The sequence below is a fragment of the Sciurus carolinensis genome, chromosome 3 (assembly GCF_902686445.1).
Source record: "Sciurus carolinensis chromosome 3, mSciCar1.2, whole genome shotgun sequence".
Lineage (NCBI taxonomy): Eukaryota > Metazoa > Chordata > Mammalia > Rodentia > Sciuridae > Sciurus > Sciurus carolinensis.
In genome coordinates, this window is record NC_062215.1 from 69,377,068 (window position 1) to 69,449,156 (window position 72,089).

Here is a 72,089-nt window from a genome sequence, read left to right on the forward strand (position 1 = left end):
TGTTAGCTCCAAGCCCTAACAACCACTGATCATTCTTTATCACCTCACTGCATCTACCTGGCTCATCTTCTTCCTGGATTATAGCAAGAGTCTCTTCACTGGTTATTTCATGTCCAGATTCCAGAGCCCTGTTTCTGAAATACAAAGGAAATCCTGCCAAAAACCCTCTGGAGGCCTCTCATAACACCTAGGAAAGAGCACAGTGGCTCACTGAGAGCCCAGGCTCCTGTCCACACCCTGGCCTCATGCTCATTTACTCACCTTCTTGTTCTCTCAGATGTGCCAAATTCATTCCTGAGCTGCCTCAGGGTCTTTGCATCTGCCATTTCTGCCCCATGCCATGACTTTCTTCCCATCTGCATGTGACTGCTTTTCTCATTACTCAGGTTTCATCTCAGAGATCACCGTTTCAGCAAGGCTATCCTTGATCACCTCCCTGAGATATACTTTTTGCGTCTTCTTCATGTCTGAAATTGTCCCCTTAATCTACTTAAGTATTTATTGACTGTCTTTGCCTAGTAGATTATAAATTCTTTGAGGACTGTCATTCTGCCTTATTCAGTATTTTCAGTACCCAGCACAAGACTTGATGCTCATAAATAAATAAACTCACTTGCCTGCTGAATTGTGGGGTGATACAAGATGGAGAAATAGGGTCTTTACTAATTTCATGTATTGCATTTTAAAAAATAAAATTCCATGCATAATGGTTTCCATCAATGTTGCTTTGCTTCCTAATGTGAGTTTCTATTTCCCAGCTTGGTGATAGATTTAGCACACTCTTGTTCTCCCTTCTTTGATGTGGTATTCCTGATATAGCTAGAGTGAATGCTGGGGTGAGGGGGGCTACCCAGGTGCTTCCCAGCACCACAGCAGTAACATTAAACTGCCCTCTCTGGAAGGCTCCATCCATCCCAGACATGCCAATTAAGGTGGAGAGGTTCTCACCCTGAGAAAAAATAATCAAACACCACGTCTTGGAAACAAATTGACACCTGGTTGTAGGATCTATAAAACAAAGCAAGGTCTTAATAAAGCAGAAAGGAAATAGATCAAATTCTAAGACAAATGGAGTGTTCCTTGCAGCAAACTCATTCTTCCTTCTTTTATACTCCCTCAGCTCTGGAAAGCTCTGTAATTAAAAAAAGTCAATATATGTGGAAATTTAAATAATTGATTGATATTTAAACCCTGTCAGAAGGCTCTGTAGTAAGGTGCCAAGTAATATTTAGTTTCCCCATCTGAAGTATCACACAAATAGCTCTGCCAACCATTAATATATACTCAATCCCTTGATAAACAGTTGTGGTTCTTTTTAATTAGTAAATAATTACAGGGACTATAAATGGTGAGCTGTTACCTACTTTCACAGTTCCGTTAACCTCCTCCACACTGTGGGGCTGTGAGTAGGGATGGGGTTGCTGAGTCCTGGGAAGAGGAGGGTCCTGGGGCCTGTAGGATGCTCTCCCCACACAGTGAGCACATCGGTCACGGGATGACTTGCCTCATTTTTCTGAGAGGGATCCCAGAGGGATCTCTCTTCTACCCATGCAGAGGAGCTTTGCAATTTGGGGAAAACTGAGTTTGAAGTAGTGGTAGAAACAAGTGGAAGGCAATGCCCAGCCAGAACTGAGATGAGGGACAAGATGGGGAGGAGGCGGGGGTGCCCGACCTGCTTCTGTAGAACATGGTGGTTGGAGGAAAGGACCAATCGAGGGCCATGCTTTAACATAATTGTTCACCTGAGATTTTTCAACCTGGTAAAAGTTCTTTCAATAGGGTGTCCTTTCAAGAGGGTGATATTGTCTCCACAGGAGTGAAAACTGGTTCTTAAGAGGGCAAAACAAAACAAACAAAGAGAAAACCCCAAAGACAAAAACTTAGCTATTACAATGATTAATGGTTCTCCAAAGCTCAACCCTATGTGGCAAACTCTTATTCTCCAGTACTTAATGTCTCCATTATTAAATTAAAGTTCACCTGACATGGTAGTCATTAGACATTCCTTCTCTTCCCTGTTAGCAACGACCCCTTCTCTTCCTAATCTTGTTTATTTCTCTCTTAATGTGAATCTTAAGTTTTCTCCTGCAGTGGTGGTAGTGGCAGTGTGGGTGGTATTGGAAGGCTGAGACACTCTGCTTTTAGGGAAGGTTAACTGAATCTGATCTCTTGCCTGTAACACAATTGTAGAAACCCACAGAAGGACAGGAAGAAGGACAGTCAGCAATAAGACAGGGAGTCTCCGTGGGCAGGGTCTGCCCTAGGGGGTATCAGCAGAGGGTGTGGGCCAGTTGAGTGGTGGCAACCTGCCTTCAGCTGGGCCACTGTGGAGAGAGACTTTGGAGTGTGGCCTTGAGCTGTCCCTGAAGCCCTGCTACAGGGAGGGCGAGAAGACAGAACCACCTTCTCCTGGAGGGGCTGTGCCAGACTGTGGCCCAGATAGCACTGGACTTTCTGAGCTCCTGGGAAGGATTCAGGTTGGAAGGATGGAGCCCAGGAATTGTGTTGGGAGCGGGCAGGTGAACTCAATGGCAGCAGGCAGGGAGGGGACTCTCTGCCAGACTCTGATATGGTGAGGCCCCAAAACTCTGTGTCCTGGGGTCAGAAGTGTGCATAGGTACCTCATTCTCAACCTGCTTTGAAGTGAGCTCTATCCCCCAGGAGGACAGGAGGGCAGGAGGTGAGACCCTCAGGGCCATAGAGTCAGTGATTTTCAAGGAGTTGTCCAGGCAGTGCTAGGGAAAGGAATCTCAGTCCCTCCATTCCAAGTTTACTTGTGACATATTATTATAAGAATAATAAATCAGTCTGGTGAGCTTAGGGTGGACAGGCTTATGGATGCTTACCACCTCTTGAAATCCTGGTGAACTTCTGTTTGTCTCCAACACCCAATGTAAGTCCCTCACCCCAGGAAGAAATCTCCTTGCCTCCAGACCATGGATAACACAGATCTTAACAGATCTGTGGGTGTGGCTAACCTTGGGTGTGGTTTTGCACCTCAGTGACAACAGGCTGCAATTTGTTTGTTTTTATGTGCCTGCTGACTCTGAGCTCCTCCAATATTCTGCACAGATTGCTCCACAAATATTTGAACAGTTGCACTGAATTCAGCGATTTAATATTTTTGAGTCTGTTTCAGCCACTGTATTCTTTTAAGTCTGAAGGAAAAGAGACATATGTGGTCAGTAATTAAGGATGTTTGGGTGAGGACATTGACCTGGTGACTTGGCTTGATGGTGGAGGTGTGACTGGTGAGCATGGATAAGTGGGCTGGGCAGGCAGTTGTGGGTTGGGAGAGTGGAATTCACGGCCTTGGGGCTCAGAGACCTGGCCTAGGTTCAGATTTGCCAGCTCTGCTCATTTATACACTGTAATCCTCCTCATCCTCCTCGTTCTCTTCCTAGTAGTCTCGACCATCTTCAAAATTTTTTTGTGAGTCTCAAGTAAGCCAATATAAACAAATCATATGAGATTCTCATCTTGGTCTTTACCACTAGGGTCAATCCCTTAAGGACATCCCTGATGGCAAAAGAGGTGGTTTATTAGAAAGTACAAAAATATCAAGTCAAAGTTTGGGAGCTACCAAGGACAGTTCCATGGAACTCCATAAAGTCAGGGCAGTGCCTCACACAAGTCTGCCACTCTCTGTGCTCATCCCAGGGCTGTGCAGGATTGTAGTAGGAATTAAGGAAACCTACATTGTCCCTTTACCTAACTAAATTCAATAGGTAAAAGTTGGATCTTTTCTAACAGAAACAGGAAGACTCATTCATGAATATCTGACTCCTTAAATACATTTAAAATAGATTTTAATTTTCAGAAATTGATTTTCAAGGACTATATTGAACTAATTTACATATTATATCAAAATTGAAGTACATTATCCATCTTGGTCATACAAGAGCCCTAAAGAGAATACAATATATATTCAAGGGCTCTTTTCCTTCTTTCACTGTGGAGCAAATCTTTAAGGGTTGGGAGACCAAGGCTAATTGCTGTACATCTTATAGCACTTTCAGAATCATAGCATCATTTCCCGATAGCCTTGGAAAGCTTTATGAACAGACCTGGTTATTGTTTGGCTATGAGATGTACCTCAAAACCTCCTGTTAATGCAGGAATATTCAGAGGTGAAATGACTAGATGGTGAAGAGCTGTGACCTAATCAGTTCCTCCTAGGTTGAAAGGACTGGGTGGTAACCATAGGCAGGTGTGGTGTGCTTGGAGGAGGTGACTGACTGTGGGCATGCCCTAGTCATGCCCTAGAAGAGTTGTCCTTCCTGAAGCCCCTTCCTCTCTCCTGATTCCTGACCCTGCCATGAGCTGAGCAGTTGTCCTCCATTGAGCTCTTCCCTGATGAGGTTCTGCTGCACCTTGGGTACACAGCAATGGAGTCAGTCATCCACCGACTGAGACCTCTGAAACTATGAGCTCCTAATAAACGTATACTCTTCTAAGTTGTTCTCAGTTATTTGGGTCATTGTGATGCAAAAGCTGACTAAAACAAAAATTGGTACTAAGAAGTGGGATAGTTGCTGTGACTAGCCTGACCACGTGGTTCAGAAGACTTTGGAGCTTATTTGCCAGAGAATTTTGGAAAGCTTAGAGTTGCAAGCCAGAAAAACTTTAGAATATTGTAAACAGAGCTTAATGGCAATTCTGTTGGGAGCTCAGAAGACTGGAATGCTGATAGGAATGTGGACTGAACTCATGAGGTTTCAGAGAGGGAGGATTTTATTGTGAATTGGACTAGAGGCCATTTACATTATGGTCTGGCAAAGAAGTTGTGTGTATTTTTCCCATGTCCTGAGACTTTCTGTGAGGCTGAATTTAAAGAGGGCTGGATCAATTAATCTGGTGGAGGAAATTTCAAGGCAACATAGCATTCAGTCAGTGGCATGGCTATTGCTGATAGCTTTTAGCCAGATTTACTGTGAGAAGAAAGATTTGGTCAGAAAAGTGCATATAAAACTGGGGCTGAGGAAGACATACTTGTTAAAGAGATTAGAGCCCCCAAAGAGATCTAAGTACTTTTCACAGGAACAAAAGATAGCTTGAGGGCATCTCAGGAATTTGCAAGACCACACCTGTTAGAGGCTCCAGGGTACAGAAGAGAAAATTTCTTTGAGGCACCTTGCTTGCATACTGGTCCTAGGAAGTCGTTTTTTACCTCACTGAGTCAAATGGGCCCTCAAAAGCTGCTTCAATCATGATTCTATGGGGCCCAGGTTTTGCAAGAGCTGGTGGGAGATCTGGTGTCATCTATGTGGTACTGGTTCTGCAGGAATGCAGTATGTTTGAGTTAAAGGGTCATGGAAGCTCCCATCAAAATTTCAAAGGAAAGCTTGGGAGGACAGATAAAGAGTGGCAGGTCAGTATCCCTGTGGGCTGCCCCTGAGAGGGTGATGTGTGAAACAGTGATGGTGACATCAAAGCTGGGGTGCTAATTGGCAGTGATATATAATTCATTTGTATATTTTATACATTCTTGGGCCCACTTGCTAATATTTTATTGAATATTTTTGCATTGATAGAATGTCAATCAGACATACTAATCTGTAGCTCTTCTTTCTTGTAATATCTTTAACATGGGTTTAAATTAATATAATGCTGGCCTTATGAAATGTGTTAGGAAGTGTTTCCTGTCCTTCATTTTCTGAGAAATATTGTGGATAATTGGTTTCAGTTTTTCCTTAAATGTTTGGTAGACTTCTCCATGAAACCACTGGGTTTGGTGTCTTCTTATCTCCAAGGTTATTAATAATTGATATTGGTTTATCAAGTAAACAAACTGAATCAATACCAAGGTTTTTCTGTTTCTCCTGTGTCTGTTAAGTCTGTTTAGTGTGGGTTAACTGATTTGTGGACATAAGGTTGTTCATAACATTCCTTGATTATTCTTGGCTGTTTGTGGGTTAGTGCTATCCCTTTTACATGATATTAGCAACTCATGGCTTCTTCATATCGTTTTTGATAAGACTGGCTAGTGGCTTATCAATTCTATTGATCTTTTCAAAGAATTGGTGATAAATCTGGGGCCCAATCATAAAACTTCTACCTGTAAATGACCTATGTTTTATCTTACAACATATTAACCAAAAACCAACCAACATATTAACTCAAAACACCAGAAAAGAGAAGTAAGCATAATTCTTCTATTCCATCAACAGCTTGTGAAGAGTACCCATGTCTACCACACTCATTATAACATTTTATTTTTTTCCATTTTTTTAAAAAAGTTATTTGTTCTTTTTAGTTGTACATGACAGTAGAATGTATTTTGACATATCATACATATATGGAGTACAACTTTCCATTTTTGTGGTTGTACATGATATGGAGTTACACTGGTCATGTATTCATATATGAACATAGGAAACTTGTGTCTGAGTCATTCCACTATAGTATTTTAGATTAACTATATACTAATCTAAGAATTGTGAAGTTGATATTCCACCACCATCTGGCTTTTACTAATTCCTTGATAATACTGCTATCAATGTAATTATCATTTCTTTGTAGGCTATTTCTATTTTCTCTTGCTTCTTTTATAATCTTCCTTTCTTTAGTATTCTGAGGTTTCTCATTCATGTTTCTTTCTGGTATTATTTTTCTTTTTTCTTTTTAAGATTTGTTACATTCTTGAGTTTGGGGATTCATGTCTTTAATCAATTCCAAAAAAAATTCCATTCCTTATCCTTGAATATTGCTTATTTTCAATTACCTCTTAACTATTTCTGAAATTTGAATTAGCTATTTATTAAAGCTACTCATGGGGCTGGGGATATAACTCAGTTGGTGGAGTGCTTGCTTTGCATGCACAAGGCCCTGGGTTCCAGCCCCAGCTCCACACACATACACAAAACTACTCATAGTCCCGTACAATACCATATAAATTTTAGGATGAGCTATGCCATTCATGCAAAAAAGAGCAATGGGATTTTGACAGAGATTTCATTGAATCTTTATATCACTTTGGAATTTATTGCTATCTTTTTTCTATACATTTTTTTAGTTCTAGATGGACACAATACCTTTATTTTATTTATTTTACATTGTGCTGAGGATTGAACCCAGAGCCTCACACTTGTGAGGCAAGCACTCCACCACTGAACCATAATCCCAGCCACAACCTATCACTATCTTAACAATATTAAATCTTGCATTCCATGAACAGATGTTCTCCCACTTAGTTAAATCTTCTTTAAGCAATTTTTTGTGGTTTTAACTATAAATAACTTTAATCTCCTTGGTTAAATTTATTCCCAGGTATTTTATATTTTGGAGGCCATTATAAGTTAGATCGTCTTCTCAATTTTCTTTTTCTTTTTTTTTTTTCTATTGGTGATACATAGAAACAATTGATATTTGTGCATTGATCTTTTACCCTACAACACTGCTGAATTTGTGGACTAATCTTGTAGTAGTAGTTGTTATGGATTCTTTGAACTTCCTTTAAATATAGGATCATGTCATTTGTGAATAGAGATAGTTATACTTCTTCCTTTCCAAACTGGGTGCTTTTTAGTTCCTTTTATTTTTCTTTCTTTTTTTGCCTTATTGCTGTGGCTAGTACAATGCACTAGATGAAAGTGGACTTTTTTGTCTTGTTCCCAATCTTAGGGCAAAAGCTTTCAGTCTTTCAGCATTGAATCTGATGTCAGCTATGGTATCATCATAAATGTCCAGTCCATGTTGAGGAAGTTCTCTTCTAATCCTAGTTTCCAGTGTTTTTATCATGAAAAGCCAAATTTTATTAAATCATTCTTTATGCTATGGGCATGATCATGTGTTTTTATTCCTAATTCTATTAATACAGCATATTACATTGATAAAATGTAGTTAACCAGTGCATTGGAGAAATGAAATGAGATAATGTCAACAATATTTCTAACATAGGGCTTGGGCAATATGGGCTATTACCCTTTCTTTTACTCCCTCCTGTTTTGAAGTCCTTGGATCATTTTTTCCCATGAAAGCTTTACTTACCATAGAACTTTTTGGGAATGTTTATTAATTAAAAAAATTATTTCTGTGTTATGCAAAGTAATTACCTAATGCATGATTACCATTAAAAGCTCATGGTGCACATTCATCAATATTAGTGGAGGAAAATTAGAATCTAACACTAATTTTTAATCATTAAGTAATGTTAAACTTGTGTGAAAACAATATATATGCAGTCAGATGTCTTTGACTGCATGATGAGGATGCAGTTTGAGAAATGCACCATTAGGAATTCCGTCATTGCCTGAACATTATATAGTGTACTTGCACAAATCTAAATGTAGTCACTTCCTGTGGCCTCTTGGTACAATCAAGAGACATGGTAAACATGAGATGGAAAAGCCTGCTGCCAGCATAACTTGACACACTGTTTGCAATAAACATTTTTCTTATGAGGAGGAGTGGACAATAATGACTAAATGTATGCCATAGTAACACATAAACCATTAACAGTAATTATCATTGCCAACTATTATGTGCTGTACATAATTATATGTGCTATACTTTTATGACTGGCATCTCAGTAGGTGTGTTTATGCCAGAATCACCACAAATGTGAGTAATGCCTTGTGCTGCAATGTTCTCACTAGTTGATAGGAATTGATCAGTTCCCTTGTAATCTCATGGAACCACCTATCCTATTTGCAGCCCATCACTGACTAAAACGTCATTACGCCGACTTGACCGCATTTTCATAGGAACTGCAATCCTATTATGGTGGAAGAGCAAGCACTCCTGCAGTTTCTTTAGCTCTTCCGTATCTGTACGAGTCACGGAGCTGTTGCGGGCAGCAGGCCTTGGCGTTCCACACCTTGCTCTTCTTCTTCCTTCTTTCTGCCCTAGGTTGCACAAGAATTTAAAAACGACAATAGCAACCACAAAACCAGAGCAAAGTAGTCTCATGTAAGCCTCACCCATCTAATGTTTATCATGTCTCTTGATAGCATTAACAATCAAAAAAGGCCTCCAGCAATTTTTAAAAGCCACCTGCTATGAGGTAACACCAACACCACGTTGGCATCTGTCTCCTGAAGAACACTGTGAGTGTTTGCCACAGGTTTTGCATGCAAGAAAATAATTTTAAAGTGCAGATTTATTCATATGAGTTTTAGAATGGCGGTGCCGACTGCAGCAGTAAGAGGTCTGATGGTGAGAGGTCCCCGGCAGCATGGAGGATGAGAACTCCTAAGGAAGGTGGAGGTGTGCAGGCAGGGAGATTGCAGAGGTCATCGTCCCCAGTGCTTTTCTCCTTCTGTCCAGAGCGCCCCACTCCCTGGCCCAGACTCTCCCACAGTGGTACAGGAAGCCTGGCTGCTCCACACTGTCCTGATACCACCTTCATTGATCTTAGGAAAATCTCTGAGCTGAATCCTTTGTAATCAAGCACTGTGTTTTGTGAATCTTTGTTGAATGATTTCAGTTTAACTCAGCAAAGCTTTATCTTAACTTTGATGTCAGAGCCAAGCAAGTTGTCCTGTTTTTAAGATCATTTCAATTGTCCAACCAAGATGGACAACAGTCTTGACCAATGGTCAAGCAGGAGTCAGTTGCTCTGTTGTTGTGGGCTTCCCTGCTGGCCTGGACAGAGGTGGCTGGTTCTGTGCTGACCTCACCCACCTCACCTGCCCACCTGCCTTTGGGATGCCCATTACTTCCCTGATGCGTCTCACTGTGCCAACTATCTAGTTGAACTCGTGTGTGTGCTCTGATTACTGTTGCCCCTGCCCTTCTCCTCTAATACTTTCTGTCTTGTTGAGTAATCATTACTTGACTCAATTATCTTAAGAGTGACTTATCATCTGCAGTTTCTGACCTTGCTGAGTAAACAGAATGTAGGATAATAATCTTGTAATGGCTGACCAAAAATTGCAATGCCTCATCGGGGTTCCCACAGAGCTGTGAGGATCTTGGTTCCATCCCCAGCCCTCTCTCTTCGAGGCTAATTGTAGTTGCCTGTCACACACTGTTCTTTTCCCACGCCACCCCAATATCTCTAGAACAGTCCCTGGTTCCTTTTGCTTCTTTTCACTCTATTTCTAATCTGCTGCCCCATCCATGTACACATGCTTATCTCTTGGCTATCTAACCCCATCACTTTGGCTCAATGTTTCTCTTTAGTTATTGCCCCATCCCTCTTCAGCAACCAGGATTCTTGAAAACTTCCTATTCTCACCTCTTCATTTCTTTGCTTCTCTATTTTGCTCAACCCACTGAGTTTGGCTCCTACTGCATCACCAGTACACTGGGACATCATGGGCTAGACTTACAATTTAGTTAACAAATGTAATGGACATATGCAGAACACCTTTCCCCTTCTGCAGCATTGGACATTACCTCTTCTGTGAGAGAGGCTTTCTGGATATCCTCTTGTCTCTTTGCTGAGCTCTTCTGGTAACCCCCTTCAGCAGCTCTTAAAATCCTAGCACTGTCTTGAGGCCCGGCTTGCCTTTCGCTTTGGGCACCTGAAAGGCTGATCTTTCCCAGCTTCCTGTTCTTGGTGTGGCCCTGTATTTAGATGTGGGCAATGAGTTGTATCATGTTGGGGCTGGAACATTTAACTGCTGCCCTGCAGTCTTCCAGAGATTTTTTTTTTTCTCTTCTCTGACCTTGTAGCTGCCCTGCCCATTTAGCTCCCCACTTGACTGTGGCGATGGAATTTCCCTGCTAATCCATAGTGGACTTAAAATTTAAACAACAACAATAAAAAAACTTCATTGTTTTTAGCCCAGAGATTTTAGTTGCTGGATACCATAGCTCAATCCAGCTTACACCGACTCTTCCTTGTACTTAGTAAATAAATAAATGTACAAATGAAAATTAAAACCATAGTGAGATATCACCTCATTCCACGTTAGAATGTCTATTACCAAAAAGTAAAAAAGTCAAAATATAGCAAGCGTCAGCAAAGATGTAGAGCAAAGGAAACCATCATGCATGGTTAGTAGGAACCTAAGTAAGTACAGCCATTAAACAATATGAAGTTTCCTCAGAAAATTAAAAGCAAAGCTACAACATGATCCAGCAATCACACCACTGGGTATAAAAAGGAAATGAAGTCAGCATGTTGAAGAGACATCTGTAGTCCCGTGTTTATTGCAGCATTATTCACAATTGCCCAGATATGGAATCGACTTAGATGTCCTAAGAGTCCATCAATAGATAAATGGATAAAGAAAATGTGGTGTATATAAACACAGTGGAACATGATTCAGTCATAAGAATGGATGAAATCTCGTCCCTTGAGGCTGCATGAGTGAACCTGGAGGATTAAATGCAATAAACAGGCACTGAAAGATCAATACCCCATGATCTTGCTCATGGGGAACCTGAAAAAGTCGTTCTCATAGAAACGAAGATTAAAATAGTGACTACCAGAAGCTGGGGAGGGTAGGGGCATTTGGGGGTGGAGTGAGGTGGGCCAGGGGCACAGTGCTGTGGTTAGACAGTAGGGATAAGCGTGGGTGTTCTGTTTCTTAGTAGGGCAACAACTCTCTTGACAGAGAGGACTTCGAATGGTCCCACAACAAAGAAATGATGAATGTTTAAGGCGAAAGAAAGAGATATTAATTATCCTGATTTGGTTACTATACAATGTATCATGTATTGAAACCTCACACTTGTACCCCAGAAATATATATAATTATTATGTCAGTAAAAATGAAAAATAAATCTAAAATAATTAAAAAATGGATAATAAATAAGTGAATTCAAGGTTATTCAGCAAACATTTATTGAGCTTCTTTGCTATTTTGGGTTATGGCTGAGAACTTGATGAATGAGATTGCTATGCTTAGGGAGTTTACCTCCTAGTAGGAGGACAGATTGTGAGCAACTGAAGAGCATATGAACGGGATGACTGCATATGGTGTCATGATGGAAGTAAACAGGTGATGTGACAGAGCACAGAAATGGAGCAGGAATGGCCCAAGGCTGAGTGGCCAGGGAGGGCCTCCGAGGGAGGCGAGGAGTTGTGTTGTGAGCAGAGGGATGTTTGGAAAACTGAAGGGAGGACAATGTGGGAAGAACAGGGAGTTTTTGTGGTTGTACTATTAAGGGTCAAGGACATGGGGAGAAAGAAAGTACCTCATAGCAGCCAAAAGAAGCAAGATTTAAGGGGAAGGGAAGGGAATATTTGCCTCCATGGAAAATACAGTGTATTGTGTTGCTAAAGCTAGCACACTCAGCAGGTGAGGCATGTTAAATGCTTTACCCACTTAAGATTTTCAACTTGGGATGGGCTTATTGGGATGTAACCTCATCTAACTCGAGGAGCATGTGTATCTGGAAGAACTTGTTTTTTATTTTTATGGGAAATTCCAGAGCATGCTGTTTGCTGATGGGGATGATCTAGTAGAGGAGGAGATATTAAAGAACCAGATGAAAGAGCTGCCTCAGGGGACAATTTCACCAAGACAAGAGAATGACTGAGATCTGAGCCCCCTCCCCACCACACCAGTGGACAGATAACCTCTGCATGGGAAGAAGAAGGACTTTCTCAATTGATATGACGGATATGATGCTGAAGATGCACACACAGGGGACCAGGAACTGGGCCTTGGATGACCCTCCCTGTTTCCACCTGTTCTTTAGTTTCTGTCTCCTGCAGTCCAGATACGCACAGCTGTGCTCTGCCTGAGATTTCCATCAACACCAAACTTGTAATCTTTCTTCACTTCCGAAACCTGCTTCTTCTCCTGGCCTTGCACAGTGGTAGGTATTTAATTATTGATGACTGATTAATTTAATGCTACTGAAAGTAGTATGATGTACCATCAATGCAGTCTCCTTATTTATTCAGATCTTAATAAAAAACATATTTTCCTAATGCAGTGGCTTATACATCAGAGAGTGATTGCATGTGTTCTTGTATTTTCTTACAGAGTAGGAAGGATAGGCAGTCTGGATCCACCTTTACAAAGAAGGAAACAGAGGTTTGGAGAAGTTGCTCAAGTGCAGAATGTTTTTCATTCTAGAAAGCTCATTTTCTAACACTGTTCAACATTTTGATTTGCCATCAGAAAAAGGGAATTGGCAGTGAACTTATCTTTTAGTCTATTGGGAGCAGAATGCAGTTTCCAACGCTCATGTGTGCATTATTTCTTTAGAGAGACATGTTTAAGAAGCAAAGAAAAATGTTCTAAGAGATAAACCTATTTCAGGTCAAACAATGATTAGCTCAGAGAAGGTGGGGATGAAAAGATATTGATATATTCTGCACACAGAACAGTACACAACCCATAGCCCAGTGAAATGGCCACTGGGTTGTACTGTGAAGGAGGAGCACTCCAAAAAAGCAAACAAAAAAACAAACAAAGGCAATACACATCATGAGTGTACCCCTGGGGTCAGGACCAGGGTTTCCTTTAGCTTTCTCTTATCTTTTCATTTTTTCCAATATGAAAGGAGTGCCTTCAGTTTGTCCACTGATATCATTGGGTCCATATCTAGGTATCCAATCAAGAGCTGCACCTGGGCAGAACTTGATAACACCTGTCCAAGGCACAACCTCTGGTCATACCTGATATTCTGTCTGGTTCTCACAGGCTCTATTGTGTTATTTGTCAGAATATGTTACATGGGGCCACTCTCTTTCTTAGGCTGAATCTCCTTAGGAAAAAGTACTGTTTCTTTCATAGAAAGATAATGAATATTTAATTAAGCACCATATTCCTGGGTACCAGAAAGGACTGGAGAATCATTCCTCACTTTACATATGAGGAATTCAAGACTCCACACGTTGAGACTTGGTGATCAGATGTGAGAGACAAGCTGACCAACCCCAGTCTGTCCTGAGTCTGAGCCCTGCCTGGGTTCTCATAGGCTTCCACAGGTTTTTCTCCTGCATAATCCCTCATACCCCATTTCTCTTCCTACTGCCCAGAACTGACTGTCAAGACTTTTTGTGGGAGAACATTTTCAGAAGCATTGACCAAAAAAAAAAAAAAAAAAAAAAAGACTTCTTTCTGTTCAACTGTTTAATTATATTTCTGTCCATTGCAAGATTTCTATTTTTATTGGTGGTTGAAATGCTAAATCCCCAGGGAGAACAAATTATGCCATTAGCCATTAGTCATCAATTATCTCAATGGAACTACTTTCCATTTTATTTATTTATTAATTTTTATTATTTTTATTTTGTTTTTAGATATACATAAGAGTAGGGTGCATTTTGACATATTGTACATACATGGGATGCAGACCATTACAATTTTGATCCTATTCTTGTGGTTGAACATGTTGTAGAGTTACACTGGTCGTGTATTAATATGTGAATATAGGAAAGTTATGTCCAATTCATTTAATGTCTTTCCTGTTCCCATCCCTGTCCCTTCCCTTCATTCCCCTTTGTCTAATCCAATGAACTTCTACACATTCCTTCTTTATCTTCCCTTGTTAGGTGTTAGTATCGACATTTCAGAGAGAACATTTGACCCTTGGTTTTTAGGGGGGTAGCATATAGTCTCCAGTTCCATTCATTAACTAACAAATGCCATAATTTCATTCTTCTTTATAGCCCAGTGATATTCCATTGTGTAAATATATCATATTTGCTTTATCTCTTCATCTGTTGAAGGGCACCTAGGTTGGTTCCATAGCTTGACTATTGTGAATCTAGCTTCTGTAAACATCGAAGTGGCTGAATCACTGTAGTATGCTGATTTTAAGTCTTTTGGGTATAACCAAAGAGTGGGTCAAATGGTGGTTCTGTTCCAAATCTGCTAAAGAATCACCATACTGCTTTCCAGAGTGGTTGCACCAATTTGCAATCCCACCAGCAACATATGAATGAACATTTATCCTCACATCTTCGCCAACATTTATTGTTAAATGTCTTCTTGATAATTGCCATTCTGACTGGAGTGAGATGGAATCTCAGTGTAGTTTTAATTTGAATTTCTCTAATTGCTAGAGATGTTGAACATTTTTTCAATTGTTTTTCCATTCATATTTCTTCTGTGAAGTGATCGTTCAGTTCCTTTGCCCATTTATTGATTGGGTTATTTGTTTTTTTGTTTTGCTTTGTTTTTGTGGTGCTGGGGATTGAACCCAGGGCCTTGTGCTTGTGAGGTGAGCACTCTACCAACTGAGCTGTATCCCCAGCCCTATTTGTTTTTTCGTTGTAAAGTTTTTGGAGTTCTTTATATATCCTGGAGATTTATGCTCTATCTGAGGTGCGTGTGGTAAAGATTTTCTCTCATTCTGTAGGCTCTCTGTTCATGTTCTTGATTGTTTCCTTTGCTGTGAAGAAGCTTTTTAGTTTGATGCCATCCCATTTCTTGACTCACTCTTCCTTCCTTCCTTCCTTTTCTCTTTCTTTTTTTCTCTTCTTTCTTTCTTTCTTTCTTTCTTTCTTTCTTTCTTTCTTTCTCTCTTTCTTTCTTTCTTTCTTTCTTTCTCTTTCTTTCTCTTTCTTTTTCTTTCTTTCTCTCTTTCTCTCTTTCTCTGTTTCTCTCTCTCTTTCTTTCTTTCTTTCTTTCTCTCTTTCTTTCTCTCTCTTCCTTTTTACTTTTTTTTGGTACTGGGGATTGAACTCAGGGGCACTCAACCACTGAGCCACATCCCCATCCCTATTTTGTATTTTATTTAGAGACAGGGTCTCACTGAGCTGCTTAGCACCTTGCTTTTGCTGAGGCTGACTTTGAACTTGGGATCTTCCTGCCTTAACCTCCCGAGCTGCTAGGTTTACAGGCGTGTGCCACCATGCCTGACCATTTATTGATTCTTGATTTTACTTCTTGTGCTCAGGAAGTCTGTTCCTGAGTCAATATGATGGAGAGTTGGGCCTACTTTTTCTTCTAGTAGATGCAGAGTCTGGTTTAATGCCACAGTTATTGATCCATTTTGAGCTGAGTTTTGTGCAGAGTGAGATATAGAGGTTCAATTTCAATCTACTACAGAGGATTTTCGGTTTTCCCATCACCATTTGTTGAAGAGGCTATCTTTTCTCCAATGTATGTTTATGGAGCCTTTTTCTAGTATGAGATAACTGTATTTTTAAATTTTTTTTCACGGTGCTGGGGCTTGAACCCAGGGCCTTGTGCTTGCAAGGCAAGCACTCTACCGACTGAGCTATCTCCCCAACCCCGAGATAACTGTATTTATGTGGGTATGTCTCGATATCTTCTGTTCCATTGGTCTTCAATTCTACTTTTGTGCCAATACTATGCCGCTTTTGTTACTATAGCTCTGTAGTATAATTTAAGGTCTGGTATTGTAATGCTTCCTGCTTCACTTTTCTTGCTGAGTATTTGCTTTGGTTATTCTGGGCTTCCTATTTTTCCCAAGTGAATTTCATGACTGCATTTTCTATTTCTATGAAGAACATCATTAAAATTTTAATAGGAATTGCATTAAATTTGTATAACACTTTTGGTAGTATGACCATTTTGACAAATTAATTCTGCCTATTCAAAAGCATGGGAGATCTTTCCATTCTTCTAAGGTCTTCTTCAATTTCTTTCTGTAGTGTTCTGTAGTTTCATTGTCAAGATCTTTCTCCTCTTTTTTAGATTGATTCCCAAGATTTTTTTTTTTTTGAGCTGATTGTGAATGGAACAGCTTTCCTGATTTCTCTTTCAGCTGATTCGTCATTGGTGTGCTAGAACACAATTAATGTATGGATGTTAATTTTATATCCTGCTACTTTGCTGAATTCATTTATGAGTTCTAGAAGCTTTTTGGTGGACTTTTTGAGTCTGTCTTCTAAATATAGAATTAAGTTGTTGGCAGATAAGGATAGTTTGAGGTCTTCTTTTCCTACTCATATCCCTTGAATTTCTTTCTTTTGTCTAATTGCTCTGGCTAGGGTTTTAAGGACTGTGTTGAATGGAAGTGGTGAAAAAGGGCATCCATGTCTTGTTCTAACTTTTAAAGGGCATGCTTTCAATTTTTCTCCATTTAGAATGGTGTTGGCTTCAGCACATACAGCTTTAACAATGTTGAGGTTTCTTTCTATTATCCCTAGTTTTTCTGGTGTTTTTAACATGAATGGATACTGTATTTTGTCATATGCTTTTCCTGCAACTCTTGAGATAATCATGTGGTTCTTGTCTTTAAATTTGTTGATGTGATGAATTACATTTATTGATTTCCTCGTGTTGAACCAACCTTGCATCCCTGGAATGAACTCTACTTGATCATGGTGCACTGTCTTTTAAATATGTTTTTTATGTAATTTGCCAGTATTTTATTAAGAATTTTTGCCTTTATATTCATGAGGAATATTGGTCTGAAGTTTTCTTTCCTTCTACTTTTAGTAAAGGAGTGATTTCCACATTATATTGTTTGATATTAGTACATATTGCAGAAAAAGAAACTCAGCTTGTGTTGTATTAACTCTAAGAAATTGTTTCCTTTTTAATAGGATTTCTCCACACCTTGGGCTCTCCCAAATAGCATTTCTTAACATGTATATGAAAAGGTAAATTTCTGAAGGATTAGTTCTGGGTGCTTTTGCTCTCTGGGAAAGTCTCTGAAAAACAGTGCTGAATTTTCCAGGAAGATGTGGATTTGTGCTGGCCCCACACTCAGAAGCTCAGTGGCCCTGGGTAAGCTGTGAATTGCTTTAAGGTTCAATTTCCTTATCCAAAAGAACGTTAATAATCCTTACCTCACATTAAATGAGAAAACATGAATTCTTTTTAATGATAAAAACTGCAGATATGAAACATGACCATCTCGTTTACCAGGTGACTTTAGTATTAGTATTTGTTCATTCCTCACAACTTTGTTGGGCACCCACTACCAAGAGGTAGGACTCTGGAGCTTGTGGAGCTCAGTGTTCATGGACCAGGTGACCCGCTCACATTGCTTGTTTCCAGATTTAAGTCTGATAGATGGATCATGTGGCAAATGCCCACACTCTGTGTTGGGGGCATGGGACTCAACAAAAGAGAGAGAGAGAGACAATATATAAACTGGATTATTTCCACATTTCAGTATAAAACTTTCTTGGTAACTGCTGGATATGATTGTGCATATTTTATTTCTGACTTAAATTTACATTTCTAAGAGTGGTTTTTTTTTAATGTTGATGGACTTTTATTTTATTCATTTATTATAAGTGGTGCTGAGAATTGAACCCAGTGCCTCACACATGCTAGGCAAGTGCTCTACCACTGAGCCACAACCCCAGCCCTGGTTGGTTGTTTTGTGTGCTCTTTTCTTTAGTTTTAGATCAGGGATGGGCTCATACGTTTTTGTTATGCTTGACTTGGCTTTATTTTGTTAATATTTTTGTTATCACTTTTGTCTACATTCTTCCATGAAAAGTTTGCTATTTATTTCTAGTCTTTCTCGCCTCTAATGATACTTTCATAGTTATGAATATTCCTTTGGAAGACTCTTTGCCTATACCTGTATTTTTGGCTATGCAACATCATCACTTATTCCTCTAAGTAGCTTTAAATTTCAGTTTTTATTTCTTTTTATCCTAAGAGTTATTGATAAGTTTTATTCTATTTTATTTTATTTTTTTTTAGTTTTTAGAGTTAATTGATTTTTTTTGCTTATTATTTTATTTATTTATTTTATTATTGACTTTTACTGCATCACAGAGAATAATTGTAGCCCTTATGATTTCTACTTTAGGGGATAATTTGACATTTTCTTTGTGACTCTCTATATGATCAACTTTTGAGATTTTGTGAAAATGATATATGTTCACTACTTATATGGAACAAAATTTTATGGGTACCCATAAACACACATGGTTTAGAAGTCAATATTTATTGATTTGGTGATGTACTGGCCATGGGATAAGAAAGGAGGGGCAATTTATAGATAATTTCAAGTTCAGATTTGTGTAACTGACTGATGGAGATTCCACTGAGATAGAGACACCAGAGAAAGTCCTAGCTGGTGAAGGTCAAATGGTAGGTTCAGCTGGACAAGGTAATTTTCCTGTAGTTTTGTGATACCCAAGAGGAGGAACCAAAGTAGGGGAGGATGGCTGGTTAACTGATCTGGAAGCTACAGGTAAGGTCAGCACTGGGCACAAAAATGGATGATGCTTTGTCATGTAGATGACATCTGTGGCTAGACAGAGAGAAAAGAAATAGGGGTAAGAGGTAAGAGTGGCATTGAGCAACTGACACTCAGAGGTGGCCAAGGAGCAGCTTGGGAGTCTAGAGACATGGGGAGATAGTTCCAGGAGGCTGTCCTCACAGAAACCAGGGAAGAGTCTATTTCCAGAACAAGATCTGGATGAAAGTCAGCTGTTTTTTTTTTGTTGTTGTTTTTTGTTTTTGGGATGCCATTTTGATTGAATTAAAAGGAAATGATATTGTTTTATTGCTGCTTCTTTTTTATAGCTGAGATTTTTCTTCTATAATTCCAAACATCTTTTCCACAAAATAAAGAGGTTTTTTTGACTGAACTGCCTGGGGATACTCTTCACTAAATTCATTAGTAGATGAAGTGGGTGCTGAAAATTTAAAGTTATGCTAATGAAAAATTTTTATGGTTGTGGGGGAGGCAATGTCGACACAGGATTTCAGCATTATTCCACCATGCAGTGATTTTAGTATTCATCATGCACCTTTATGCATGGTCTGTACCATGCCTGTTAATCACTGTTAACAACAGCGTGTGTCTGAGATCCGGGCAGGAAGCTCTGTGGTGAGGATGACAGTCGCTCACCAGAGTTAACCAAGATGAAGTGGTGGTAGACACTCCATTTAAAGTCTCACTTAGCATTTTTAATTCACCTCACCTTGGGTGGCAAATGCAGTTTGCATAATTCATGAGAGGGGTTATGGTGGGAAAAAACACAGCAGAAGGAAAGAAGCACAAGCAAATTGATTTTCTTTTAGAAAATGCAAAAACAGCTGGTGGAAGGAACTGCCAAACATAAAATCACAGTTTTTATGTCAGAGCTTAAAAGGACCCCAGAGAGCCATCATTTGGCTCACTTCTCTCATGACACACTGGGAAGAACCAAAGGGTCCAAGGTCACCTAGTGTCCTTGAGAATGTCACCCCCTGGGAGTTAGGGCTGCCACTACCAGATCATCATAGTGTCTGCTCTGAAGCCCAAGTGGCAAATACCTGTACTGCTCATCATTTGACCTGTTCCCTCCACTGAGAGTGTTTTCCCACTAGGTTGACTTGTCATTAAGTGCTCTGTGCTCGCCTGCGGCCCTCTCTGCCCCTTTGAGCAGCGGACATTCCCAAGCCTCAGTCAGATTTCCCAATGTCTGCCGATCTGTCTAAACCAATAGGGCAGGTGCCCAGCTTAAAAGCCAGGGCCCCCTGCATGAACCTGGCAAGACCCCAAAATCTGACTTGTACTGGGCCTTGTTAGTTAGTGCCCTTGTTGGGCTTCAGAAAATGACTACCCAAAATAGACCACTTTGGACTCTGAATGGAGAGTACCTGGGGAACAGCAAATGCAGGGAAGGGCTTCCCTGATGTTCCCTTATCTACTTGAGAACAGATCTGTCAAAGAGGATCACAACTGCCTCTTGCTGAAATTTCATTACCCAGGTAAGATTAAACTCATATCACAGAGGAAGAGACTGAAAAGGAAACCCCAGACCTAGAGCACAGAGGAAGTCTGTTCTAGGGCATTTTCTGTTCTCTGGGTTCATTCATCTTCCCTAAAAGTCATTTATTCTACCACTTTCCTCTCCTCTATGGAGAGGGTATTCAAGCCTCAACCTCTGACCCTGCTTTGAGTTTCATATTTCCATATTGCTCTGGTGAACATTGGCATGCTTAAAATTTGCATGCCTTTTCTCTTGTTAATCTGTCTATTGTCAGTTTATTTCGGCAGACTCAAGTATCCAACTCTCAGAGAGAAAGTTCGACCTTCCCTGTACTCTCCTCTATGGAGGTACCTGTGTATGTCCAGGAAGAGACACTGAAGGCCTGAGTGCTGCCCAGGTCCACAGGATGGGCCACCGTGCATCAGCACATGCCTGTGCCCTGCACCAACCTTCAGAGCATAAAATATCTGTTCCCGCTTCCCTCTACCTTCCAAATCTTATGCAAGTTGCATTCTATGGCCAGGGGTACCTGGAACCACACAGGGGCAAGGACTGGGAAGTGTAGTCCTAGTGTTCTTTCACAGACATGGTGCAAACTGCCACAGGAATGCAAGGAAGAGAAAGCAGTGTTTTAAGAAGACAGTGAACCTAATTTTTGATATGTTGAAACTGTGGTATCTCTATGACTTGCTAGAAAGAACTCTGGTGGACAAAAGACAGTTCTAGAATATAGGCCTACATTTAGGAAATATTGGTTTATAAGTTGGAGTCAGCAAAGGGTTAGGGTTGTTTCAAGGAAGAAGAACCCTTGAAAACTCTGGTAATTAACTGGGCATCATGGTGCATGCCTGTCATCCCAGTAACTTGAAAGGCTAAAGCAGGAGGATGGCAAGTTTGAGTCCATCTCAGCAATTTTTTAAGACCCAGTTCAGTGCTAAAATGCCCCTGAGTTCAATTTCCTGTATCAAAAAAAAAAGAGTCTATCAGTCAAATTTACTGTATAATAAACAATCCCACAATCTCAGTGCTTTGCCGGAATTCTTATTTCTGCCTTGTCATACACATTGGTGCTTAGGTAGGAGGCTTGCTAGTTTGAGGCCAACCTGGGCACCTTAGCAAGATGCCATCTCAAATATTAAAAATCGAAAATAAGTAAATAAATAAATAAACAAACAAATAAATAAATAAGTCATTGATGTCCTACTTTATGTAAACAGATCGAGGGTAGAGTACTTTCCTGTATTTGCTTCTTATTTGCCTTCAGGCAATGATCCTTATGCAAAAAAGGCACATTTCGGAGGTGACATATTCTGGCCTGCATAATGCTGAGTTTGGTGGCCACCTCTCAGCCCTGGCTCTGCTTCCATCTCCTCAGTCAGTAACTTGCCTCATGGAGCAGCCACTGCAGGGGACATGCCTGTCTTGTGATAGGGAAGAGCAAGCTGGTAAGTTTTAATTGTTTTTTAAGTGTTAGCTGAATGTGCAACAGATAACTTGTACTTCCTCTGTATTTGCTGAGAGTCTCATGGATGACCATATACCAGTGTGGTAGGGATTTGCCCCTCCCACACGGGGCACCAATTATACACTCTGTCTCAGTGCCCAACTGGGGACAAAATGATCCTGACATGGTATAGAGGAAAAGATCAGAGAGACCAGAAAAAAAATTCACAGAAAATCACTGAACTTAAATTAGAGGTAGGTAAATCACAAAGGCGAGCTACCTCATTAGCAGGCAGGTAGGGTGGGGTGTTGGTGGAGGCACCAGGCACATTGGATGGTGAGTGAGAGGCTGCTGGGAGTGCTGGGCCCTAATGCAAATGTCATTGCTGCAAAATGTGGCCTCAATGCATTAGCCTTCGTCCTGGAAAGAAATCTCTCTAAGCATTAAGTCTGATTTCTTAACTGAATATGAGTTGTAAATAATTGATTTCTCCCCCAGGCTATAATTTCCAAAAGAACTCTCTCATTTTCTTATTAATGTGTAGCTTAGATGAGGAAGAGTTGAATTAAGATGCTGACTTATTCAGAGACAGCTTTGACTGCTGCTTACAAAGAACCACAAACATTCACAGCACAGATCATACACCTGATCACAGGTCATGCAATGAAGACTTAAAATTTAAAAAGCTGTTCCCACAAAACGCAGGCCTGACAATAACGCATGGCAGAGCATGAAGGAAGGTTTGTGTAGAGTGAGGGGGAAAAGGGTCCGAATTTGGTAGGTGCCTGCTGGCCACAAGTCCTGGTGGTTGAGGGAAGAGACCTTCCTATCTCAGAGATCAAAGTTTGTTTATTTGTTTTGATGCTGGAGATGGAATCCATGGCCTCACACATGCTGAGCAAGTGCTCTACCACTGAGCCACACCCTTTGCCCTGCGATTTTTTTTTTTCCCCTGTGGAGGCAGAGAGTAAACACTTCAGGCTGAACTGTACCAGACTACATGGTTGGTCCAGACACAGGAAACAAATGGAAGCAGACTTTCCATGGGAAATGGGTTTTCTGCAGCTCCCTCATTGTCCCTCTTGGTCTAGTGTCTTTGACTCAAAGTAAGCCTGGCCCATTTAGCTTCCCTTTCTCCCCTAGTCTGCAGTTGTTTGTGTGCCTTTAAGGAGAAATGGAGCTGCTAGTTACCCAAGATCTGCAGTGACCCTTCCTTTCCATCACTACTGGCCTCCAGCAGTGACTGCCTGTGAATCACCTCAAATAGCACTAAATTCAATAACAATGGCTACAAAACAAACCACATGTGCCCCTGCAGCTGGTCTGCTTCTGGGTCCTCTGCCAACCTCACCTGCTGCTTAAGGGTGAAGCTGCTTATCACATTGGGTTGACTCCCCTGATGTAGCTTTAGTGAATAATAAGCACAACCTTCCTCCTTGAAAAATGCTCTAAGACACATATCCAAGGATAAGAGTAAGTACGATGTCACACAGGTGGGTGGCATGGGTTGATCCATGGGTACTAAGTTACAGTTAGATACCAGCAAGGAGTTCTGGTATGCTGTTGCACAGTATTGTGACTATTGATAACAATAATGTACTATATATTTTATGGAGTTTAAAGAACTAGAAAAGGCAATCAGCAATCATGAAATTCATTTGGAAAAATAAGACACCCAGAATAGCCAAAGAAATCCTTAGCAAGAAGAGTAAAGCAGGAGATATCACAATACCAGACTTTAAACTATACTACAGAGAAATAGTAACAAAAAAGGCATGGTATTGGTACTAAAATAGACAGGTGGACCAATGGTACAAAACAGAAGACACAGAGACAAACCCACACAAATACGGCTCTCTCATAATAGACAAAAACACAGAAAATATACATTGGAGAAAATATAGCCTCTTCAACAATGGGTGCTGGGAAAAGTGGAAATCCATTGTTGTCAGATGTGGGTTGGCCTCTCGGGAAGGGAGTGAGTGCGACGGTGCCCCTTTGCCCAGACACTGGGAGCCAAGTTCTGTGATGCAGACTCAATTTATTCAGGAAGTGCAATAGTTTATATATGGCGTGAGAACCAATCATTTTAATGAGATAGCCAGGCCACTGTTCAGGTTACATGTTTATGCTACCGTACTACAGGGAAGAGCAGACTTCTACTGGGGACCAGGGAGGCCCAAGAGGCATTGGGTCATCACAGAGTGTTCTCATGTGACATGAAGAGAGAGTCCTGTGTTCTGTGCTCAAGCCCAGTCCATACCTTGGATCCATGCCTGGTACACCCCAGGATTCTCCTCAATCCATATGTAACAAAATGAAATTAAAACTCTCTCTCTCACCCTGCCCCCAAAACAACTCAAAGTAGATCAAAGACTTAGGCACTAGAACAGAGCTCCTATGCCTAAAAGAAGAAAAAATAGACCCAAATCTTCATCATGTTGGTTTAGGGCCTGACTTCCTTAACAAGACTCCTAAAGTGTGAGAAGTAAAATCAAGAATCAATACAGGGGATGGATTCAAGCTAAAAAGCTTCTTCTCAGCAAAGGAAACAATCAATAACATGAAGAGAGAGCTTATAGAATGGGAGAAAATCTTTACTGCACATGCACCTCAGATAGAGCACTAATCTCCAGGATATATAAAGAACTTAAAAAACTTAACACCAAAAAAAAAAAAAAACAAATAACTCAATCAATAAATGGGCTAAGGAACTGAGCAGACACTTCACAGAAGAAATATGAATGGTCAAAAAAATTTTAAAATGTTCAACATCGCTAGCAATTAAAGAAATGCCCAACAAAACTACTCCAAGATTTCATCTTACTCCAGTCGGAATGGCAATTTTCAAGAATAAAAGCAAGAAATCAAAGCAAGAATCAATAAATGGGATGGACTCAAACTAAAAAGCTTTTTTTCAGCAAAGGATACAATCAAGAATGTGAAGAGAGAGCCTACAGTGTGGGAGAAAATCCAATATATGGGCCAGGGAACTGGACAGACACTTTGCAGAAGTAGACACACAGGCAATTAATAAATATATAAAAAAGTGTTCAACATCTCTAGTAATTAGAGAAATGCAAATTAAAACAACTCTAAGATTCCGTCTTACTCCAATTAGAATGGCTATTATCAAGAACACAAACAATAGTAGATGTTGGCGTGGATGTGGGGAAAAAGGCACACTTTTACATTGCTGGTGGAGTTGCAAATTGGTGCAGCCACTCTGGAAAGCAGTGTGGAGAATCCTCAGAAAACTTGGAATGGACTCACCTTTTGACTCTGTTATCCCACTCCTCAGTTTATACCCGAAGAACCTGAAATCAGCAAACTACAGTAACACAGCCACATCAATGTTTACAGCAGCTCAGTTCACAATAGCTAGATTGTGGAACCAACCTAGATGCCCTTCAACAGATGAATGGATAAAGAAACTCTGGTGTATATATATATATATATATATATATATATATATATATATATACACAATGGAATACTATTCAGCCATAAAGAAGAATATTATTATGGCATTTGCAAATAAATGAATGGAATTGGAAAATATCATGCTAAATGAAATAAGCCAAGCCCAGAAAACCAAAGGCCAAATGTTTTCCCTGATAAGTGGAGAATGATATATAATGGGGGTGGAGGGTGGGAATGAGAGAAGAATGAGGGAACTTTAGAATATGTGAAAGGAAATGAGAGAGAGGGGGATATGAAAAATCGTGGAATGAGACATCATTACCCTATGTACATGTATGATTACATAAACGGTATGAATCTACATTGTGTACAACCATAGAAATGAAATGATGTACCCAATTTGTGTGCAATGAATCAAAATGCAGTCTGTAAAAAATTAAAAGCTAAATAAAAAAAAGAATAAAAGGAATAATAAGTGTTGGTGAGGATGTGGGGAAAAGGTACACTCATACATTGCTGGTGGGACTGCAGATTGGTGCAACCACCATAAAAACCAGTTGGAGATTCCTCAGAAAACTTTGAACGGAACCACCATTTGACCCAGCTATCCCACTCCTTGGTTTATACCCAAAGGACTTAAAACTAGCATACTACAGTGATGCAGTCACATCAGTGTTCATAGCAGCTAGATTTACAATAGCCAAGTTATGGAACCAACATAGGTGCCCTTCAACAGATGAATGGAAAAAGAAAATGTCACACACACACACACACACACATACACACACACAATTGCATATTACTCAGCCTTAAAGAAGAATGAAATTATGTCATTTGCAGGTAATGGATGGAGGTAGCGAATATCATGCTAAGTGAAATAAGCCAATCCCCAAAAAAACAAAGGCTGAATGTTTTCTCTGATAAGCGGATACTGATCCATAGTGGGGTATGGGTAGGGAAAAATGAAGGAACTTTGGATTTTGCAGAGGGGAGGGTGGGGAGGGCTGGGGCAATGGGATGGGAAGGATGGTAGAATGAGACAGGTATTTTACCTGTATGCATGTATGATTGCACTGCTGGTGTGTCTCTGCGGATGTACAGCCAGAGGAATGAGTAGCTATGCTCCATTTGTGTACAACGTGTCAAAATGCATTCTACTGTTATGCATAACTAATTAGAACAAATAAAAATGACAAGAAGAAGTGATTTTAAATGTTTTCACCATAGAGAAATGGTGTTTGGGGAGATAGATATGTTTTCCTGGTTTTAGTAGTACACTATACATAGTATGCTACTTATACATAGTATACAAAGTATACATAATATACATATATTAAAAATCACTTGTTAACCCATTAATATGTACAGAGGTCAGTGAGGAAGGGCACAGTCAGAACTCCGCACCCTTGGTGCTCAAGACGTTGTGCGGAAAAGCCCAGATAGATCAGTGCCCAGCTGAGGACTTTAACTTTGCTCTCAACCATCAAGGATTTCTCAGGGTTGTTAATGGACTGAATGGGCAAGGGTCTGCAGGGATGCCCAAGAAAGGACAGGGCCCTTGGCTGAGTTCCTTCCTGTAGATGTTCAGAGACGGGTTTGCTGAGGGTGAGGACGAACGATGCCTACCCTACGTAGCCTTACCCAACACCCTTACTCAGGTATCGGAGATGGAGCTCTGAAGGCATGGATCTAATTTTATTTAGGGTTGCACAGGACATATATAGACACACCATCCAATCAGGTTAACATGCTTGTTAAAGTATAACAGAGTCAGCCTATAGGTGAACTGTATGTGGAGGGTCCAGGTAGTGTAAACAAACCAAGCATGCCTAAGCAAATTTGCCAGCAACAGGTCTGAGACAAAGGCCTGGGGGCATGGCAAGCTCCAGCACACAGCATGAGGCAAGGCAGCGCGGGGAGCTCACATCACAGCTTTCTGTGATGCATGTCAGAACGAGGCCTCCCCTCAGCTCAAACTCAGCCTCAGCAGCTGCAAAGACCTTCATTCCATGGCGAGTCTTTACCATGACCTCAGTTTCTCTGTTTGGCTTTCTTAGACCATGGTGTCAGCGACTGCTGTCAGATAAGCTTGAGGAATGTTGCCTACACCTTCCATGTCCAGCAGTGAACTTCATTAGGGTCACCTGTTATAGAGGGCAATGGTGGACATATTTTGCAAATGAGGAAGCCAGGGTACCAAAGACCAGACAACTGACTCAGATCCCACAGAAACTAGGTGGCAGTTCCATAATTCAGGTCAGGATTTGTCTCACCCTTGCTAGGTGACCAAGCCAAACACAGTGTACAAGGTTTATTCACCCTGCTTTCCAGTTCCTTCTGAGAGAAGTTGGAGTGCCAGTTCACTCTTCAGGTGTAGCCCTGCCTGAGATGTGGCTCTGACATGATCAGCTGCTGTGGGTGGGAGCTGGGCTTCCTGCTGGACAGGTGCTGTGGGTGTGGAGAAGTCCTGTTGGGCACCTGCTGCATAAGGATGTCCCCTGCCATTGAGGCCGCTCCTCACAGTGGTCCTTCTCATGGTAGAAGCATTATATCTGGTCACACTATTGTTGTCCTCTCACCTTGTTGTGGTACCTACAGGAATCTGTCCCTTACAACCCTCTCACTCTCAGTGCACACGGTCCCTGTCTCTACATTACCTTTGGCTGCAACTTAACTCTAAGGCTCCAATGACAGCTTATTCTAACATGGTGATTAGTGAAAGAGGAAGGGATGTATGCTCCTTTCAGGCTTGCTCTGCAAAACTTGTGCTACAGCCTCCTGTTACCTGTTTTCCTTTATGCTCACCACTTCCCACATTGAAGTAGGACTTACCCTTGGCAGGAGGGAAACAAGCTCTACACAGGTTTGCTATATATTAAAAATCCCTCCACTGCGTATGAGGGAATCCTCTGCCTATAGCCCCGAGCACTACTCTCAGCCAGTGCAATAGTTCCTGGCCTGTTGGTTCACCTCCTATCCCTGGCTTATACCGACGGGAGTAAGGCCTCGATGTGCTGCAGAGCCAGGGAGGCTGGACCACTCTACCAGCAGCACTGCAGACTTGTCAGAAGGGATGGGCACATGAGGACTTGTGGACTGGTTGGACCTCCCCATGGGACTATTTACCCTTCTGGAAATTCATATGTCACATGCGTTTATTAAGCACCATGGAACTGGTATACGTTTACTCTCCTGCACTATGTGCAATGTCATGTTTCTTCATATGTTGGAATCAGATTAGTTCTGGTTCCAAGTGAACTGCTGGAAAATTCATTGTTGGTGATATTTGATGCAGGGTTCAAGTTATTACTCCTAGGATTTTTCAAGACTACTGTGGAGGTTTGGCAGAGCAGGGTATCTGTGGAAGGGTCTCCCTGCTTCTGATGCTGGCACTATCCAGGCTGGCATGTAAACTAGCAGCTGGTAGCTCTCCCACAACAGCCTGAACACCAAGCCCTGCACTGTGGGAGCAATCAGGCCCGGGACGGCTCCAGAATCCAGAAACCCACCACGTCTCTGGCCCTCCATGAAGCTCACAGTTCATTTTCTTCCATTTGCTGAACTTCAATCCTCACTGTCTGTCTTACTGTCAATCTTTCTTACTGTCCCTCTTGCAGACCATCTCCTTTCTTTTACAAGGGGGTGATCTTGGAATACTACATCTTCTAATTTTGACCCTATATGAATAGCATCCTGGTCTTGTGTGGTTACCTGAGCAGGGAAGGGGCATAGGGGCATGTCCCTCATTCTTGCCAGTGATTTTATATATATATATATAAAATCACGATATATATATGTGTGTGTGTGTGTATATATATATATATAGTGTGTATACACACACACACCCAGCTAACGACTTTAACTTTGCTCTCAACATATAAGTATGTATAGATATGGGAGTTACATGCTCAGATAAGCATAGGGTCAGACAAGTCATGTAAGCAACTAATGCATCTGGTGGAAGGCAATAAGAAGGAATGAAGACTGGTCAACTGATAAGTATGTGCCCTATCCAAAGTCGCTGACAGTCTTGTTACCCAGTGGCTCAAGATCTTGCCCAGGGAGGAAATGGGCTGGGCCATAATACTCACTGCTTCAGAAATAATAGGAGCCAAATGGGTAGGAAAATAGGTTTATTCAAAGTCAACTTTGAAGGAAGATGAAAGAAACTTCCTGTTTCAAAATTCCATCTCTGTAAAGCTCTGTCCAAGGAAAGCTTTTAAGAGGGGAAGGAGCAAAAGAGTGTCACAAGCTCTGCCTCCTCTCAGTCCTTGTCAGAAAGAAGTTTCACAGTCCCTGGAGCCTCCTTATGGTATCAAAAGGAGCTTAGACTTCTGGGGCCAGCATCTTATATTTTCTGCTTTAGATAAACTTGTTATCTTTTTAACTGAGGAGAAGAAAAGGCATTACAGAAGGCTTCCTTTAGACTTAAGAGTACCAAACAACTAGAGCAAAATAAGGGAAAAAGATGGGGTGTGTTGGATATCATAAATATAGAGGGAAGATCAGTGGATAGAAGAAGGAGATACGGAGGGAGGGAGGAGCGGCGGGGAAGGGGAGGAAATGAGGAATGAATTTGAAAAAATTATGCCATGTGCATGTGTAAATATACCACTGTGAATTCCAGACCAGTGAAAAGGAAGACCAGCAGAGTAAAGGAGGCAGGAGGACGAGGGAAAGGGGGAACACTGGGGACCGAAATGGAGTAAATTAAATTCCATGCTTGTATGATTTTGTCAGAATGAATCCAATTATTATGTATATATAACAATAATGCATTATTAAAAGGAAAAAAAAAAAAGAAATACCAAAAAAGGATGTTAGAGATGGAGGAATGTATTGGAGGAAGGGTTGGGAGGGGTCGCATCCTCCCGGTCTCCACTCTGCCTGAAGAAGCCATTTCCAATTTCAGGTGGGGAGGGGGGCAGATTCAAGCTGTTTCATACTCTTACAAATTCTGTTCCAAGTTAAAAAATAAAAATGTTTGTGGGTCAAACCAAGTCCCATTTTACACTGCCTGGATTCCCAGAAGGGAGGATGTACTGAATGTTCCTATCACACCATCCTCACGTAGCTGTGTGGAACACTTGCCATTTTTATCCCCCTCCAAACTCAACCCTGTGCTCACTTCTCTCTGGCCTCCAACTCTAGGCCCCTTTAACAGTGTGAGCACATTTCCTCTCTGCTGCAGTTACTCATGACTCAATTTCAAATCATAAGACTCCCTTTCTGATCTTTCTTTTTTAAAATTTAATTTTATTAAAAATGTTAATAGACAAAGGATAATTGTATCTATACATCACACAAGGTGATGTTTTGATGCAGCTATACGTCGTGGAGTGAGCAAGTCGAGCTAATTAAACCCATCAACTCACATAAAAATCATCTTTGTGGTGAGAACATTTAAAATTCACTCATAGTAATTTTGAAATTCAATATATTATTCTTTTAAAAAAATTTTTTTTAGTTATTGATGGATCTTTATTTATTTATATGTGGTGCTGAGAATTGAATCCAGTGCCTCACACATTCTAGGCCACCGCTCTGCTACTGACCTATGATCCCAGCCCTCAATTCATTATTCTTAACTTTAGCCACCATGCTGTGAAATAGGTCATCAGAACTTAGTTTTTTGGTCTAACTGAAACTGTACCCTTCGACCTACCTCTTCCCTTTCCCCACTTGGCCCCCACGTCCTTCCCCAGCCTCTGGTAGCCGTCATCACATGCTCTCTGAGGTTGACATTTTAGATTCCACATGTAGGTGAGATCATGTGATATTTGTCTTTCTGTGCCTGGCTTATTTCACTTAGCGAAATATCTTCTAGATTCTTTCATGTTTGCAAGTGATGGAATTTTGTCATTTTAAAAGACTGAGTAGTATTCCATTGTGTCCAGCACATTTTAAAATATTTGCTCGTCTGCCAGTGGACACATAGGTTGATTCCACATCTTGGCTATTGTGAATGGTGCTTCAATGAATATGGGAGTGTAGACATGTTTTCAGCATATTGATTTCAATTCATTTGGCTAATATCTAAAAATGGGATTGCTGGATAATATGATAATTCCGTTTAGTTTTTTTTTTTTTTTTTTTTTTTTTTTTTTTTAAGAAACTATTACCAGAATCAAGGCTAGTGGCTGCTGGGGTTCTGACCAGCAAGATTCAGTTACCTGCTTGAATCAAAAGTAAGAGAAAATGATTTAAAAAGGAAAAATGAATTTAATCACAGTTTGACTTAAACTGGGAAGACTGCTAATTTGCCTTCCCCTATCTTACAGAAGGGTTCCAGTTTATAGGAAGTCAAGACCAGGAAATATACATATGTAGATATAGCCAGACTGGTTACAATTCCAGTTCTCTGACTTTGGTGCCACCCTCCTGGCTCCAGGCCAGAGCTTTTGGGGCATAACCAGCTTCTGTTCTCAGCATGAGACGATTGACTGCAGGAAGTTGGGATGGAGAAAATAGCTTAATAAACAGGATAGCAAGAAATGACTGGGGATAGAGAGAAAAAAAATTGAAATTTCTTTTTAAATAGATCCCATTAGGGAACCACTATACTGTTTTCCAAAATGACTGTATTCATTCGTATTCCCCTCAGCAATGTTGCAAGGTTCCCTTTTCTCTGACTCCTTACCGTAAGACTTTTATCTTTCATTTTTTGATAATAGCCATTCTAACAGGTGTGAAGTAATATTACACTGTGGTTTTAATTTCCATTTCCCTGATGATTAGTGGTGTTGAACATTTTTTTCATGTGTCTGTTGGTCATTGGTATATCTAGGGCAATGTCTATTTAGGTCCCTTACCCATTTTTTAAAAATAGGGTCATTCATTTCCTTGTATTGATTAGTTGAATTCCATATTTTGGGTATGAGCCCTTTATCTGTTGTATGATTTGCAAATATTTTCTCCCAGTCTGTGGATTGTTTTTCTTCATTCTGTAGTTTCCTTGGCTGTGCAGAAGCATTTTATTTGGATGCAATTCCAATTGTCTACTTTTGCTTTCATTGTCTGTGCTTTGGGGGTGCAATCTAAGAAATCATTGCCCAGATTATGTTGGATAGCTTTCCCCTGTTTTCTTGTAGTAATTTTATAGTTTCAGGTCTTTGATCCATCCTGAGTTGATTCCTGTCTATGATGTGAGAGAAGGATTAAACTTCGTTCTTTGCAGGTGGAGATCCAGTTTCCCAATAAACACCATTTATTAAAAGACTGTCCTCTCTCCACTGTGTGTTCTTGGAACATTTGTAGAAAATTAAATTGAATGCACAAATTTAATTTTGGGCTCTCCATCCTATTTCATGGCTTGATGTGTCTGTTTGACCTTTTTTGCTTCTCATTTTTTGATAGGGTTAGTTCCTGTCCAGAGAACATTAGATGTCCTACACATAACAAACAAACAAACAAACAGTTTCAGGAAATCAGTAACAGGAACCAGGAGTGATGATGAACACCTGTAATTCCAGAGACTCAGAAGGCTGAGGCTGGAGGATTGAACGTTCTAGGCCAGCCTCAGCAACTTAGCGAGAACTTGTTTGGAAATTTTAAAAAAGGTGGCTGCAGGGATGTAGTTCAGTGGTATAGCACTGCTGAATTTAATCCCAACACTCCCTTCCCCTAAAGAAAGAAAATCAGTGACAGTACATAAAGGTTTTTTTAATCAATAAAGCACAATCCAGGAAGGAGGAGGAAGTGAATGTTCTCATGAGACCCTCATTGATTTTCTCAAAGCTCAGGCATGCCAAAAAGGCCATTTAGTCTGGGGACAAGAAAATGTGGGATCAGGTGTTAGAGTCTTGGACTCCTGACCACAGTGGGTGCAATCTGTCACAGAGTAGAAACAGGGTCAAGGGATGGATCCTGTCTCTTAAGAAATGCTCAGCAAGAAATGTTCTTGCTGTAGCTGATCTCCTCTGGGAAGAATGTCCTACCAATCAAGGGTAAGCGTCCTGATGATTCTTAGCAAACGAACTCCTGCTGTGAGACATCGGAGTTTCAGCAGGAAGCAGAAGTCACTCTCAAAACCAGCACTTTGGTTCAAGTTTATAAAGAAGGGGCGATTCATGAAAATATAACCCGACAGTCTGTGAAAGAGTAAGGCTGTGTCCTGAGGCTGGCAACTGCAGTCTCTGTCACCAGGGAGTCCCTTCTGGTCAGGCCCAAAGGGTGAGCAGAAGGGGCAGTTTTCAGAACCTAGAAGGGGCTCTCATGGAGAAGGTTTGTTGCCAGAGGCTGGGGCCTCAGGGAAGAGGATGCAGCCACCTCCATTATTCCTTTCCTTCCCCTCAGGCTGACCCCCAGAGATTGCCAGATTTGCTGCAGCTTTAGGGGATTCAGTGGCCTTGACAGTTTGGATTAGAGGTTTGGTTCTGAGGGCCTGTTGGGGTCTGGCACAGGGGTGGGGGATGGCTAATGAGAAGTGATGTTTCTAACTTTGGATGACCAAGCAGGGAGTACTGGGGTACTCATTGGGAGGCACACTGGGGGAGCCCTTTGGCATTTCTCATTCTGGACCAGGCCTGTGGCTGCTGTGAACTGGGATGGTCTACTGGCTACCAGCAGGAACAGCCCGGACATTTGGCCAGTGTTCCAGGGTACACTTAGCCATTAGATCTAGGCATCCTTAGGAAACCTGGCTTGGGGATCACAGAGAGCAGACAGGGTACACACACACACACACTCTTCCACTTAACTTTCAGTCTGGCCTCTGGGGAGGCCCCATCAGATCTTTTCCTGTCATTCTCTCCTTTGTGTGTCTTCCTCCCACAACCTTCTCTACTTCAAACTTTTCCGCCTCTGCTTCTGCTCTCTCCTCTGTGGACTCAGTTTCCCTATGCCCCTGAACAAGTCTGTGCTGCTCATTTCCTGTCTCTGCTTGTACTTCTTCCAGTTTCTGCATCCCTTTCATCCCCGTTCCTTCCAGGAGATGTTCCTCTTTCATTGATTCCAGGCTGCTCTCTGCAAATATATATTCCTAGAGTAGGAGGACAGCAGAAACCAGGTGCCAGAGCCAACACTGTCATTCAACCCATTTCTCCATGAGCACCTCTTATGGTCTTAAAGATGCTTGTTTTAATTTCTAATAAGCCTTCAAGGCAGACCCTGTCTGAAATGTTGAAACCTCCAGACTGTGGGGTTGATGAATCAGTCATGTCCACTGCCTTCCCAGATCAGGATGGGAAGAGCTGACCAAACTTCAGAGTAATCGAACCATTTTTCCTAGTAACTTGTCACATCAATCTCTGATGGTTAATTTCCCAGTACCAATGAATTTAAAAATGTATCTGCAATGGTAATTTAGAAAATTCTTTTGAATAATGCTTGTTTTTTAAAAATGGTGTAGAATATGAGTATAATCCACATTCCCTGTATACTTCGAATCACCTGTAGCTCACTTATCACACTTCATACAAGGTGAATGCCACATAAATAGTTGCTGTATTCTATTGTTTAATGAATAGAGACAAGGAAGAAGTCCAAACATTCTTAGTACAAGCATACTTTTTCCCAAATATTTTTGATCCATGTTTGGGTGAATCCGAGGAGATGAAGACACCATGGATATGGAGGACTGTGTGTGTGTGTGTGTGTGTGTGTGTGTGTGTGTGTGTATGCAGATATATGTATACATATATTGTACATATGTATACACATATATGTGAGATAATAGGGTATATGTGTGTGCTGTATATGCCACATGCATACACATACATATATATCCTATGTAGCCCACACATACACATATGTTTGTGCAGGTATATGCACATAATTTCGCATATATGATATAGCACATACACATCTGTAATGTGTTTCTTCTCACGGTAAAAGTGTCGAACCTGACAAAGCCACTGCTGTCCTTATGCCTCTTAAGAGGTAGGGTTTTGAAGACAAGGCATATAAGTATTTCTATATAGGTTAAATTTTTTCTTTGATGAATATTCTGTAAAACTGGGTTTTCCATCTTTAGTTTCTGCCCTCTTACCTATCCTACACACTACTACTGTATTGACTTTCCTAGCCTTTTGTAATTAAAAAATGCTTTCTATTATAAAAGTGGTAGAAATTAATTAGAGACTTCCCAAAATATTGGAAAGAATGGCCGGCAGATTTTTAAAAAAATCACCAATAACCTTCACATCTGGAGACAATATTTGTCAAACATTGTGGGCAATTTCCACAGGAAATAGTCAAAAGTTTAGTTTGTTGGTTCATTTGGAAAGTAGAAGATACTTTCTTTTATATAACTTTCTGCCAAAAGTATTTCCAAAAATTGGTGTTTCAAGACCTTGTTTCTAGCACTGGAGATCTGGCCCCAACCCCACATACCCTCTGACTGATCTCCAGCACATATGGTCTCCAGAGTCATTGATTCATTGACTTATTCATTCAACAGATATTTCCTGAACATATACCCTGTTCTAGAAGTTGGGAGTTTACAAATCAACAAGAAGGACAGAAGTCACTGTTTCCATGGAGTTTACAATCTACCATGGGGTGATCCACAACATCCAGGTAAGCAGAGAGCAAGATTTTAGGTGGTGATTCATGCTATGAAGCAGGGGAAGGTTGGAGAGAGACAAGGTAGAGACTAGTTCTTTTATATGTGATTGTCCAAAAGACTGTATGATGTGTGGCCAGTGAGCAAATTCCAGAATGAACTAAAGCAGGCTTCCCAACACCGTTTGTAAGAAAGCCCTCTCCAACCCTCTCTGCTGGTTAGCTCAAGTTCCTCCTCTTCCAGGAAGACATCCTGTTTATCAGACCCTAAATCATTTCCCTCAGAATGACTACCAGCTACTTCCCCTTTATTTTGTGTATTTTCACTGTTAACAACTTTTCTTTCTGCAGATTTGTTTCCTCCACCAAGGCAACTCTCTTGAAGCCCAAGACTATGCCTTTTTGTTCCTGTGCAGCATGTCACCGGGAACAGCATGGTGCCAGGGTCATCGAGGGTGCTACGTCAGTGTTGTCTGAAGTTACTTTCAGGTCACTTTTGCAAGCTGCAGAGTAAAAGATACCTGTGGATAAAAGGAAGGTGCCTCATCACAGCAAAGGCAACATAAGAAAAGGTCATAGCTAACGTTATGACCAACGGTAAAAGACCAAGAGCTCTTCCTTTCAATCAGGAGCAAGACAGAAATGTCTATTTGCACAACTTCTTTCCAATACAGGGACAGTTCAAAAATTAAGGAAGAAAAAGAAATACAAGACACCCAAATTGGAATATTTTTGGAAATTTTCCAAATTTCCAAATTTGAAATTTTCTGTTTTCAGATGACATAATTTATATGTTGAAAAGCCCCAAAACTATGAAGAACTGTAAGAACTAATAAATGAGTTCAGCAAAGTTTTAGGAAATGAAACTGATACACAAAAAAATCTGTTGCTTTTCTATACAACAATGAATAATTTAAATAGGAAGTTAAGACAAAATTCCATTTCCAATAGTATAAAAAAGAATAAAACAACTAAAACTTACAAAGGAGGCAAAATACTGAAAAGTATAAAATATTGTTGAAAGAAAGAAGATAAAAAAATAAAGATACCTCATGTTCATGAACCTGAAGACTTGATATTTTTAGTATTACCCAAAGTGATCTATAGATTCAATGAAATCACATCAAAATTATAATGACTTTTTTTTTTGTAGAGAAGAAATAGGAGACTTCATTCTTAAATTCATCGGGAATCTTGAGAGAACTTGAACAGACAAAATAATCCTTTTTTAAAAAGGACAAAGTCCAAGGACTAACAATTCCTGATTTTAAACCTTATTACAAAGCTATAGCAATCAGTATGATACTAACTTTAAAGCAGACCTGAAGATCAATGGGATAGAATAGAGAGCCCAGAAATAAGCTCTTGCATGAATGGTCAAATGATTCTTAACAATGGTGCTAAGCCTACTGATTAAGAAAAGAATGGCCTCTTCAACAAATGGTGCTGGGGAAAGAAAAGGATTCCATACGTAAATGAGTGAACTTGAGGGTTATACTGTATATAAAAACAGGCTAAGTAGATTGAGGATCTAAATGTAGGAGCTAAAACTGTAAAACCTTAAGAAGAAAACAGGAACAAAATTGAAAACTTCATGTCATTGGATTTGGTAGTGGTTTCTGGGATACCACACCAAGAACAGACAATGAAGGTAAAAATAGATAAATTGAACCACAACAAAATAAAAAGCTTCAGTGTATCAAAAGACAAAATTAACAGAAAGAAAAGGCAACTAATAGAATGGGAGTAAATATTTGCAAATCATAATGTCTGCTATGGGGTTAATATCCAGAATACGTAAAGAACTCCTATCACTTAACAACCGCAACAGACCAACCGAATAATGTGATTAAAAATAAGCAAAGGACTTGAGGAGAAATTTTGCCAAAGAAAATGTACAAAATGGACAAGAAACATGAAAAGATGCTCAAGATCACTAAGTACTTAGGAAACGAATGAAAACCAAAATAAGATATCACCCCACACCCATTTGGATGGCTTCTGTCAAAAAATCAGAATAGCAAGTGTTGGTAAGATGTGGAGGAATTAGATCACTTGTGCACTGTTGGTGGGAATGTAAAATCAATTACCATGGAAAACAGTATGACAGTTCTTTAATATACATGTAAAGCATATATGCACGTATGATATATATCCATATATCCTAAAATAAATAAAAGGACACACACACACACACACACTCTTACATTGCATGATTATGGCAATTCCACACTCAGGATGTGTAACCAAAGAATTGAAAGTAGAGTCACAAAGATATATCCACATACACATTTTATAGCATTGCTATTCACAGTAGGCAAAAGGTGGAGGCAACCCAAGTGGCTACAATGGATAAATACACAAACAAAATGTGGCATATGCATACAGTGGAATATTATAAGCATAATTTGAAAAAGAAAATTCCGACATATGTTACAACATGTATGAATCTCGAGGACATTTTGTCAAATTATGAAAAGATAAGCACTGTATGATTCCACTTACATAAGAAAGTTAGAGTCAATAAAATAATAGAGACAGAAAGTATCTATGGTGCTTACCAGAGGCTGGGAGGGGGATTGGGAGTAAGGAGTTATTGCTTAAGGCATACAAAGTTTCAGTTTTGCAAGGTGAAAGAATGATGGGGAAGGATGGTGGTAATAGTAATATTATAAATGTATTTAATACCACTTAAGTGTACATTTAAAAATGTTAAGATGGTAAATTTTATGTCATGTGTATTTTACAATTAAAAATCAAATGAACAAAATGATCTGTGTGGAGAGAACAGTGGTTTTCCTGGCAGTCTCTGTGTGAGGCCCTCAGGGGACTTCTATTCCTGGGGTAGTGTACAAAGGAAGGTCCAGATGGTTTGGAGCCAGACAGCTCTGAGTTCAAGCTCTACCATAGCCATTATCGGCTGTGTGACCTTGTGGAAATTATTTAAACTCTCTTGGTTGAGTTTATGTATCTCTAACAACAGGGAAATAATACTTACCCAATACGTGTGAAAAGCTGAGCCCCGTATCTACTAGGGGTGGTCAGTGCTATTTAAGGGGCAGAGAAGATGGTGTTGAGGTATTGTAGCCCGGGAGACTGCATGGGGCGACTCACATAAGACCCCTCCTCTATGTCTGATCTTTGAAAACACAATTTGTGTGATCCTCATTAGGAAATTAAAATTTCATATAACATTCTGAGCTCAGTTGATGTATTTGTATAGAATATAATAATCAATACCTTCATGTCATTATTCTCATTTGATGTCTATCAGTTTCTTAGCTTAGTTGGTAGAGTAACTGCCTCCAATGCACAAGGCCCTGGGTTCAATCCCCAGCGCCACAAAAAAAAAAAAGAAAAAAAAAAGAAAAATGCCCTTCAATATATGAATAAATAAAGAAACTGCATTGCTGGTGGGGTTGCAAATTAGTGCAACCACTCTGGAAAGCAGTATGGAGATTCCTCAGAAAGCTTGGAATGGAAACACCATTTGACCCAGCTATCCCACTCCTTGGCCTATACCCAAGGGACTTAAAATCAGCATACTACAGAGATACAGCCACATCAATGTTCATTGCTGCTCAATTCACCATAGCCAGATGTGGAACCAACCTAGATGCCCTTCAGTTGATGAATGGATAAAGAAACTGTGGCATATATATACAATGGAATATTACTCAGCCATAAAGAATGATAAAATTATGGCATTTGCAGGCAAATGGATGAAATTGGAGAATATCATGCTAAGTGAGATAAACCAATCTCAAAAAACCAAAGGAAGAATGATCTCGCTGATAAGCGGATGAGGACATATAATGGGGGGTGGGAGGGGTTAGCATTAGGTTTAGGGTAAGGTTTAGGGTTAGGGATAAGGAGTGTGGTAAGAATGAAGGAAAGAAGGACTGTATAGAGGGAAAAGTGGGGTGGGAGGGGTGGGGGGGGGGAAGGAAAAAAATTATTGAATCAAACATCATTGCCCTATGTAAACGTATGATTACACAAATGATATGCCTTGACTCCATGTACAAATAGAGAAACAACATGTACCCCATTTGTATACAATAATAATAAAAAAAAAGAAAGAAAAAAAATCAAGAATTCATATCTGGTGCCTGGAAATAGGCATTTTCTCCTTTAGTAGTTTATAGAACATAGATTTAAAAAAAATAAAAAAAAAAAAAACTGTGGTATATATACACAATGGAATATTATCCAGCCATAAAGAAGAATAAAATTATGGCATTTGCAGGTAAATGGATGGAGCTGGAGAATATCATGCTAAGTGAAGTAATCCAATCCCCAAAAATCAAAGACCAAATATTTTCTCTGATAGGTGGATATTGATACATAATGGGGAGTGGGGGGCATAAGTGAAGAATGGAGGAATATTGGATTGTGCAGAGGGAAATAAGGGGAAGGGGTTGGGGGGAAGGAGAGATGCTGGAATGTGACAGACATCATTACCCTATGTACACGTAAGAAGACATGAATGGTGTGACTCTACATTGTGTACATCCAGAGAAATGAAAAGTTGTACCCCATTTGTGTACAATGAACCAAAATGCAGTCTGCTATCATGTACAACTACATAGAACAAACAATAAAAAAAAATCAACAAAAATTTTTTTAAGTGAAAAAAAATTAACGGCACTTACCTTCCTATGGAAGATAAGAATAACACACGAAAGTGAATGAACACATGAAGTTTACATCTTTTTATTTTTATTTTTTTTGCTGTACTGGGGATTGAACCCAGGGCCTTGTGCTTGCAAGGCAAGCACTCTACCAACTGAGCTATCTCCCCAGCCCAAAATTTACATCTTAATTAAAGAAATAGTCTTGTTTAATTTAGGTCATGGTGTTAGTCCTCATTTCCTACTTTTCACTAGTAGACTCATGCATGCTCAAAAAAACCCTCCAGGTTTCTGGTGGATGCCACATGTCAGGTGGTGACTCCCAGTTGCCAGAATGCAGGTTTCCACACGGGCTTATAACACACTCTGTTCATCAGTGAAGGCCTGAGAAACTCAGTTCATGGACATCTCTCTCCTGTCCATCTCATGGCCATTGTCACCTGTACTTTGTGTTGGTGGTGGTCGGCGCAACAAAGATCACTTAGTGACGAGTTGACTAGTCTTTACAGCATATGATGGGCTTGGATCTCTTCCAGTGGCAGCTGTATTGAGGGTCGCAGAGCCCCACTTTCCAAGGAGTAATATGTGTGATTGTAAAATAACAAAAACAAAAGTAGTATTTTGTATATATATATATATATATAAGTAGTATTTTGTATATATATATATATAAGTAGTATTTTGTATATATGTGTATATGTATATACACACATATATATTTTCCCACAAAATAGCGAGCATCATTTTCTCAAAATCTCATTTTTATGGAGAATAAAACTGAAATAACTTTCAAAGGAGTCTTCCTGTAGAACGTCATTTTAATTGAGAAGATTCCTTTTATAGGCAATAAGGTACCACACTCAATACAAACTGCAAGATACTGTCACCTTTATTTTTGATGTTAATATGTCAGTTCAAATATGTTAATAGGAATTATTTATGGCCTCCCATCAGAGTATATTCTTTAACAAAAATTTTATATGATAAAAGATATTAAGTATGTTGTCTCAATTTATGATTCCATTGAAGATTCTACTAACTTCAAATGTTGGAAAATCACGGGTCTTCTGACTTTTCTTTCATTCCAGTTCAGAACATAAATTTATCCAATTAAGAATGCAGTTCTATCCAAAGGGTCTCTCTACCTGTTGAGATATTCCCAAACACAATTATCAAGTTTAAGAATAGAAATTTGTACACAGTTTAAAATTTCATTGCTTAATTTGTTCAGGTCACTTTTGGGGTGAATAAATTTCAATGGTTTCCTGTTCATTTTCAAGAATTACGTTTTGTTAAAAGCTTCAGAAGCAGTTTGCGTGCATGTTTGGTTGATGATTTTCAATTGCTTTTGCTCTAAATGCCACTTGTATTTCAGGGACTCATTTACAAAATGTTCCGATTCCATTGTCAGCCATTTAGATTGGTTTACAAGCTAATTCTTTGAAGATGCAAAATTTCCTTTTTTCCACCCCCAAATATTTCTAATATGAGCTTGATGGCAGACAAAAAAAGAGAAAACTTGATGTGTTGGAAAAACAAACTGCCCATTTTTTTCTCTGTTCTCACACTCTTACCATCAACGGCAGACTTCTGTCACACCAAAAGGTGTGGAGATCTCTCTCCACCTGCAAGACAGTAATTCTTTTTTTTTTTTTTTCCAGTCCTTCTGGGGATTGAACCCAGGGCCTTGTGTGTGCAAGGCAAGCACTCTACCAACTGAGACATATCCCCAGCCCAAGATAGTAATTCTTTAATGGATCCATTTCATGTAACAGGAGTCTACTTATAGTTTGAGTAGAAACCTTGCCGCTTGACCACTGGTAGCTTATTTTAAAGCAGACATATTTTTCTTTCCTCTTCTGCTGCCTGATTTCAGGGAAAACAAGATGCACATTCTTCCTGTCCTAAGCAGAGTTATTTGTCCTTCCCTTTATTGCCCCCCTGAGCAGACAAACTGCAGACCTGGAAATGGGAAAGTAGCTCCCTTAAGGATTAAGTTGAACATTAATTACCTCTACTGATAATATCTTGAAAACAGCCCTTCTAGTCCCTTTTTAAAGCTCTCTGTTCCCTCTAGCAGTTAGATTGCAGCCTCTGTGAGGTGAACTCATAGCCCTTCTCCTTTGCTGGCAAAGCAATAAAACTTCCCTTTTCCTCAAAATCTCGCCCTTGTTAGTGCATTGGCATCAGGGATAAGTACTGAGATTGGTATCAATTCTGCAGTGGACACCAGTCTGGTAATTCAGTTCTGATACTATCTATCTGGAGGTCACTTTAGATCCTGCTGGTTGAGGGCTCAGTCCCCAAGGTGGTCCCCACTCAGATCCAGCTGCAAGACTGTTGGGCTATAAATTGGGGTTCCATGACCCTCTCCCTAGGTTTGATTAATTTGCTTGAGGGTCTCACAGAACTCAGGGCCTATTTACATTTACCTGTTTATTATAAAGGGCTTATATATGTACTGATATATATCAAATATATACTACATATAAAGATCTATATTTTGTTCATATATGTAGATAGACACACACACACACACACACACACACACACACACACACACAGACAGGTACTGGGATTGAAACCAGGGGTTGCTTTATCACTGAGCTAAATCCCTATTCCTACTTCGTTTTTGAGACAGGGTCTCACTAAATGGTAAAGGCTGGCCTTGAGTTTGTGATTCTTCTGCTTCAGCCTCCCGAGTTGCTGGAATCACAGGTGTGTACTATAAAACCTGGCATAAAGTATATTTTAAAGGATACAAATAAAGAAATGCATAGGGTGTGGTATGGGGGAAGGGATGTGGAAATTCCATGCCCTCTGCGGGTATGTTGTAACAGAGTAATGTGGGGAGAACTCCCCTCTTTCTTTCTCTCTCTCTTTCTTTCTTTCATTCTCTTCATTTTTCTTCTTTCTTTCTTCCTTCTGGCTCTCTTTCTTCTTCTCTCTCTCTTTACTTCTTTTTTCCCCCACATCTTTTATTGGTGCATTATAGTTGTACATAATGATGGGATTTGTTACATATTTGTACATGCACAAAATATAACAATATAATTTGGCCAATATCACTCCTTAGCACTTTTACCTTCCAGTCCTTCTACCCCTTTGTTCCTTTCCTCTATTGATGTCCTTTTGATTTCCATGAGATCCACTCAGCTTTCTTTTCCTTTTTCCTCTCTATCTTCTGCGTATGAGAGAATATATGACCCTTGACCTTTGGAGCTTGACTTATTTCACTTAATATAATGGTCTCCAGTTTCATCCATTTTCCTACAAATGACATAATTTCATTTTTCTTTGTAGTTGAATAAAACTGTTGTGCATATATACTGCACTTTCTTTATCCATTTATCTGTCAGTGGGCACGTAGGCTGGTTCCATAGTTTGACTTTTGTGAACTGTGTGACTTTAAGCATGGGTATGCAAGTGTCACTGTAAAATGATGACTTATTTTTATTTTTAATTTTTAGTTGTAGGTGGACACAATACCTTTATGTATTTTTATGTGGTACTGAGGATCGAACCCAAGGCCTCACGCATGCTAGGCAAGAGCTCTACCACTGAGCCACAATCGCAGCCCCATTATTTTTAGTTTTTAACAAAATTGTTTCCCACAGTTTCATTGGAAAAATGTTGTCCTTAAAGTACTTTCTCCTCCCCTCCCACCTCTTCCCTAATCTACTCCCAGTCTTTAACATCCCTTTCTCACGGTGTCCTAAATTCTAAAGGTAGCCCTCTGCATGGCCTCTCCTCTCCTCAGCTCAAAGGTAACATGCTTATCTAAAAAGAAAATGCAGATACTAGCCCCAGGAGGGCGAGGTTCCCTTGAATGTGAGGAGGGGGAAATGGAGATTCCGGAGATGAGGCAAGAGGCAGTGCTGCACTTGGAAGCCAGTGAGTTTGGTGAAGTGAATTTCCTGCCTTTGTCCCACTATACCCCTTTCCCCCTCTCATAAAAACAAAACAAAACAAAACAAAAAAAACTCTTTGTATTCCTGAGGCCCCAAAGATGGAGATTTGAGACAGAAATTTCTCTATCTTCCTCAAATACTTTGAATAAAGTCAAACGGTCTTTGAATAAAACCTGTTTTCCCTCACCACCCTGCCTCCTGAGCTTTGGGTAGTACCCAGGTGACAAGGGGGAAAGTCTTCCTTCTAAGTGACAGTACCACCCTCTAGGAACTTCCATGTGTTCAGCTACCTAGAAGCTCTCTGAAACCTGTCCTTTCGTTATTTTTTAATGGAGAGTTAATTACAGAGGCATGATTGATTAAATTATTGACCATTCTTGATGAACTTAACTTTCAGGGCCTTTCTCTTCCCTGGAGTTTGGGATGTGGTGCTGAAAGTCCCAACCCTTTAATTGCAGGTTGATCTCTCAGGTCTCAGTGACCAGTCCCATCCTGGGCTGCCAGTCTTCAGTCAACTCATTAGCACACAAAGAGACACTATCACTTCAGAGGTTTCAGAGATTTTTTGCATTTCCATGACAGGAACTGGGACAGAGATCAAATATACAATTCACAGAATCACATTCAATCAGTTAGGTAATTCTTTTTTATTCTACATCAGTTTCTTCATAGACATTTGAAGTTTAGTTTATGTGTACATAAAAGAATTTAAATGTGAAAATTGCAGTTTGTATTTCAACAGAATAGCGCAGCTTGTTTGAACACAATTATCAATTTTATGTACACCACAAAATCTACTCCAAGTATCTTTTGCTACATGTGTTTTTGAATTTAGTGAGGAGATTGTTTTTACCTCATGCTGTGTTTCACCAACATTTTTATTTATGTAGTCATTGCAAAACAATAATTTTATTTTAGTGTTGAACTTTTAAACTGCATTCATAATGGTAGTCATAATACTGTTTCACCTTCGACAGAATGAACTTAACTGCTTGATGTCGATTCCGTATTTTGATGAGAAAATCAAACCATTATTGGAATTAACTGCTTTTCTACTGAAGCACCAGAGGACAATGATTTCACCCTGGCATTGTTTTACTGTGTGTAATGCATTTCTGGGAACAACCCATCAACTACCTATCGCTTTACGTTATGTAACTACAGAATCACAAATATATTCTAGAACACCATGCCAACCTAAATGGAAAGCTGTGCTTCATGGAGTGATATAGATATAATGTTTACTATTATTAGGGCTAACCACCAGCTTTTTATTCTTTGGTTGTGGTTTTAAGCTCCAGTCTGAAAGTAAGGTCTCTGGAAGAGACTTGGAGACATAGATTTGATTCCCCCTATGGGGTCCAAAGGGTATCCATGGGTTGATTGTCTAGGGCCTAGATCTCCTTACTGATGAATTTGTGGGGTCAGTGGGGTAGTTTCCAGACTACCCTGATCTTCAGAGCTGGAATGGCTGGACCCCCTTCCTTCTTCATCAAGCTGTAGTTACACAGGTGACCAGGGCACGTACAGGCTTCCCAGACTTTGAGGTTCACTGTTGTTAAGGAAGTGATGCTAAAAAGATTCTTTGTTAAGTACATTCTTAAATTTCTAGAACTAAGTTTTCCTCACTTTCTTTTTTTCTCATCATTTAAAAAAGATTTTTCTATTCTTTAGGTAGATCTGTGGTTCTCGTGTTTATAACACAGGTCACTACTCATAGAGATCGAACTGGGCCAGCAGGGCCCGTTGGAGTTTCTGTTTTGCAAAGAAAGGAGTGGGAAATGAGAGAAGACAGGTGATTTTCCAGGTGAGGTGGTGAGTGGAGGGGTGGGGGCAGGATTTGAATCCTGACATCTCTGAATCTTAAGATCACCTTCTTTTTGCCATGCCATGGATACATTCCCAGAAACGTGACAACTGGGTCAGAGTGACAGGGGAAAGGCATGAGCAGGGGAGCACGAGGGTAAGGGAATAATTCTGTAAAATGGGTCCACTGTGCTGGCCCCCAACATGCTTTCATTTTTAAAAAGTAATATATGTGCAGCCCTTCCTGGTTTAGGTTCACAGGGTATGTTATATTCCTCAGCAAACTACCTGTTATTTAAAGGAGAAATGCAGCCCTGAGAAATGCCAAGTGCCGGAAAGAAGAACACAGATTACCCTATAAGGGACAATGGGGGATTTTTGTGATCCTTACACAGGCCAGATCCCAGAAGTTATGGAGATAAAGATAATTCCCCCTAACCATAAAATCTGTAAGAACAGGTTCCGCTTAGAACTGGTCAGCAAAGGCCAAAGTGACCTAGAGTTGTTTTGGTAGTGGAGACTTATTAGTCTAATATCTTGCTGTCAATCAAAAGTCAAGAGGTGGAGTTGGGTGGGACCCTCTGGAAACTTCCCTGGGACCCCCAATAAAACTGGAGGATGAGAGAGGCATGTCTCTCTCCTCTCTGAGAGGACCCATTCTCTCCCTTGAGAGTGCCCCCCTTTCCCCTTTCCCATCCCTTCTAATAAACTCATGCCTTCTGAACAGCATGTCTGAAATATTTCTGACTTGATGGCAAATATCAGGGTTTGAATGGAGGCCTTAGTGCTGCCTCAGTTTCCCAGAAGTCTCCAGTCCTGTAACAAAATGACGTGAATATCCTTAAAGCCCTTGGAACATATTTTTACCTCCTTGTGAGCTGTCACCTTCAGAGATCATAACACACCAGGATGCAAATGCATTACCTCCCCCCTCAGGCAGACATGGGGAAGGTGCAAGGAGCAGGCAGGCTGCCTTGTTGCAGGAGCTGGTGGACAGCTTGCACCGAACAGCAGCTCCCACGGCATGGGCACCTGGACATCAGCCTCAGTTCCCCTCTTTTTATCCTTCTTAACTCCCTGACCTGTAGGCTCTGTCACATGTCATGAGGCACCCAGGGGGACCAGGTCTGTGGAGGTCACTCCTTCTTGTGTGGCCTAGGGCCAGCCTCGGAAGTCCACGTCTCAATCCTCCCCTGTCAGAGATGGGGTCACAGCCCTGTCTTGCAAAGGGATCTGGCAAGAACTAAACAAAAGAGCAGATGCCAATGTGCTTTGAAATATCACAAAGGATTGTACTGTCGAAAAGTGTCACTATAATTGATAATAATAACATTTCAGTGTGGGACTTCCCTGCTGAGCCCCTTTTCATGGTGTTTTAGAAGGAAGATGAGGTTATTTTTAGATCTTACCACCTGTCATCCTCCCCAAGCACCCTCTAGATGGAAAGAAATGTGTCATGAGAGGCCCTTCGCACCAGGGATAGGGGGTGTGTATGGAGAAGAGAATGTGTGTGACGAGCTTGCAGACTTGTCATGAGAGAGACTGTCAGGCTGTCTTTGGGCTTTATCTTTATTCATGTTCCTCCAAGGACCACACTGGGGCATTCTGCTACTTGCTGTCTGCTTGCTGGGGGTTGGGATGGGACCCAGTCTAGTCCCTTCTGCCATTTTCTCACTTTTCCCAGTCTCCTGTGTCCACTGCCAGGTCCCCAATATTCTCTGGCCCCAGTGGTCCCTGAGGTAAGTCTTAGCATATATGAGGGCTCATATATGAGGGCTTTGGCAAAGCATGCATTATTTCTTCTGTCTTCTGACTGGGCTGCACTGATTACTGGCAGAACACTCACCTGCTCAAGTGCATGAACGTTCAAGTTTCTAGGACAGTACTCCTTGCATTCAAGACATAACAATGCCCACAAACTGACCTTGATTTCATTGAGTTCAGGGCATACTTATTTTGCACTGGAAACAGCAGTCTTGGGGGCAGGAGGCAGAGGCAGCCTGATATTGTGCTGGGTGTCTACCTCTGACTCTGCTAGTGCAGAGTCCCTCACCACCAAGCTCTGATGCTGCTCTGGGTGTGCAAGGGAAAAGAAAAGATCCTATCTCACTGGGCAGAAATCTTATGTTCTTATTATAACACCCCATGAGAGAGATCACACTGGTTGATGAACATCACGTTTCTCTCACTTGCTTAACAAACTCAGAAACCCAAGCAATTCTGGAGGCTTATAGTATCATTCACCCAGAGCCTGCTGGAGTTCCCACAGTACATACTCAAGGACGAAGTCAACGAGCACAGTGAGGGATGCCAGAAATTGGGTGCAGGGTGTGCACGTGTGCTCCCGGAGGTCCAGCTCTGCAGGTGAGCCGTGGCAGTGTCTCTGCTGCAGCCTGAGGGGTGGAGGCCGCTGAGAGCAGAACTGAAGGACCTGGAGTGGAAGAGAGGAGGGGAATGAGCAGGCTGGATGGGAGGGGTGGTGTTTCATGGGGAAAGCATAGAACCAAAGCCAAATAAAGGGGGTTTTATTCTGTTTCTGCTTGTGGCATATCTTTGGCTGTTCCTTCAATGTTCAGTAAAATCATCGTTTCTCAGTGTGAAGTGGGTGGTGTGTTTGCATTCATTTTTATGGAGTTCGGAAGTTTTGAGTGTGTCTTGCTGCACTGGGATGCACCTCTAAGGTGCAAGGACAGAGTGCTATGAAAGCAGAAGTCAGGATGTTTAGGGAGAAAGGGGCCAAGGCATTTGTCTGGAGGGTGTGGCACCTGAGCTGGGGCTGGAAGAAAGGACAGTGAAGAAGCTCTGGTGGACCCAAAGCGAGGAGCGATCCTACAACCCCAAATGAGGGGAGCATGGAGAAGCCCTGCCTGCCTGGCCGCTGGTTGGAACTCTCTCCTGTGGGTGGCGAGGACCAAGAAAGATTTTAAGAAGACTCGAGGAGGACTGCTCTGTCATCACTGTTATCATAACTGCTGTCCTGTGTGTAAGCACAAAGGGACAGGAGGCAGACCTCCAGGGATTCAGAGAAGCCTTTATTCCTTCACGGACTCGGGCACAGCTGGGACCCTTTTCCAGATGGGAAAGTGGCCCCAGTTACAGACGGAATTTTGGTTTTATAGGGCACAATGATGTAGTCATTGGGAGCTGTGTATGTGCCGTCTTGACCGTCAGGGGCTAGTTGAAGAGGTTTAAACTCTAATTTAGGAAGGTAGTTGTGAAAGGTTGAAACTCAGTGTTGTCTGGGGAGGTAAGAGCCCAGATCCCAGGGATGAGGACTCAAATCTTGCCCATTGGTATTTGCTGTGCTTCTGTTCAGGACTAATTGACCTTGGGGGAAGGTCATGTTTTAGTGCCCAGCATTCAGTATCCACCCCTTTCCCCCAGGACCCATTGTTCCTTGGCTAGTTTCCCCTTCCTCCACCCCAGCAACGCCTCTCTCCACTTTTCTTTGGGGGCTATGTTGCAGGGATATTATTTTCCATGACCCTTCATTCCAGACTCTGAAAGGGAAGAAAGAATTGGGGTGCTGAGTCAGATCTGGCTGCTTTGAGCTGAGAAGGGATGAAGTGGAGGGACCCCTACTTCCAGAGTTCTGGAATGGAGCATGGAGACCCTGGTGGGGAGAGACGTGGGGGAGGGAACCCTTGAGGTCATTGTAGGTGGAGTCCTCCTTTTGTGGTTTCAGAAAGTCCAGCTGGGACTGTGGGAGAGCAGTGTTCTGGGAGGCAATTTGAGCTGGGCAGGCTACCTCACTAAGAAACTACATCTGCACAAAATTAAGAATAGGGAAAAGAAAGGTTATTATAAGAAATGTGAGCATTAATTAATTTGCAGTGCTAGGAAAACAATTTTCCAGGGTCAAAACAGGACATGTTCTTCTAAAATGCCAGGAATCATACACTTCAAGTGTGTAGCAGGTAACATATTTGGGACCCTATTTTCCTTATCAAGGCCGTTGTGTCCCATTCAAATTTAGGGTGCACTCTCCACTCTCAGGAGTTTGGGTCCTCTGAAGCATAGCAAGCATGATTAACTTTGGAACCATAATTTCCTGATGTTTTAACCACCTCCATCCTGCTTGACAAACTATGCAAAACAAAAACGCAGATGTAAGAACCCAGAAAACCATGTCGGACATGGGAATTCACATAAGGGAGTTTATTAAGCAGACAGACAGACTGTCTCTCTGCAGGGTAAGAGAGAAAATGAGAGGAAAAGAGAAAGGGCTGACGCTCAGGAGAGTGAAGTGGAGGAGACAGCATGAAAGCGAGGAGAGAGAGAACATGAAAGTCAGGAGAGGAGAAGAGAGAGAGAAAATAGTAGGGTGCCATCCTTAAACAGTCAAATTCTGCGGGTTAATGGGACCAATAATGGAGAAGGATACTTGCAAGCTGACTGATGAACCAATAGCTAGCTAGGATGTTCACAGACTGACAAGTAGTTGGGAGGTGGGGAAATGAATGCAGCCTAAAGGACGGGGGAGCAGCTTTATATTATAGGAGATAAAATTTACAGTACAGTTATAACCAGTAACTCAGCTACATGTGTAGAAAAGTATTTAAAAGGGTTCAGAGAAGAAATTCCTTTAGCTAAACGGCCCCAAACTTCTTCACTATTAAGAGTAGATGCTCTTGTATGGACCATGGCCAGAACCTGAGATTGTAATTTTAACACATCTAAAGCAGCATTATGAAAAGGATCAAGTCCCTGATCAATATATACTTGAGTTTGCAGGTCTCAGTAAAATTTTTGAAATTACTGAAGGAAATGAGTTGAGGTGCCTGCTGGTGCAATGCCACCACCACAGTAGATGCAGAGGCGATCATCCCAGCCACGATAACAATGTCAGCCGTTAACCCCCAAATACAACGTTCAGCACTTTTACAGGGAGCCAGGGGGTTATTGGCCTTTTGGGAAACATAATAGTGTGTCCCAAACTTTATCATATTCTCTGACTGACACATTGTCAGTTTTCAATTTTCACATTTAACATAACATATGTTTTGTGAGGCATTATATGGTACTTGAATAAGTCCAGACAATAAAACATAGGTATTTAATATACCCGCTGTGAGATAGGACTCCTTAAGAAAGGAAATATTAAGGTGGGTAACATTTTAAACTTATTATATTGTAAATTACTGAGATTTGAAAAGGCGACTGAGTCTGACTTATTTTCCATATTCCAGGTGGTCCTAGAACTGTTTAACCTTGTCTCTCATCACTCCTGATTGGCTTATGTAGAAACAGCAATCTTCCCTGATTGATTGTAGGACAAAAGATGTCAGGAAGTCCAATGGAGTTTGTAAAGTTAGTACCAAATCAGTGACCTGTTGGATATCTGCAATAACCTGTGCTGTTTGTATAGTGAAAAGAGGTTCCTAACCCTGCTGCTCCTGTTAATCCTGGGGGATGTTTTTAGCTCTACGAGTACGTCTGGTGTGTGCTGTTCTTGGAATCGGTAGGTGTTGGTTGGGCGGTAAAGTGTCAGTTTGAGGAGTAATTTTGGTAGGCAGGGATAAATATGAGTCCTCAGGAAAAAACCCTCAGAATTCGGAGGGCATCAGGACTGTGCGACTGACACAAGTGTAGGTCTTAAGTTCCATTAAAGGAACTATTATGTTTTTTTTAAATGCTCAGGTGTGACTGTATTTTGGTTATAACAGTTTTTTCTAGGTATTGAAGACCAAGCTGGTCAAACTGACCTTGTTTCTATCTGCTGTTAAGAGTTAGCTGAGTTTCCATAGGGGTCACTCTTGGGGAACTCGAGAGCAGCTTCTTAGTTCTTTTAGTGCCATCTGTTAGCTAGGGTCTCCTTGATGAAGTGGCTTCCCTTGGAAGTATTAAGGATGTCTCCCTTTTCCAATGAACCTCCTCTTTGCTGCAGGTGCACTGATTGTCTTTCTGTTCTCCAGTAGTCTCATTAATCTCCCTGATCATGAGGTCATGTGGCCCAGAGTGCAAAGCTCCTTAGAGAAGTTCTCCCATTCCATGGGTTTAGGCTGACGCAGAGGGCAAGAGCCAGATACTGATTTTCTTGACCCTTTTGTGTTAATCTTGATCTTAAACTTGATCTTAAAAATCCAGCAAGTCAGTTTCACCAGTCTTAAAGTAAGAGTACTACTGAACTTTAACTTTAATATCTATAACCTTATAGTCATTTACCCTTTCATTTAACTGGAGTCTGTATTAGTACTGGAAATTACCATTATATACTATCTGTCCTGTAGGTGATGGCTTATTATCTCAAGTTAACCTTGAAGCAGTTCTCTGCAGTTCTCTTGTTCTTGAAGCAGTACCTCTGCAAAACATTAACAGGTAAGTTTTACAAAATGAAATTAGCAAGAGTAAAAATATATTCAGCTTGCACGATAGCTATCTTGAATCTCAACTGAGTTATACATTGTAACTCCTATTTGAGATCACAACAAAAATAAATCTTTTGAATACAACTTTAAATGAGCTGGAGTCTGGTCTACTTTGGAGTCATTTTAACATACAGTGAGGTGGGAGGCAGAGCCTTATCTCAGGTAAAGTGGGGCTCTTCATAAATCTTAGGTAAAGGGTTCTAGTTCTGAAGCTGACCTTTGCCTCTTTCTTAAATGTCATTTTAAGACGTTTACATATATTGCTTCCTGAGTCTCTATGAACATTAGTTAACACAATGTAATTATATCTAAAACATAAATCAAAGAAAGGCTGAGAGAACTTTTAACTTTCCTTTTGTGTGGCAAAGTGACAAAATGCTTTTCTGTTTCATGATATAAACCTTTAAACAGATCAAGCTCTTATTATCTTTTAGAAATACAGTCACATTTTTATCACAGTGTAAAAGGTAACATAAGGCTCAGGTCCAGTTACAGAAAATTAAATGATGTAAATAAATCCCCAATAAAATTCACTATTCTTATAAGCGTAAAATTACCATTATAGACAAGTTCAGTTTGGAGAACAGCAGCTTGATAAAAATATTCTTTTAAATTTTCTGCTTTCAAGAGTTGTATACCCGGAAGAAATGAACACATTTAGTATGCCATCCTGATATTTTTATATTAACCAAGTTTAGTTTTTAAAGGGAAATTTAGACTCTGTAATGTAGCATAATACTCTAACAGTTGTTGTTTAACCATGATTGTACAAACCCTAATTTCTTTAAGACCAATTGTTTTAAAGAATAAAACAATATAGTGTTAAGAGTAAATTAGTGTTTTTAAGAAATCCTTGTCAGTTCAACATATGGATTAAACTTTGGTTTATATCAGTACATTAGTATTTGACCTTAGGAGAATAGCTTTAACTGATTGTCTCACATACATAAAACCAACTTAATTACATGCAAACTTGTTGAAATTTGCCCTTTACTAACACACAGACTTTCTTAGCACTTACTTAGACCCTCATGTATTTCATCACACAAAGACTTTCTTACCCAGAAACATTTTCTCTTCTTCTACTGAATACATTTCCATACCTAGTACCTTCTATTTTCCCTTTCCCATCTGTTGACCCCTTTTTGTTCACATTCTGAAACAACTCTTATGAAATTTTTGAATTTAGATAAATTACTTTAATCAGGATTAAAAAAAAGATCTAGCACATATGTGAGACACATCTCCATATGTGAGACTATAAACATCCTCGCTGTGTATTACCTTACAAATAGTGGAAACATTAGTACATGGAATGGGAGTCAGTCCAGGATTTCTAGGAGACAGAATTCAACAGTATTTAGATGAACAGAATACTTCCAATGCTTTTAAAAAGACCTACCAAAAATATTTTCTAAACATCTGATTGGTTAGAACTCCCTCATATGACTTAATCCTTACAATATTAAATATCTTTCGATAGAACCAATGTATCTTCTAATCATAGCATAAAAACACAAGGTGCAATGAATTGTATTATCCTTTAAATGTGCTTTAAATATCTTATATGTGGCTACAAGAAGTCTATATATAAGACTAATCAATGACTGCTCTGGGTAAATAAAAATAAACTGGTAAAAAAACTCCAGATAAATGGATAAAGAAACTGTGGTATATATACACAATGGAATATTATTCAGCCATAAAGAAGAATAATATTATGGTATTTGCAAATAAATGGATGGATTTGGAGAATATCATGCTAAGTGAAATAAGCCAATCCCCCAAAACCAAAGGCCAAATGTTTTCCCTGATAAGTGAATCATAATGGAAGGTGTAAGAGAAGATTGGAGGAACTTTAGATTATGTAGAGGGAAATGAAAGAGGGGAGGGAGTGGGTGTATGAAAGATGGTGGAATGAGACAGACATCATTACCCTATGTACATGTATGATTACATGAATGGCGTGAATCTACATTGTGCACAACCATAGAAACAAAAATTGTACCCCGTTTGTGTACAATGAATCAAAATGCAGTCTGTAAAAATAAAAAAAAATTTAAAATAGAAAAAAAGAATAAATACTTTATGTTATTTACAGTATTCTAATTGAAACAGTTGAAACTTTTGGATCCCTTTGTACATAAAATCACATCTGTTTGTTTAACAATTTATGAAAACACGAACAACATTCAAGGATATCACCCCAAGGAATTCAAGAAGTTAAATTATATCTGTTAGCATACTAACTTTGTAAATTAATCATGTTTCTAAGAAACACATTTATGAAGATTAATCCCATATATGTCAAATCTACTTACTTTTAACTGTAAGAATCAAGGTATCAGACAAGTGTATTGGACAGCATTCACCTCTTCCTTGTTGAAGAAAAATCCTAGAGATAATGGATGTATACCTTTATTTTGTCATCTGTGTACCCAATGTAAACTGAACCTTTTAGCTTTTTGCAGGTGAATCTCCTTTGCAATGTTATAGATGTCAAAAAAATATAATACAATACAATAAAATAAAACAAACTCTAGAGTTGAATAAAAATAGAACTGATCAGAAAAAAAAATTAATGTAGGTATGTAGGATCAAAATTGTGAGCTCAAAAAATACAGCATTTAAGAAACAAAACAAGACTCCTAGAAGAAAAAATGATAATGGCCATTAATTATTTTAGTAAAATAGGATGAGAGAGTGAGCAAGAGAGAGAAAGGCGGGGGTGGGGATAGAGAGAGAGAGAGAGAGAGAGAGTCTTAAAACCATTTTTCTGTGTTGCAGCCCAGGAGAAGTTTAAAATGGACACTTTTTTTTTCTTCAGTCTCAGGTTGGTGCCTTGCTAAACCTGCTGGCTTACATTCCAATGTAAGCCTCAGCAAGGCTAGGCAAGAGAAATTGATGCCTAGGGCTTTTTAACCCTTTTTCCCCTGGTTGGTAATCAGGTCAGGTTTGGACGCAGAAAATTATGAAACACTATCTCCCACTACTTTTGAAGACTGGGTCTGCTATATCACACTCCTTACCGAGACATGCCACTGGCTGTTGGGCTGGTTAGGGTTTTTTTTTTTTTTTTTTTCTCTCTCTCAGTAATAAGCAGGTTATAATTTTGCTCCATAGGTAAGTTGAGGGTAGAGGCTTGAAATAAGACTTTTTTACATAACTTTGGGCTGGGACCTCACTTCATTTGCCATTTTGAAATAAATATATTTTTTAATTTTTGGAGAATTTCTTGATCAAATGTTCCATATTTGGGCCATTGGTGCAGATTATCTAATTTGTAGTGTGGCCAAATTTGAGTGCTGAGCTTAAAGAGGTTTTTGATTTTGAAGTAATTGACTGACTGATTCCCATGTTGTGGGTGGGGGGGGTGAACGGAGTGTCAGATTGAAACCCAAGCATTCCCTGGATTCTTTCTGACACCAAGCTGGACAGTGCCACCAGAAATGGAGGAACATATTTGCCCAAATTTCAGTGGTGGAGGGACACCCGGGGTCCGTGAGCCAAAAGGCTTTGTCTCAGGGCAGGGTATCTATCTGCTAGAGACCAGTGGGGGGACCCCTGGGGTCCTGTGGGACAAAAGGCATGAGTCTCAGGACAGGGTGCCTATCTGCTAAAGATCAGATGGACAAATGGACAGATGCACACGGATGGATAGACAGGATTTATCTCTCTGGAGAATTTAAAGTCCGGTGTTGGGTGCAGGAGCAAAATGCAAATAAAAGGGATCTCTGATCCACAGGTCTGCAGGATATCAGGAAGGGAGGGATTAGGGAGAGGATGGCAAGGGTGTGGGAAGGGGGTCAGAAAGAGGATGCTTCCAGCACCAATAAAGGGTACAAGTCCTTGCACCAACAACAGCATAGGCCGCAAAACCTAGCCCAGAGTTGGGGTTGGTTATGGGTTGCGTACTGCAGCCGTTCAGCCAAAGTGGACTCAGAAGGTATGGGGGGGGTCTCTTTCCGCAGGATGGTGTGTGCACAGTTTGGGGGTTCAGCCGTAGCATAAGCTGAGGCTGGGGGGACCCCAACCTCAGAGGACCACAGGGGTGCCGGAGTCTCAACAGTCACTCCCCAGGTCTTACCATCTGCTTGACTTAACTGTTGAGGAATGGAAACGGATGGGGGAAGGGTTGATTTTACCTTACACCCATTTCCAGTCAAGGAACCAAAATGTAAGCTCAAAAGGATGGAAGGCAGACCTCCAGGGATTCAGAGAAGCCTTTATTCCTTCGCAGACTTGGGCACAACTGGGGCCCATTTTCTAGATGGAGAAAATGGCCCCAGTTACAGAGGGGGTTTTGGTTTTATAGGGCACAATGATGTAGTCATTGGGAGCTGTGTTCGTGCAGTTTTGACAGTCAGGGGCTAGTTGAAGAGGTTTAAACTCTAATTTAGGAAGGTAGTTGTGAAAGGTTGAAACTCAGTGTTGTCTGGGGAGATAAGAGTCCAGATCCCAGGATGAATACTCAATCTTGCGCATTGGTGTTTGCTGTGCTTCCATTCAGGACTAATTAGCCATGGAGGAAAGTCATGGTTTAGGGCCCAGCATTTGGTATCCGCCCCTTTCCCCCAGGGCCCATTTTTCCTTGGCTAGTTTCCCCTCTCTCCTCCCCAGCAACACCTTTCTCCATTTTTCTCCAGGGGCTATGTTGCAGGTTATTTTCCATGAACCTTCATGGTAGAGGCTAAGGAAACACTTGGGAAACTGAACTTTCTCAGAAAAGTATTTTGGTAGTTGTGACCTTGGAGGTAAAGGCTCAGAAAGGGTAGGGACTGCAGACCTCTGGAAACCTGGGGGAGGGCTGTGCAGAAAGAGATGATAGGAAGAGAAGCAGGCAGGGACTCCTGAACCCAGCGGGGGAAAAGACCCGACCCCATTGTTCAAGGAGCAGAGGTTCAGGCTTTTTGGAAAGCTGCCCTTCCAGGCAATCCAAGCCCACCCTCCTCCCCATGAGGCATCCTGGGATGCTGCTAATCAGGTCTCGGGCCTTTGTGAGCATTAAAAGACAGCCTTCCCTGGTGAAAGGTCCATGCTGCCTGGCCTCACCTCTGGTCAGGACTCAGAACTAGAGGTGGGACTCTGGATAGGGGAGGCAGGCAGGTAGGCAGAATGTGCACCCATTTCCTTGGCAACATCAGACATGAGGGGGGTCTCTGCTGTTCTCCACCTTCCCTCTCCGGTTTTTGAAGATATTCCCACTTACCTCCCAGTCCTTAGCTGTGACTGCTGCTATATTCTCTTTTCCAAGAGGGAACATGTCAATATCGCCACCCCTGGGTCATGCGTTTTGCATTTTTCAAGGATGTGGAAGGAAGAGGTGGATTTGTCCATTATAATGGAGACCAGCAGCAGGAGAGGGATTTGGTCCCTGACATGGTGGTGTGTGGGGTGAACCTTACTCCAATGCAGATTGATATCTCCATGGAACATCTGGGCTGTCTCCCCTGCCCTGCACCTGTCACTGACTGCCACTGTGGTCCTTCGTCTTGTCTGTCTCATAGTTTGACATGCTGCTCCTTGGAATTAAGGGTTATATTTGTTTTCCCAGCACCTGTGTGCCTACTGGCCCATGTGGTAGGGTTAGCATCAACAATGACAATAATAATAATAATAAAAATAATAATATTAATAGCATTTATGAATAGCACTTCCACACCACTTACTGTGTCCCAAGTATATGAGAGCTCATTTAAACTTTACAACAATCCTCTGCAGTACCAGTGGTTAATTATTTTTGTTTTACAGGCAAGAAAATTGAGCCCAGAAAGGTCAATAAACTTATCTGTAGTCACACAGCAGTGAGTGGTGGAGGAAGACTCCTCATCCATGATCTTGACCCTGTGGATCCTAGAGGACCAAGAAAGATTAGCTAAATGAACAAAGAAATGAAAGAATGCATGAATGAAGGGAGATTTTTTGTTGTTGTTATTGTTGAAAAGCCCACAAACCTCTGTGGCTGAAATAGAAAAGGATTGTATTAAGTGTCTCCTAGGGCTTGGCAGAAAATGTGTTGGGAAATGAGGTGGGGAAGGTAAGAGTCTGCAGAGATTTCTGATGTTCTACCACTCTGGAGAAACTGGAGGGTGGAAGCAGGTGGGCAACCACCAGGAGTCAGCCCAGGGTGAGGCACTTTGGCCTGTAGCAGCAGCTTCCTACCTGGTGTCCTGATGGATGTTTGCCCTTGGTGCCAAGGGGCAGGGCTGTGAGGTACCCAGCAGCAGGTGTGGGCAGCGGGTTCTTGATGGAGCACTTGTCATTTTGGGGGAAAAGCCTTGTTTGGCCAGCCTGCCATACCTCCCCTTCCCAGGGGTGCTTGGCACCACCAGGCCCCCATGCATGTTCTCTTGAACCTTAGGCCTGACCCAGCTCCCTGTGCTGGATTTCTCACTGTTCCTCAGGATTCTGCCTGTGATCGGTGACTCACAGACAGCAGTCAAGCTATACTAACATGCAGACAGAAGTCACAGGTTTTGAACCTCCATGTTCATGAAACCACATAGCCTGAGTTGAGTCCTGCTTGCCTGTGACCTTGGGTAGGTCACCCAACCCAGCTAATCTCAGTACCTATGTGTAACTTGGAGTCAACAATAATAGCTTATGGGACTGGGACAGACATCAGTGCCAAACGTTTTCAATGAACCCTCCCCAATGCTCGACCGTAGCTTGGAATTCTGCAGTGACAGCTATCCTTTACTTTTAGAATTATTAGTATTTGTCATCTCCATTCCAGCTAAAGGGCCAGTGTCAGTCGATGGCAGCCAGAAGGAAGGCCAGGTTATGCTTTGTTAGCATAGTTTACATTTCAGATCAAGCAAATCTGTTGGTTGACTTCAGACATTGGCCACTACTACCTCTTTCCCCATGTCTTTTTCTACTAAGGTCTGGGAGTCTTTGCCTCGCTCTCAGCCCTACTAGGGCAGGGTGGCAGGGAACATGATCTTCTCATCAGCCCTTAGCTTGGTTCCTTACTAGCTGCATGACCTTGGCCTGGTTGCTTAACCTCCCAAAGCCAATATTTTCTCATCTATCAAATGGGTTGACAATATTCATGTACTAGGTCTCCACCTCCAGCCTCTGCCTCTGGGAGCTTCTTTTCAAAGGATCACAGGCAGAAGGAGACTAGCCTGGTTAGGGAGCCCATGGCCAGGCCCTCTGGGGCAGCTCTGTTTCCCTTTGGAGGGTGCCTCCATCAGCCCTCATCTCTCAATCCGACCCAATGGGAGGGTCACTGGAGGGAACCGAAGGAAGGCGTGGTGATGCTGAATGGTCTTGCTCTGGTTTTAACATGGTTTGTCCCCTCTGAATCTTGTGTTGGGGTTTAATCCCCATTGTAAGGTACAAAGAGGGTGGAAGCAATCTGACTGCGGTGTTTGGAGGTGGGGCCTTTGGGGAGTGACGGGGCTGAGTTAGATAAGGTCTTCAGGTTGGATCCCATGATTGAGTACTGGTGGTTTTTATAAGAGGGAGAGAAGCTTACAGGACTGCTTGTCTCCTGCCGTGGGAAGCCTTGCACTGCCTTGGGGTACTGCCATCAAGATGGCCATTACCAGATGTGGCCCTTCAAACTTGGACCAAACCATGAGTCATGATAAACTTCTTTTTCTTGTAACTTTTCCAGTCTGTGTACTGTGTTACTCATGAAAGAAAACAGATTGAGACATTGCTGGCCCTGTCCCATCCTACTGCTTCTTTCCCCAGAAGTGTGACTAGTGGGCTGGCATTTTCCAACCTTGAGCCTCTCTGCACTTCCCCTATAGTTTAGGTATTCTTTAAAAAATTTTAATTTTTTTTTTTTTGTACCTGGGTCTGAACTGAAGGACATTTGACCACTGAGCCACATCCCCAGCCCTATTCTGTATTTTATTGAGAGACAGGGTCTCACTGAGTTGCTTAGGGCCTCCATAAGTTGCTGAACCTGGCTTTGAACTCGCCATCCTCCTGCCCCAGCCTCCCCAACTGCTGGGATTACAGGTGTGCACCACCATACCTGGCTTTTAAATTATTGTTTCTAAAGCATTACACTTATATACAGCAGGGTTCTTTTTGACAAAATCATGCTTGCAAGGATTTGATTTCAAACCTCATTCCTCCTACTTTTCCACCCCTTCTCACTGTCCCTATTTCTCTTTCCTTTGTTTTACTGGTCTTCCTTTTGCTCTCCTATTAATTTATCTTTGTTCAATACTTTCTGCATGTACATAAAGTTGAAATCCTCTTTGATACCTTTATATATGCATAAAACATGGTTTTGTAAAAGTCAATCCATATTTCTTCCCCTTTTCCATCCTTCCTCCCTCTCATTCTCTTCTACTCCACTGATCTTCCCGATTTATTTATGATATCTCATGCTTCCCCCTCACCACCTCCTTTCTCTTATCTTTCTCTAGCTTCTACAAATGACAGAAAACATCGACCCTCGATTTTCTGGGTTGGGCTTATTTCACTTAACATAATCTTCATTTCCATTCATTTACTGGCAATTGACATTATTTCATTCTTTATGGCAGAACGAAACTCCATTGTGTGTGTGTGTGTGTGTGTGCGTGTGTGTGTGTTTTATATATATAACAGTGTAATTTTAATTTTCATTTCCCTGCTTGCTGACGATGTTGCTAAATTTTTTAATATATTTGTTCAACCTATATCTGTTGTCCATTTGTGTTTCTTCTTTTGAGAATGTCTGTTTAATTCTTTTGCCCATTTATTGATTGGTTTATTTATTGTCATTACTTTTTTGGTGTTAAGTTTTTTGCAGTCTTTATCTATTGTGGATATTAGCTCAGGGGAGCAGCAGGCAAAGATTTTCTCTCCTTCTGTAGGCTCTCTCTTTATTTCCTTTGCTGTGCAGAAGCTTTTAAATATGATGTCATCCCTTTCATTGTTTCTTGGTTTTATTTTGAGCTCTAGGGGTCTTGTTAAGGAAGTGTTGCCAGCATCAATATAATAGTGTTGACACTGTTTCCCCCCCCCCCCCCTAGGAGTTGCAAGGTTTCTGGTATAATTAGTAAGTCTTTGATCCATTTTGATTTAAGTTTTGATTTTTGCACAGAGTGACTTAGGGATCTAGTTTCAATTTTCTATATATGAATATTCAGTTTTCTCAACACCATTTCTTAAAAAAGGCTCTCTTTTCTTCAATATATATATTTTGGCATCTTTGTCAAGTATCAGATGGCTGAAAGTGTGTGGTTTTGTCTCTGAGTCTTTTATTGTATTCTGTTTGTCTTCATGTTTATTTTGACACCAGTCCATGCTGTCTTTGTTACTATAGCTCTGTAGTCTAATTTGAGATCAAGTATTGTGTGAGGCCTTCTATATCACTCTTCTTGCTCAGAATTGCTTTGGCTTTTCTGGGTCTCTTATTCTTCCAAATGAATTCAAGGACTTACTAGGTGAGCGCTCTCCAACATGAGCTATTTCTTCAGCTCTGACTTTTTTTTTTTAAAGTTCTGTGAAGAATGTTATTTATATTCTAATGGGAATTGCTTTGAATCTGTATACTGCTTTTGGTAGTATGGGCATTTTAACAATAATAATTTTGCCTATCCAGGAACACGGGAGGTCTTTACATCTTCTAGAGTCTTCTTCAATTTCTTCAGGGTTCTATAGTTTTATTGTAGAGATATTTCACCTGTATGGTTATATTAATTCCTAAGTAGTTTATTTTATTTTTATTTTTTATTTTTTGATGTGAAAGGGATGTTTTTTCTGATTTCCTTCTCAGCTGAATTACTGTCAAAGTATCAGAAAGCATTCATGAGTGTTGACCTTGTATCCTGCTGTTTTGCTGAATTTACTTATCAGCTCTAGAAGTCTTTTGGTGGAAGTCTTCTAGATATAGGATCATGGAAACAGATGGTTTGACTTCTTTTCCTATTTGTATCCCTTTCATTTCCTCCTCTTGCCTGATTGCACTGGCTAGAGTTTTGATAACTATGTTGAATAGAAGTAGCAAGAGTGAACATCCCTATCCTCTTCCTGATTTTAGAAAAAAACTTCCAGTTTTTTTCTCCACTTAGTGTGATGTTGGCTTTGGGTTTATCATATATAGCTTTATAATGTTCAGGTGCATTTATTCCTTTTATTCCTAGTTTCTCCAGTGTTTATATCAAACACTGGATTTTATCAAAGACCTTTTCTGCATCTGTTGAGATGATCATATGATTTTTGTTCTTTTTTTTGGAGAATGAAGTTTGTTTTTGTTCATGATTTCAGTTTATTTTGGTTTGTGATCTGCAGACCCCATTGCTCTGGGCCCAAGGTGAAGCAAAACATCACAGCAGAAAACCACTGCTTAGGGTGGCCAGGAAGGAGAGAGAGAGAGAGCAAGGGGAAGGGGGTCATAGGGAAGATGAACCCTTCTAAGGCAGGCCTTCAGTGACACACCTCTTCCAACCACACCCCATCTGCCTACCGTTACCCCAGGCAGTACATTCAATTGTGATGGACTAATTAGATTATAGCTCTCATCATTTATTACAGGAGCTTTTGAGTACACCTCATATTCAAATCATAACAAAGAATGTTGGCACTACTGTGAGTTTATCTGCTAATTTCCTTATTTAAAAAAATTTACCCTGTTTTCTTGGTGTTTATTGCCTTCAATTTTTAATCATTCTATTGAATTATTAATTATGCTAGCATTTATTTCCATGGGTTCTCTCTTATTCTTTGAATATTCTTATAAAAATCATCCTGATCTTTTACCATGAATGATGTTTTAATCGTTTTTTTGGCTGCTGTGACTAAAGGACCCAACCAGAATAAAATAAAGGAGGAAAAGTTTGTTCAAGGGCTCATGGTTTCAGAGGTCTTAGTCCATAGAAGGTCAACTCCATTTCTTGGGGCTTGAGTGTGGCAGAGGGAGGAAGTTCACATGGTGATCAGAAAGCGAAGAGAGAGAGAGAGAGAGAGAGAGAGAGAGAGAGAGAGAGAGAGAGAGAGAGAGAGAGATTGAGAGCCCACTGTCCATATACAAAATATATACCCCATAGTCACACCTCTAGTGAGCCACTTCCTCCAGCCACACCCCCCCCTGCCTCTAGTTACCACTCAGTTAATTCCATCAGGTGGTCAGTTCACTGAATGGGTTAGGGCTCTTACAACCCAATCATTTCTTCTCACATGTGAGCTTTTGGGGAACACTTCATACCCAAACCATAACCAATGATAAATTGCCTCATATGTTTCTGAGTATACTAAGAGTAAATTAGAAAACTCTGAAAACAATTTTTTTGTATACCATCTAAGAGATCTTTTGCACTCCTTTGAGTTGTTTTTGTTTGTTTTGGTCTTTGCCTTGTCTGTTGAGAGTGGGTCTATATCACACCTGTTGGAGAGAACTGTCAACTCTTGATTTGTATTATAAAAAGTTGGGACCTCTAGGTGGCAGGGTGACATGTGAACTGGTAGACTTCAGAACAGGAAGTTTAGTGAAGACCTAGTCATTTACTAGGAGTTCTCTTTTGTTGTTGTTGCTCTTTTTAGATATACATAACAGTAGATTGTATTTTGATATATCATACATACATGGAGTATAACTTAGGATCCCATCCTTGTGGTTGTACAATATGTGGAGTTTCACTGTTCATGTATTCATATACGATCATAGGAAAGGTATGTTCAAATCATTCTACTGTCTTTCCTATTCCCATCTCCTCTCCCTTCCCTTTATTCCCCATGGTCTAATCCAATGAATTTCTCTTCTCCCATCTCCTCGTTGCATGTTAGCATATGCACATTAGAGATAATATTTGGCCTTTGGTTTTTTGGGATTGACTTACTTCACTTAGCATGCTAGTCTCCATTTCTATCCATTTACCAGCAAAGGCCATTCTTCTTTATGGTTGAGTAATATTCCATTGTGTACATATACCACATTTCCTTTATCCATTCATCTGTTGAAGGGCATCTAAGTTGGTTCCATAGTTTGGCTATAGTGAATTGAGCTGTTATAAACTTTGATGTGGCTGCATCACTGCAGTATGCTGATTTTAAGTCCTTTGGGTATAAACTATGGAGTGGGATAACTGGGTCAAATGGTGATTCCATTCCAAGTTTTCTGAGGAATCTCCACACTGCTTTCCAGAGTGGTTGCACCAATTTGAAGTCCCACCAGCAATGCATGAGTGTACCTTTTCCCCCACATCCTTGCCAATATTTATTGTTACTTATATTCTTGATAATTGCCATTCTGACTAGAGTGAGAAGAAATCTCAATATAGTTTTTTTTAACATCATAACAATAATTGTTTCAGACAAGAAACACCAATGAATGTTAAAATAGTGAATGAAATTATGATTAGCGAAAGATTATTTATATTGACATAATACTTTATGAATTACATTTCTTTTTTCTTCTTTTATTTATTTTTTTATTTTAACAGACTGCATTTTGAATCACTGTAAACAGATGGGTTACAAATTTTCATCTCTATGGTTGTTCATGATGTAGATTCATACCATTTGTATAATCATACATGTACCTAGGGTAATGATGTCTGTCTCATTCCACCATCTTTCATACCTCCTCCCTCTCATTTCCCTCTATATAATGTAAAGTTCCTCCTTCAATGTAGTTTTAATTTGCATTTCTGTAATTGCTAGAGATGTTGAACATTTTTCAGATATTTGCTAACCATACATATTTCTTCTGTGAAGTGTCTGTTCAGTTCATTTTATTTTATTTGTTCTAATAAGTTACACATGACAGTAGAATACATTTTTTCACATTATACATACATGGAGTATAACTTCTGATTGCTCATGGTGTAGAATCATACCAGCCATGTAATCATATATATACATAGGGTAATAATATCTTATGCATTCTATTATCCTTCCTGTCCCCATACACACTTCCTCTCCTCCCTTCACTCCCCTATGCCTAATCCAAAGTGAATTAGCATTCACATATTAGAGAAAACACTTGGCCTTTGGTTTTTTAGGATTGCTTATTTCACTTATCATGATACTTTCCAGCTCCATCCATTTACCTGCAAATGCCATAATTTCATTCTTCTTTAAAGCTGAGTAATATTCCATTGTGTATATACACCACATTTTATTTATCTATCATCTGTTGAAGACCTTTGCCCATTTATTGATTTGTGTGTGTGTGTGTGTGTGTTGTGTGTTAAGGTTTTTGTGTTCTTTTTTTTTTCCACCAGGGATATTAGTCAATATTGCATTGACTAATTACAATATTGTCTAATTATTGTTGTTATATTCTTATCTGTTTTTTTTAAATTATTTTTTTATTTTTACAGACTGCACTTTAATTCATCGTACACAAATGGGGTACATCTTTTGATTTCTATGTTTGTGCATGATGGAGATTCATACCATTTGTGTAATCATACATGTACATAGAGTAATGATGTCTTATTCCACCATTTTTATATCCCCCCTCTCATTTCCCTCTATATAATCTAAAGTTCCTCCATTCTTCTCTCACTCCCACCCTCCCACCCTCATTACATATCATCAACCATTAATCAGGGAAAACATTTGGCCTTTGGTTTTTAGGGTTTGATTTATTTCACTTAGCAAGATAATCTCCGATTCCATCCATTTCTCTGCAAATGCCATAATATTCTTCTTATAACTGAATAGTTTTCCATTGTGTATATATATACCAGAGTTTCTTTATCCATTAATCTGTTAAAGGGCATCTAGTTTGGTTCTACAATCTAGCTATTGTGAATTGAGCTGCTATAAGCATTGATGTGACTATTACTGTAGTATGTGATTTTAAGTCACTTGGGTGTAAACGGAGGAGTGGGATAACTGGATCAAAAGGGTGGATCCATTCCAAGTTTTCTGAGGATTATCCACATTGCTTTCCAGAGTGACTGCACCAATTTGCAACTCCACCAGCAATATATCCTGGGGATTAATGTTCTATCTGAGGTGTAGGTAGCAAAGATTTTCTCCCATCATATAGGCTCTCTATTTGCATTCTTGATTGTTTCCATTGCTGTGAAAAGCTTTTTAGTTTGATACCATTGCATTTTTTGATTGTTGTTTTTAATTCTTGTGCTTTGTGCTTTAGGAGTCTTGTTGAGGAAATCAGTTCCTAGGTTGACATGGTGGAAATTTGGGCCTACTTTTTATTCTAGTAGGTGCAGGGTCTCTGGTCTAATGCCTAGGTCCTTGATCCACTTTGAGTGGACTTTTATGCAGGAAGAGATAGGGGTTTAGTTTCATTTTGTTACATATGAATTTCCAGTTTTCCCAGCACCACTTGGTGAAGAGGCTATCTTTCTCCACTGTATCTTTATGGTAACTTTGTCTAGTATGAGATAACTGTATTTATGTGGGTTTATCTCTGTGTCTTCTCTTCTGTACCATTGGTCTTCATATCTACTTTGGTACCAATACCATGTTGTTTTTGTTATTATAGTTCTGTAGTATAATGGAAGGTCTTGTATTGTGATACCTCCTGCGTTATTTTTCTTGCTGAGAATTTCTTTGGCTATTCTAGGCTTCCTATTTTTCCAAATGAATTTAATGACTGCTTTTTCTATTTCCATGAAGAACAACATTGGCATTTTAATAGGAAATGCGTTAAATCTTTATAGCGCTTTTGGTAGTATGGCCATTTTTACAACATTAATTCTGCGTATCCATGAACATAGGACATCTTTCCATCTTCTAAGCTCTTCAATTTCTTTCTTTAGTATTCTGTAGTTTTCAATGTAGAGGTTTTTCACCTTTTTTGTTAGATTGATTCCCAAGTTACTTTTTTTTTGTGGCTATTTTGAGTGAGATAGTATTTCTAATTTTTAGCTGATTCATCATTGGTGTTGGAATACAATTGATTTGTTCTGGGTATTAATCTGCTGAAGTCATTTATGAGTTCTAGAAGCTTTCTGGTGGAGTTTTTTTTTTTTTTTTTTTGGTCTTCTAAATATAGAATCATGTCATTGGCAAATTGAAATAGGTTGAGCTTTTTTTTTTTTGTCTATTTGTATCCTTTTAATTTCTCTTTTTTACTTAATTGCTCTGGGTAGAGTTTCAAAGACAATGTTGAATAGAAGTGGTGAATTAGGGCATCCTTGACTTGTTCCAATTTTGAGAGGAAATTTTTTCAATTTTTCTCCATTTAGAATGCTGTAGGCTTTGGTTTTACATATATAGCTTTATAAAGTTGAGATATGTTCCTACTATCTCTTGTTTTTCTAGTGTTTTGAACATGAATGTATGCTGTATATGGTTAAATTCTTTTTCTGCATCTATTGTGATTGTGATTCTTGTCTTTAAGTCTATTGATTTGGTAGATTACATTTATTGATATCCATATGTTGAACCAACCTGGCAACCCTGGGATGAACATTTTAAATATGATTTTGTATGCAATTTCCCAGTGTTTTGTTGAGAATTTTTGCATCTGTGTTCATCAGGGATATTATTGGTCTGCAGTTTTCTTTTTTTGATTTGTCTTTGTCTGGTTTTGTTCCATGCTGGTAGACTGCCCCACAGGTAGCTCCCCTGGGTCCACTCATGTGGTGGAGGAACCAATACTTAGTCCCCTTACCTGTGGGCTCTGTGTTTCCTGGTCTCTTGTGTTCAGTCTCCAAACTCAATCAATCCTGCCCAGGTTCTTTCAAATTCCCGGGTGCACTTCTCCCAGCTGGTCCTTCAAGCGGCTGGTCTGGAAGGGGAGGGGGCTGCCCGGTGGGGTTGCTAGACCTGTATTTCCCTGTGTAAACCCCTCTCCATATTTGAATGTTTCCTGGTCACTTAGGTACACTCTATATTGTGTGGTGTGGTTTTTATAGGCCTGAAGTTTGGGCCAAGCTCAGTTTTCCAGTTATCAGTCTCCCTAGCTGCCAGCCCCCATGCCACAGCTGCAAAATTGTTCCTTCTTTTGTCCACCATGGGCAGCTGGGAGAGATGCGGCTTCTTTCCTGTACAAGGATATTGTGCAGTACACCTTTCAGGTTAGTTGGGCAGTGTCTTTGATCTCTGATCTCTTTCTACCCAGACATGTCTCAGGCCTCCTAAAAACGCAGGTTCCTTTATTGCTCCACTCATATCACTGGTGGGTGGAAAGTTTCTCTGGCAGGTGTCCCTGGTGGCAGTGGTGGCGTTTGGGATTTCTCCTTTATTTTATTCTATCTAACCTCCTGAGTTCCCAGGAGTTCCTAATCTGCTTTGAATGTCCAGAATTAATTCCTAGTAAAGTTCCACACCCCCTCACTGCGTTTTTTCATCAACCTTGCTGAGAAGTTGCCTATCTGCTTCTTGGTTTCATACCAAGGAGGAATCAGCAAAGCAACCTTCTCTATTCTGCCATTTTGACCTGTCTCTTATTTTTGCCCTTGATTCTATTTAAATGGTGAATTACATTTATTTGATTTTCATATGTTGAATCAACCATGCATTCCTGGTATGAAACCTTGACCATGGTATATTATCTATCTTCTTGCTGTGGTTTTGAAAGTGATTTGCTGATATTTTATTAAGGCTCTTTGCATCTAGGTTCTTCAGGGATATTGGTTTGTAATTTTCTTATCTTTATGTGTATTTAGTTTTGGTATCACAGTTATACTGTCTTCATGGAATGTATTTGGGAATATTCCCTCCTTTACTCAGGGATGTTTAACCACTGAAGGACATCCCTAGCCATTTTTTTATATTTTATTTAGACATAGGGTCTCACTAAGTTGCTTAGGTCCTCACTAAGTTGCTGAGACTGGCTTTGAACTCAAAATTCTCCTGCCTCAGCCTCCTAAACTGCTGGGCATGCAGCAACAGGCCCAGTTGTTGGTAGGCTTTTGGTTACTTTTTCAATTTTATTTCTTGTTTTTTGTCTTTTTTAGGTTTTCTGTATCTGTGCATTCAATTTGGGCAAGTTGTTCATGTCTTGAAATTTTCTAGTTTATTAAAATATAAATTTTTAAATAGTTTGTAATTATTCTCTGGATTTCAGAAATGTTTGTAGTTATATCTCCTTTTTCATCTCTAATTTGTGTCTTCTCACTCTTCTGGTGAGTTTGTCTAAGGGTTCATTAATCTTATTTATTTTTTCAAAGATCAAACTCTGTTGCATTGATCTGGTGTGTTTTTTTATTCTCAATTTCACTAATTTTGGTTCTGATCTTTATTATTTCTTTTCATCTACTAATTTTGGAGTTAGTTTCTTCTTTTCTAAGGCCTTGAGATTGAACATAAGTTTTTTTTTTTTTAATTTGAGATCTCTCTCTCTAAATGTAAACTCAAAACTATACAATTTCCTCTTAAAACTGCTTTCACATGTTCCCAGAGATTTTGATACATTGTATATCTGTTTCTGTTTTTTTTTTCATTGACTCACAAATGATTTTTTTTAATTTTTAAATTTTTTGGAATACTACTTCTCATTTCTCTGGTTGTACGTGATGTAGAGTCACATCATTCATGCAACCATACATGTACATAGAGTAATAATGTCCATCTCATTCCACCATCTTTCCCACCCCCTGCCCCTCTCCTCCCCTCATTTCTCTCTGCACAATCCAAAATTCTTTCATTCTTCCTTATCCCTTGCCCTGTCTCCCCTGTTATGGTTCCCTTTAGCAGTATGAACTGTCCTTCTTTATTCCTTCTGACTAACTTTGATTTGAAGTCCACTTTATCTGATATGAGGATGGAAACCCGTACTTGTTTACACATACAGGTGAGGCTTTCTATTTGTAAATTCTTTTAACTTTTGTTTATCATGGAAGGTTTGTAATTCATCATCAAATCTGAAGTGTAGTTTTATTGGATATAAAATTCTTGGTTGGCATTCATTTTCTTTCAGAGCTTGTTATATGTTGTTCCAGGACCTCCTTCCTGTCTTTGAGTGTCTGGGCTGAGAAATCTGCTGGGATCTGAATTGGTTTTCCCCCATATGTAATCTGATACTTTTCTATTGTGGCCTTTAAAATTCTATCTTTATTCTCTATGTTAGACATTTTCATTATAATGTGATTTGGTGTGGGTCTGTTGTAATTTTGTACATTTGGTGTCTTGTAAGTCTCTTGTATTTGATTTTTCAGGCTTGGGAAATTTTCTGATATTATTTCATTGAATAAATTGTCCATTCCTTTGGTTTGTATCTCTGTGCCTTCCTCAATCCCAGTGATTCTTGAATTTGGTCTTTTCATGTTATCTCATGTTAAATATTTTGTCTTCATTGTCTGAGGTTCTGTCTTCCAAGTGATCTAGGCTGTTGGTGATGCTTTCTATTGAGTTTTAAAACTTGGTTTATTGTTTCCTTCACTTTAAGGATTTCTGTTTTTTTTTTTTTTTTCAGAATCTCTACCTCTTTATTGACATAATCTTTTGCTTCCTGCATTTGCTCTTTTAACAGTTTATTGAAGTGATCTTTTGTTGCCTGCATTTGCTCTCTTATATCATCCTTTACTTCTCAGATCATTTTAATTATGTACATTTTGAACTCCCTTTCTGACATTTCTTCTACCATGCTGTCAATGGAGTCTATTAATATAGCCATCTTGGTTTGGGACAATTTCTTCCCTTTTTTTCCATGTTGTTTGTGTGTCTTCCCCTCTAGCACTGTGGATCTGAGGTATTACCATTTCCACCCTATAGATTGAAAGTGTCCCTGCATGTTTCCAATACCTTGCCTTTAAGGGGTAGATCAATATTAACAGCACCCAATGCAAACAACTTGCAGCCTTATACCAAATAGCCCCTATTAAGATATTAACAGGATTGTCATAATAAACAAAGAGAATGAATTAAATTATTATCTGTAGCATAAAAAATAGGTTTGCAATAAGGTCTACAATTTCTAATGATGCACAAAGAGAGAACAGTGGAGGGGTGAAGGATGTGATATTAATGAGGTAAGAGGAGAGAATATAGAGGTACTAGATCATAGGAAGAGTGAAAGAAGAATTAAAAGAAGTTGGTTGTTAGCATGAGAAAAAGGAGAAAGAGACTCTGAGGAAACAGTTAAGTAAGAGGAAAATAGAGAGAATAATAATAGGAATTCACAACAAAACTGAAATAAACTATTCAAGCCTCCTAGTCCTCAGTAGCCTGATGCATGAAAAGTATTTGATTTTAAGATGGTGGGAATATGAGAGCAGGAAATTAAAAAAGAAAAAAAGAAAAAATAGGGGGGAAAAGAATTTTGAAGAAAAATCGATCACTTGTTTCTGTTGGAGTTCAATAGCTTCTCTGCTTTCTTTCTTTTCTGGTAGGTGGGACTGTCTGGAGTTTTCTGTTAAACCCACCACCAGGATGATGAAAGTTACTAAGGTTGGAGGATTAGACTTGGAGATAGAACTCATGGAGGCAGGGTATAATAATTGTCAGTCCCTCTGGAAGACTGCACCCAGGGACTCTCCTTTGGGGTCCACTCAAGTGACACAGAGCCTGGTCTTAGCCCCTTCCCTCACTTATGGACCCCACAATTCCTGGTATATAATTAGTCTCTAAACTGTATCTCTCTTGCCTCACACATTTTTGTGCCTACTGACCCCTTACAAGTCTCTCTTCTGC

At 40.2% G+C, this 72,089-nt stretch overlaps 1 long non-coding RNA gene across 1 annotated transcript; it reads left to right on the forward strand.

The window, feature by feature from the left end:
• The first annotated feature begins 12,351 nt into the window (after positions 1 to 12,351).
• Positions 12,352 to 39,084, forward strand: LOC124980683 (uncharacterized). The gene is made up of 3 exons (XR_007107850.1): positions 12,352 to 12,717; positions 35,761 to 35,879; positions 36,216 to 39,084. It is a non-coding gene; the product is annotated as an uncharacterized LOC124980683 (long non-coding RNA).
• Positions 39,085 to 72,089: the final 33,005 nt, after the last annotated feature.